At 55.1% G+C, this 68883-nt stretch overlaps 1 protein-coding gene and 2 long non-coding RNA genes across 12 annotated transcripts in view; 2 read left to right on the top strand and 1 right to left on the bottom strand.

Moving 5' to 3' along the window:
* The window catches only part of LOC138850048 (uncharacterized), an 11656-nt gene extending 4943 nt beyond the window's left edge, over positions 1 to 6713 (bottom strand). The window contains exons 1-3 of one of the 2 annotated variants that reach the window (XR_011389410.1): positions 5043 to 6713; positions 4480 to 4672; positions 1577 to 4134 (exon numbers count right to left, since the gene is read on the bottom strand). This is a non-coding gene — a long non-coding RNA (uncharacterized lncRNA). Of the gene's footprint in view, positions 1 to 1576; positions 4135 to 4479; positions 4673 to 5042 lie in introns of those variants that run through there. The other variant, XR_011389411.1, reaches the window with a different exon arrangement.
* A 3682-nt stretch (positions 6714 to 10395) lies between these two features.
* TRIM36 (tripartite motif containing 36) lies at positions 10396 to 50374 on the top strand. Of its 9 annotated transcripts, none has more exons than XM_051843332.2 (11): positions 10396 to 10604; positions 20254 to 20488; positions 28385 to 28405; positions 29072 to 29397; positions 30108 to 30254; positions 36821 to 36916; positions 38249 to 38502; positions 38610 to 38734; positions 42938 to 43228; positions 46955 to 47252; positions 49919 to 50374. In XM_051843332.2, the coding sequence occupies exons 1-11, from the start codon at positions 10536 to 10538 to the stop codon at positions 50271 to 50273; spliced, it is 2217 nt and encodes a 738-aa protein (XP_051699292.2). In that variant the 5' UTR covers positions 10396 to 10535; the 3' UTR covers positions 50274 to 50374. The 9 variants fall into 9 exon arrangements, with proteins under 9 accessions (XP_051699292.2, XP_051699293.2, XP_051699289.1 ...); XM_051843329.1 differs by lacking the exon at positions 10396 to 10604 and adding an exon at positions 11617 to 11750; XM_051843330.2 differs by lacking the exon at positions 10396 to 10604 and adding an exon at positions 11779 to 11927.
* Positions 50375 to 61980: 11606 nt separating this feature from the next.
* LOC127490494 (uncharacterized) overlaps positions 61981 to 68883 on the top strand; it is a 6928-nt gene continuing 25 nt past the window's right edge. The window contains exons 1-3 of the long non-coding RNA XR_007918434.2: positions 61981 to 63549; positions 67163 to 67266; positions 67427 to 68883. The exon at positions 67427 to 68883 is cut by the window's right edge and continues 25 nt beyond it. This is a non-coding gene — a long non-coding RNA (uncharacterized lncRNA). The remainder of the gene's footprint in view (positions 63550 to 67162; positions 67267 to 67426) is intronic.

Genomic DNA, 68883 nt, shown 5'->3' with positions numbered 1-68883 from the left:
AAATAAATAAACAAAATCTTAGGATTCAGCTTCCCAACCTAGGACCATGGTGTTTGCTAGCAGGAAGAGAGAGCTTGGCTCACTGTGAATATCACTGACTTCGCTGTGTGGACATTTGGAAAATAAAACAAGGTGGTGTGTGTGATTAAAAATTTACTAGGATTAAGGGGTTTCTTTCATCTGTAGTTGATGTGTAAATGTGAGATTCTGTAACTTCATAATGTTTAAATGGTTATTTAATATTTATTTTATTTAATATTTAAACAGTTATTTTAGAGTCACAGGAGTGAATGACAAGTGTTTTTCTTTTAAAGATCTGTTTATTTAAAAAGCAGAGTTACAGAGACAGGGGAAGACACACACACACACACACACACACAGAGTCTTCCATCTGCTGGTTCATCCCCAAATGACGTAACAGTCAGGGCTAGGCCAGGCCGAAACCAGGAACCAGGGACTCCATCCTGGTCAGGAGGGGCCCAGGCACTCTGGCCGTCTTCTGCTCATTAGCAGGGAGCTGGATCGGAAGTGGAGCAGCTGGGACTGGAACCAGAGTCCATTTGTCATGTCATTGTCAGCGGCAGCAGCCTACCCCACTAAACCTGCACACGGGCTCCAGGAGGTGGTATTCGGAGCAATAATTCCCTTCATTTTCATTCTTGAATTTTAATCGGAAGTTTTCGTTCCCCATGACACTACCCTGCTTTTCCAAGACTCCACGTCTAGTATTAGAACTCCATTTCTCGTTTAAGTAAATACAGGGAATTTGTGGTTAGGTGTTTGGAGAATTTCTTAATTGGGCTTTACAATACTTGATATTGCTAAAACTTTTCTTTGAAGAGGGAAATTGTTAACATTTATCTTCCAACATCCCTTTATGTAAATATTCATAGCAGAAAAAGCATTTTGCTGCACGCTTAGTTGAGAGATTTGTGCCTGGTGTAATTCCACAAGGAGCTGTGAAGTGGATACTCTCGTTCGCTTGTTCATTGATTCATAGGGTAAATACTTGCGTTGGGTTTGATGGCTTGTCTTCACTTGCTTCCCGCTGCTGCAGCACATGAGCAGGGAGCGCAATCCTGAAGGAGAGGAGGTGTATGCACACTGAACTCAGAGCACGGTGTGGGCGTCGGCCAGGGCCTCCTGCTGTCACAGCCTCAGGGAGGGAGCGCAGGCTGGAGCTCGGTCTGTCCTCTCCTCTCAAGTCCGCAGTCCTGTGGCGAGCCTTCCTCAGCTCATCCCCTCTCACAGGCCACAGTGGGATTTCTCACCCCTTAATCCTGTTAGAATGGGCGTGAGGTGTCCGCAGGAGTTCCAGAGGGGACACGCTTAAAGCCACAGCACAGCACTGGTTACTTTGTATCTTATCATTTTGTTTTACTGTTAAAATATTGGACTAATATGTAACAAATTGTGTAAGGATGATTATTCAAGAGTTCCTTTACAGTTAAGCAGAAAGTATGTCTTTTCATAGCTTGAGCCACATTTGTCTTAGTAGTATGTTGAGATAAGGCACTTAAAACTCCGTGTAGGATTATATCAGATACAAATATTTGAAGCAAGCACACATTACACACAGTAAAACATGTTTTGTTTTATGAATCTTTACATGTAAGATGCTGGAAGACAAATAGTAACAATTTTCCTTTGAAGGCAAAAACAAGGCGCTGTGAAATGCTTTTGTGCAAAGCCAGGCTCTCCCCCTGAGGGCTGGTGCAACCCTGAAATAAACAGATTGGCAGAAACCTTCTCATGCATATTAATGCGGCTGCATCGTTCCTCTGAGGAGGAAATAGTTCCGCATATTGCGGCTGTGTGTCAGAAGCGTGTGAGCAGCCAGAATCTTCTACAACAGAGACTGTCATCAAAGCCTTCCCCGGATGGATCTTGAGCCAGGGGTCCCTCGCAGGTCGTGCCGTGGAGGGAAACCCTGGCCTGGCCTGGAGCTTGGCAGTGGTGGGGTCTGTGTTGCGCACAGGGTCTGCTCCCGTGGACTCCAGCGAGGGCTCGCCTTCCCCCGGCCTGATGGCAGCTGCGGGGGCTTCCGAGCTGCTGGGACCCGCAGCCCCCGTGCCAGTTAGAGGTCTTGTCTCTGACCTGAGTTCTTAAAACAGAGCATAGTCCCTGCCAGTCACGGAAACACTGAAATCGCCCTTTCAAAGACGGATTCCAGGCCGAAGCAGGTGCGGTGGGGCAGAGTCTGGGCAGGGGGCTGCAGCTCTCGGCAGCCTTCCTTGGGGGCTCGATGGCACACAGGACAAGATGAGCCGAAACCCAGACCCCATGGATCCTCGCTTTTGTTGAGGAACCTTGGTGCCAGACAATTATTTTCAATAGGCGCTGGGTGGCAAAATAGGGAAATAACCATGTTGTGCCATCTGGACCCGAGTCAGGGACCCAGTGTCTAATCACCAGACAGCGGCCAGCCCTGCATAGTCACGGCCGCCTCGTACACCCTCATCACCCCACTCTGCTCACCAGAAGCAGCGGCAGATCTGAATCTGTCCGTTCTCTCTCCTCCTCCTCCCTTCCCTCCCCCTATACCCTGGAAGCCAGCAGCATAAATAAATAAGCCAGGAAGAGGCTCCAGAGGCAGACCATTTGTCTCAGCCCAGGGCTAATGAGTTTGCTTTGTGAAAGCAACCACACACTGTCCTCAGAATGGCAGCAAATGTAGGCGCTGAGCAGGGAGCAGGAGAGGTGAGGCCAACAGGCCCTGCGCCCGGGAAGATGACTGAGACCCAGCCAGAAGGTTCTTTGGCCTCACCAGGAACACACACGACCAGGTGCGATGAGAGTAGCAGCTCACAGGAACCGAAAACAGCGCCTGGCTGAATTATTTAGGACGATGCCGCAGCTGTATCGATCAGAGGCAGTTTTCTTGCTTAACCCTGCCTTCCCTTGCACCTGTAGAAGCGGCCATCGCCCAGGGAATTATGCCTCCGCGTGGGTGGGGGAGCTGGGCAGGACCCGGTGAAAGAAGACCGGTCATCCAATATCCTTCACCATATCCAGTGACAAACAAGCCGACCCTCCCCGCAGATCTCATTTCCCAGGATGAAGAAGCAGCGGATCACTTCACTGTGCACCCTGCAGGAAAAAAAGGTCCCGCCCCAGCTGCCGAGGTCCTGTTACCTGAGCATCCAAGCCCAAGACAGAACTGATGCCCGACAATACAGCATGGCGTCCGATACTGGCCGTGGAGGGAGACCACCTCTGCCCCGCCAGGACTCTGCCCGGCGCGCAGCAGGCGGCCACCCTTCCCTGAGCGACAAGGCAAGGAATGCAGGCTGTGGGGGGTGCCCAGGCCCCGAGGTCAGGAGCAGTGTCTGGCTGCTGTGTTGGCCTGGCCTGGGCTCCCCCGGGGCCACCGTGCTTGCTAAAGGGCTGGCCCTGCCCCAAGCCTCAGGATGAATGTGGCACACAAGCACACAGCTCTGACCCCGCCATCTGGGAAACTCTGAGATGAAAACTTGTCCTTTGCGCCCTCCCACGGACAGTCTCACAGCGGTTTGCTACCCTCCTGGGACCGAAGATTGTGTGAAACTTCTGAAGGAAAGAAAGTGCTAGAAGATGCTCTGTCCATTTCACCTGGAGGGACAAGATGTGATGTCCAGTTCACCTGAAGACTTTACTTACTTTTATTTGAAGGTCAGAGTTACAGAGAGAGAGAGAGAGAGAGATCTTCCATCCACTGGTTCACTCTCCAAATGACCACAGCAGCCTGGGCTAAGCCAGGCTGAAGCCAGGAGCCAGGAGCTTCTTCTGGGTCTCCCATGTGGGTGCAGGGAGTACTTGCCCAGGCATATTAGCAGGGAGCTGGACTGGAAGTGGAGCAGCTGGGACATGAACCTGTGCCCATATGGGATGCTGGAGTCACAGCTGCCCGTTTTACCCATTAACCCACGACCTGGGCCCAAAGACTTGATTCTGAATGATGGGAGCCAGCACTTCATGGGTGCGTTGTTGGGGGAGGGGTCCTGTTTCATACAGAGTGAAAGACACGCTGGAGCTGACCAAACTGGTTTTTCCTAAAAGAAGCTGTAAGAATTTGTCCCGGATGAGTGTTGTTGTGACATTCCTCCCCTGATGACAGCTTGGGCCAATGTCCTGCCTTTCTTCCTGGTAGTAAACCTATATGGAATTAAGTTCAAGAACACACTGAAAGAGAAGCAAGTGTTAGGTAGGAGTGCCCGGCTCACAGGTAACACTAGACTGATCAGAGAGAACTAGAAGTGCTCAGGTTCCAGCCAGAGCGTAACATGTCACCCATCTTGGGCCTTGGAACAAGGGGAGGGGACAGCCTCTGCTAAGGCCCTGTCCCTTCTTCCGAAATCCTAGAAGTGATGGATCTTACTGTGTTTAGATCCAAGCTGCACTAGAACAGAGAAATGGATAAACTGGCAGTCCAGAAATCATGGCAGAAATTCTGAAATACACCCGGCAGTCAGAATGCCATTAACCGAGACGAACTCCTACCTGAAAGTGGACCAAATCCACGTGTGCTCTGACTCGGGGCGGATGCAGGGGTGGGAGTGCCCTTGGCTGCAGGAAGTGGTCTTTGCACACTCCAGCACGATACTGAGAAATGCGTTGGTCCATCCGATTCACACTGCATTAGCAGAATTCTGCGTTGTAGGCAGGCAGAGCTGGTGCCAGCGGAGTTTCAAGGCTGGAAGAAACAGTGATGCAGTTCACTCTGTCACCGGGTTGGGAATGGAAGCCACGCGAGCATGGAATTAGAGGCCCCTAACGACACTGATCAAAGCCATCCCGCGTGTCCAGTAAAGCCTTCTGGAATATAGTAGGCATGGAGAGGGTTTCCCCACCCAGTAAAGGATGTTTACCCAAAACCCTCAGCTACAACAGGGAGCTATCAGAGCTGTCTCCATTAAAGTCAGAAATGGGACACAAATGGCTGCTACCCAACATGATGGTAGAAATTTTTTTTTAAAAAAGGATTTATGTATTTATTTGAAAGGCAGAGTTACCGAGAAGTAGAGGCAGAGAGAGGTTGGTCTTCCCTCCGCTAGTTTACTCACCAGATGGCCGCAATGGACAGAGCTGCGCCTATCTGAAGCCAGGAGCCAGGGGCTTCTTCCAGGGTCTCCCACACGGGTGCAGGGCCCAAACACTTGGGCCATCTTCTACTGCTTTCCCAGGCCACAGCAGAGAGCTGGACTGGAGGTGGATCAGCCAGGACTAGAACCAGCGTTCTTATGAGATGCTGGCACTGCAGGCAGTGGCTTTACCTACTACATCACAGTGCAAGCCCCTGGTAGAAATTCTAGCACATAGAGATGAGAATAACTTCTAAATATTTGCAAAGGGGAAAAGATGGCCTATGTGCATATTTAGATAGTGAATTTATCTTCTAAAACATTTCCTGGAGTGTCAATCAATAAACTCTTAGAAATTAAAAGAAAGCCCAGCAAACTGACCAGAGGTAAGATTAACAAAATCTCCAACCCTCCTCCTCACCAGCAGTAGCTGTGTAAGGGATGTGTACTAGAAAAAAGAAAAGAAATCCCAGCGAATTTGTGAGAATAATAGTTGTAACCTTCCCTGAAAGATACAAACACAGTAATGGCTTGAGTAGACAGACTTGTGACAACTTTGGTTTCCAAATTGTAAGCAACCCACTCTTTTCCTCCAATGTAACCCGTAAATCCACTCCCTCCTTAATACTGACAAGACAGGTCTCTGCAGTTGTCCGGGAACTGGTCGAGTTAATTCTAGAATTCATTCAAAAGTTAAATGCACAGTCATCTCAACCATTTTTTTTAAAGATGTATATACTTGAAAGAGAGAGAGAGAGAGAGAGAGAGAGAGAGAGAGAGAGAGAGAATCTTCCATCTGCTGGTTCACTTCCCAAATGGCTGCAATGGCCAGGACTGGGGCAGGCTGAAGTCAGGAGCCTGGAGCTCCATCCAGGTCTCCCACGTGGGTGGTCAGGCCCAAGGATTTGGTCCATCCTCCACTGCTTTCCCAGGCACGCTAGCAGGGACCTGGGTTGGAAGTGGAGCAGCCAGGACTTGACCCAGCGCTCTGACGCGGGATGTGGGAGGCACAGGCAGCGGCTTAGCCAGCTGCTGGATTCCAGGCCTGGCTCTTGGCTTCTGCTGCAGGCCTTTGGCAGTGAACCAGCGGATGGGAAATCTGATTATTTCTCAGTGTTTCTTTCCTTCAAATAAAATACATTTAAATTGTTTTAAGAAAAATCAGTAACATTCACACTTAAAATGAGTGATTGTTTTAGTCTATGAATTATATCTCAATAAAGCTATTGAAAAGTAAAGGAGAGGTTTTTTTTTTTTTTTTTTTTTTTTTAAGTGACCTTTTTGGGTACAGTCTCTGGGATGTATTGGTGTCAGCAGGTCAAGTTTTGTTTATAGTTTTGCAATAAAAACTGTCCAGGTGAGTGTGAGAGTTTATTAAAACTACGACCTTTTCAGACTCCTAATTTCAGTGTCTAACTCCTCTTAAAAAGCTCAACATTCGGCCGGCGCCGCGGCTCACTAGGCTAATCCTCCGCCTTGCGGCACTGGCAAACCGGGTTCTAGTCCCGGTTGGGGCACTGGATTCTGTCCCGGTTGCCCCTCTTCCAGGCCAGCTCTCTGCTGTGGCCCAGGAGTGCAGTGGAGGATGGCCCAAGTGCTTGGGCCCTGCACCCCATGGGAGACCAGGAGAAGCACCTGGCTCCTGCCATCGGATCAGCACGGTGCGCCAGCTGCAGCTGCCATTGGAGGGTGAACCAACGGCAAAGGAAGACCTTTCTCTCTCTCTCTCTCTCTCTCTCACTGTCCACTCTGCCTGTCAAAAAAAAAAAACAAAAAAAAAACAAAAAAAACAAAAAGCTCAACATTCATCATCACAGATTTTTCACAGATACAATTATTTTTGTGATTATGATTTTTTTTTTGACAGAGCTATAGACAGTGAGAGGGAGAGACAGAGAAAGGTCTTCCTTCCATTGGTTCACTCCCCTAATGGCCGCCACGGCCGGCGTTGCACCCATCTGAAGCCAGGAGCCAGGTGCTTCCTCCCAGTCTCCCATGCAGGTGCAGGGCCCAAGCACTTGGGCCATCCTCCACTGCCCTCCCGGGCCACAGCAGAGAGCTGGACTGGAAGAGGAGCAACCAGGACTAGTAGTACCCAGCACCCCAACCGTGACTAGAACCCGGGGTGCTGGCACCACAGGCGGAGGATTAGCCAAGTGAGCCACAGCGCCGGCCCCTTGTGATTATGATTTTAAGAAAAACTTAGATAATCCATTTTGTCAGTGTTATTTGTTGAAACCATTATGTATCATGTTGGTTACCAACAAAAGGAGAAAACCTGGTGTTGTGGATTAAATCAAATTCAAAAGCTGTGGTTCGTGTGGCTGGTTTTATGGCACCGTGGGTTTAGCCGTGGCTTGTGATGCCAGCCCCCATGTGAGCAGCGGGTCAAGTCTTGGCTGCTCTGCTCCCGGTCCAGCTCCCTGCTAATGTGCCTGGGAAGGCAGCAGAGCGTGGCCCAAGTCACTTGGTTCCCAACCATCCATCTTGGAGACCCGGATGGAGTTCCTGGCTGCTGGCTTCAGCGTGGCCCAGCCCTGATTATCGTGGCCATTTGGCGAATGAACCAGCAGTTGGCAGATCTCTCTCTCTCTCTCTTTTCTCCCTTTCAAATAGATGAATAAATAAATCTTAAAAGTAAGACACTGGGATTCTCTGTCGGTTACGAGTGTTTCAACAGCTGAGACCAAACCGGCTCAGTTGAAGGACAGAACAAGGAGACCTTCCGCAGAGCTGGCCCATTCGGCGTGAGAAGCACGCGAGTCCGCACCTCACGAGTGCTCCTGTCCATACCTTCCTCGCCGTGGGGCGGGCGGGGGGGGGGGGGGGCTCCCTGCCAAGCAGCATCTGTCATGTTAACTTTTTTCACTCCTAGTTTTACAGAAATATGAATTAGGTCTTCATTTTGGTTCCTTCGGAGGAGTGAAGTCTGACATTGATCTCTGATTTTAAACTTACTTTGTCCCTAGAAGAAAGAGAAATTCCGAAGCCTCTTTTATCTGCTCCCTGTTGGCCACCTGGCCTGTGTCTCTGGTGTCCACATGTGGGATTCCAGAAGCGCTAAGGTGCCCGGCACTTCTCCTGTCTCCGAAGGGTCCTGAATGATCTGTTCATCTCTTCCCACGCTGATGGCAGCGAAGTGGCCAGTACCACAGCTGGCCGAGCACTTGCTCAGGACCAAACCGACGTTCTGCCTTCTGGACGCTGGCGCGGGCAGTCCCCACAGCCTGGCACAGCGGCTCACTGCCCGTCCTGACCGTGCATAGAAGGCCAGGGAGCAGATAAGAATATTTTGCCTGGAAGGTGTCCAGCGGTGAGTGAGTAGACAGACAGCCCTTTTGAAACAGCAACTCTTCACAGAGCAGGGCAGCAGCCGTGCAGCCAGAATCAAAGCACTCCCCAGATTGGAGATCTTGGCATCGGGGCAGGAAGAGGCTGGAGACCATTCAGGCCCAAGCAGTCCTGTTACAGAAGAGAAAACCGAAACTCCCGGAGCTGAATGGACCTGCTCTGTAGCAAAAGCCAACAGCTCCCGCCCGTTATCTGTCCCCTTTCTTCCTTACTAACAAGCCCTCGAGTAGATGTAGAGTGGCGGTATTCCCAGAGCCGCCCTCCCAGCCTGCCTGGCAGCCAGGGGCGGATCTGTGAGTCCATTCTCAGAAAGGAGATGTAAGATGAGGAGACGGGCCGGGTTCTGGGGAGAGCTTTATAAGGGAAAGCTCTGGCTGGCATGCCCTCTGCCTCTGCCGTCCTCTGTCTGGGTGTAGTGCACACATACGGTCAGTTGCTCAGGGACTGGCATTTGGCACCGTGGGTAGGATGCCTGCATACCACATGGAGACCAGGCAGGTGCAAATCTTGGCTCTGCTCCCAATTCCAAGTTCCTGCTCATGCCCACCGGGAGAGGCAGCGGATGATGGCTCAGGTTCTTGGGTCCCTGCCACTGATGCAGGAGAGAACCAGACTGACTTCAGGGCTCCTGGCTTCAGGCAGCCTTCTGCCTTTCAGATAAAAAATAAATGGAAGAGCTCAGTTGTCAGCTGCAAACATCGTGGTTTTATCCTGAAGCAGAGTCTACCAGAGGTGTGGCCAGCTCCCACCCCGAGAGCCCATCTCTTCTGGGCATCCCATCAGCTACGCTGAGTCAGAGAGGAGGCCATTCTTAGATGCCACAGACCTCCTGGGCCTGCAGGACACCCTGCAGAACCTGAAACGGACAGGGCTTACCTGCCCCCTAGCCTTGCCCAAAGAGGCCATCAGCTCATAGGAAACACACGCATCCAAGAAGAAAATTCTAGAAGAGGTAAGACCATAAGGAGAGGCGTGCAGGAAAAAAAGAAAAGAAAAAGAAAAAGAAAATGAAAGAAATGTTGAGATTTGTGGGCCAGAGAGGAAAATAAAATGGCCACAAGCAGAAGCAAACAGGAAAACCAGAAAGGCTGTCAAATCTCTTAGAACAGGCGAGTGGCACACACACCTGCCCTGCGGTGCTGGGCGCGGAGGCCGTGCCAACCTGCGGGACCACAGTGGTTTCGTGCGCTCCTGCAGAAGTCTTACTCCTTGTGCCTCATTTAATTATCGCTGGCAGATTAAAAACAAACTCCCCAAGCCCTTACCCGGTGAGTGACAGCCTAGGACAGACTTCGTGCAGCCAAGTTTGGCTTGCAAGACAACCAAGCGTGGCCAGGTGGGGACCAACGGGCCACTTGGGCGGCGGCCCGCCGGGGACGCAGCTGCTGCCGAAGCGACGTCCGCGGCGGGGAGCAGGCGCGGAGCTCCGGCCCCAGCGCGGGACGGCGGGCGGGCGGCCGGCCGGCAAGTCGGCGGTGAGCGAGGCCGAGAGCGCGCAGCCGCGCCGCGGGCGCAGAGCCTAGCAGATACCATCGCCCCACGCCCCCGAAAGCGCATCCTGGCGTCCGTTCTTTGTCACCTATTGGGTTTCAGGAAGGCCGCCTAGAGATGCGCCCTAGCCGCTTCCTGGGCCTTCGCTTGATTTCATTTATTTATTTATTTTTTTTCCGGCGCTGGCAATCAGATCCTTTGTTGCGCCTCCTCCGCATTCATTTCTGCGCTGGCACCTCCAGCCCGGGCCTCGGGGCTTTACCCGGGTCTCCACGCCGAGAGCCGGGCGCGCGCCCTCGCCCGCAGCCCACAAAGGATCGCCCTTGGGGCCGCTGGATGCCGGGCCGGGCCCGCGCCTCGCCCGGAGCCCGCCGCTTTGTGCGCGCCCGTCGGTCGCGGCGGCGCCGGGGACCCCCAGGTGGAGGCGGGGCCGCGCGGGTCCCGTGAGGTCGCGCTCCCGCCGCGCCCCCGGCCCCCATGGCCCTGGCGCGGCCCCGCACTGCCCTGCGCCTCGCCCCCGGTTGCGGCCGGTGCAGGGGCGGTCGGCGGAACTCGGACTAGGAGCGGAGGAAGCAGCGGGACGAAGAGCCGTTCGAGGCCCCGGGCCCGGCTGTCCCGAGCTCGCGCGGCGCCATGACCATGTCCGAGTCCGGGGACGGGGGTGACTTCGGCTACATCATGGACCTGCTGGCCAAGGGCAAGGTGAGCGCGGGAGCGCGGCGGGCGCGGGGCAGCCCCTTCTCTCGCTCGCTCGCGGCTCGGAAACGCGCCCCGGAGCCTTCGGGCGCGCGTGGGGCCGGCGGGGCGTGGCGGGCGCGCAGCTCCGAGAGCCCTGCGCGCGAAGACAGGGAGGCGGACCCGGCGCCGGCCCGGGGCGGCCCACGCGCCGTGACTCCAAGTGGGCGACCTCCCCGGGGTCCCGGGGCCGCTGGCCGTCGGGCCGCGCCGGGGGAGTGCAGCCTCGCTTCTGGCTGGGCCGGTCGCTCAGTGCGGCTGCTGCGGGAGGACCGGGTTCCAGCCACGCACCTGCAGCCCGGCGAGAACCTTCGGAACCCGGGTCGCGCAGCTGGCTTCGGCTCTACGTGGACAACCGGCCCCGAGAGGCGCCTAAGGGCTTGCGGACTGCTCCAGGAGCGGCCCCCGAGACCCAGGGCGGCGGGGAAGAGCGAGGGACGTCTGCCTGCAGCGAGGGAAATGGAGGGCCGGCTCCCCGCTAGCCGTCAGCGCCCGGGACGAGTCCTATCCCGCAGCCCCACTCCCGGCAGAAGAACCGGGCGAGCCGGGGCCGGGGCCGGGGCCGGTGTCAGGGCCCCGCAATGCAGGCCCCCGCATTCTCCGCTCCGCAGTCCCGACAGGTCAGCCCCAAGGGTTCCCTGACATCCTGGGGCCCGTGTCCACGCCTCAAAGCCACGTGGCCGACCCTCCCGCGTGCGGGGCGCCTGGGGCCAGCATATCCACACCCTTCGCGGTCGCCCCCAGCCACCCCTTGTCCCCCGAGGCTTGTGCCAGCACCCCCAAACGGAGCCAGATGAGGGGGTCCGGAAGAAGGGCCGGTCTTGAGCCAGAAGTGCGCAGCACGCGAAGGCCCAAGTAGCCCTCGGAGCCAGGCCGCACTGCGGTCAGCTCCCCCCATCCCGCCCAGGGCGCCGCCCAGGGGGCCAGCGGCGTGGTCACTGGGGGCCGGGGGCGGGGATTGATTACAAAATAAACGGACCTTTCTTGATGGGCTGCCAGGGGCAAGCGGGGCCGTGGTGCCTGGGCTGCCCAGGCCTCATTTCTCCAGCAGGCCCAGCCGGAAATCCTGCGAGGATGGTTTTGGGCTGGGCCCAGGTGATTAGAGGCACAGAGGTGAGGGATCCTTGCAGTTCCTTGGGGCGAAGGCAGGTTTGACGCAGCCGGCAGTGTGTGTACCACGTCATGCCCACTGCCGCCAGCAAACCCACCGGTGACCCCGGCTGCACCTGCTGCGTTCCTCGGCCTCTCGTGCTGGACCTCCCACCCTCTTCTGCAGGCGAGGGCAGACACGTGAGTGGTCTCCGCTGGGAGGCCAGGGTCACTTTGGGATCCCTGTGGTGGGAGGGCAGGCTCTCCCTGTGGACACCTGAGACCGCTGCTCCTCCTGCCTGGTGGCAGGGGACGCTGGTGAGGAGCCACCTCCTTGTGTTTCCGATCCCGTTTACTGCCCGGCTCCATTCCAAGTCTCTGCCTTGCTGAGCTCACTGGCGTCTGACCACTGGACCCGCTGGCAGACCTTGGACAGTGGCTTGCTGTAGTCTCCTCCCGGGAGTTGGGTTGCACTTTACTCTCAGGTTTGTGATGTCATGGCTGCTAGGGGCTGGGCTACCTGTGAGTGCAGCAGCTGAGCCCGGGCCTCTCCTGTCCGCCCGCCCTCCCCTCCTCCCTGGGCAGCCGGGTCCCACGGGTTGGCCGCTGTGATGTTTTCTTTCACTTTCCCTCCGGGTGATGTCTCATCTTTGCTGTGGGCGTCTCAGACTGTGCACTGCTTAATGTAAAATGCGTGCTTCCCACAGACGCAGACCTGGGAGCAGCAGGGCTGGCTCAAGTCACTAGGTTGCCACCTTCCAAGTGGAAGACCTGTGTGGGGTTTCCAGCTCCTGACCATGGCCCTGGCCTAGCCCTGGCTGTTGCAGGCGTTTGGGAGTGAACCAGCAGATGGGAGCTTGCTCTCTGTCTGGAAGTTCTTGTCCCCCTGGGATTCACTGTCCAGAAGCAGCAGTGGGCTCTCTCTGTTCTGGGCTGTGGGAGGTGAGCCTTTCCTGTCCAGGTGACAGAAAACCTGCCTGCCACACCTGATCAGCTCCTGCACTCCGCTGTGATGGCCGCTTCAATATTTAATGTACACCATGAGCTCTTCCTCTGTAGTCTTCTGCTCACCAAATTACCCCCTGTAAGTGTGGTTAATGTTGAGGGTCATTCTCACAAGGTTCAGAAATCAGTGCATTTCCTTACGGTTTACACTCAAGTGCAGCTTTTAGCATTTCTGAAAGCTGTCTTTATCTTCGGTGCCTCACCTCCCTGGACTACATGTGAGCTTTGGAAATCTGTGGTCGCTATCTAGAATCACTCCAGGCAGTGCTTGCTAAGTGCTTTGGTCTTTTTGAACACTTGGTCTCATCAATTTTTTATCGTGTTCACATACCTGTTCCCTTTGTACATTCTTAATGGAATCACGTGATGAAGATGTGACGGCCAGGAACACACAAGAGTGTAGGTGTAGCATACTTCTTTATATTTTCAGCATTTAGCGTATTGGTGCTTATATGTGCATAGCCAGAGGGTTCTTCCTGTTTCTGTAGTTCAGTAGGCGCCGTCCAGGCGTGGGCACTGGGGTGCGGCAGGTTAAGCCGCCACTGGAGACGCTGGCGTCCCCCATTGAGTGCCTGGTTCGAGCCCTAGCTAACTCCGCTGCGGATCCAAGTTCTTGCTAATGCATTTGGGAGGCAGCGGAGGATGGCCCAGGCACTTGGGGCTCTTGCCACCCATGTGGGAGACCCGGATGGAGTTCCTGGCTCCTGACTTTGGCTGTTGAGGGCGTTTAGGAAATGAACCAGTGGATGGAAGAGTTCCTGTCTCCCTCTCTCCCTCCCTCACCCTCTCTCCATCTCTCCCTCTCTCTTCTCTTTTCAAATAAATAAATTAAAAAATAACTAACAGTGATTGTTCAGGCATATTCAATGAAGACAGCAGATTGAGCAAAATGAAAAAGCGTTTGAAAACTTCCATCTAATTTTGGTCAAGAAACAGACAATGATCTTCTTACTTGGTGAATTATTATTTTAGCTTTGAACATCTGTGAGGCACAGAAAATTTCAAGAGATTTTACAAACACACACTTTTTCAAACAAAAAGACACTTATATTCTGAAATAATTAGGTTTAGAAAATCCCCAAATCTAGATTAATGTAAAGTCTTAAAACACCACCTTGGACCAAAACAAAAACCCACCAAATGACCTGTTTGTGAAGGCGGAATAGATATTTGCTCCAGCAACTGAAATCCAAACGGAGTGGTAATGGCAAGGTTGGGCTCCCTGGAGTTTTCTTCAAGGTAGCTTTGTGGATCTCAGGATGGGTGCGGTGTTTGTGCTGCGGCTGCAGGAAGGCAAACACAGATTCCCATTTGGCAATATCATTAGAAAACATTTAATTTCGGGCCGGCGCCGCGGCTCACTAGGCTAATCCTCCGCCTAGCGGCGCCGGCACACCGGGTTCTAGTCCCGGTCGGGGCGCCGGATTCTGTCCCGGTTGCCCCTCTTCCAGGCCAGCCCTCTGCTGTGGCCAGGGAGTGCAGTGGAGGATGGCCCAGGTGCTTGGGCCCTGCACCCCATGGGAGACCAGGAAAAGCACCTGGCTCCTGGCTCCTGCCATCGGATCAGCGCGGTGCGCCGGCCGCAGCGCGCCTACCGCGGCGGCCATTGGAGGGTGAACGAACGGCAAAGGAAGACCTTTCTCTCTGTCTCTCTCTCTCACTGTCCACTCTGCCTGTCAAAAATAAAAAAAAAAAAAAAAAAAAAAAAAAAAAGAAAACATTTAATTTCATAAAAGCCACTGTTTCCCTCCGATTATTTGTCTGCTCCCTGGTTCTAAGAGTAATTTGGAACAAAGTATCTCCTACTCTGTAAAAGAACGTCTCTGTCATAGTGTTTATGAAACTGTGAACTCCATGATTGTTGCTTGGCTGTGGGCAGTGCTGTCGTGGTGCTGCCTGGAGACCTGGGTGTGTGTCTGTGTGTCCCTGCTCTTCAGCGTTGTTGATCAAGTGACTTTGCGGATATTATTCTGTCTCTGGGTGGCGCTGAGGGAGTTGTGGTTGTGACTTGTCTCCCTAGAAGAGGATTGAACCTGCTACACAGGGCTGTTGCAAGGATTACATGAACTTGTATGCAAGATCCCTAACCCTGATACTGGCACACAGTAGGCCCTCAGTGGAAGAAAGCTGTTACCTGCAGCCTCTGTGACAACAGGGCTGGGTCTTGAGACACCTTACGTGCTAACCATGTAGGTGTTGGAGGCAGGGTGGTCGGATAAAGTGCAGCATGCATTTCAGATAAACAGTACATGTATTTTCCTTTGTAGTCCAGGTGTGTCTCCAATAATATTTGGGAAATATTTCCACTAAAAATTTCACTGTGTGTCTGAAGTTCAAAGGTAACTCGGTATGCTGTGTTTTTTCCTATGCCCGATCTAGCAGCCCTAAGGGGAGGAATATTGTGTGTGGTCACAAGGGTCCTGCGGGACACCCTCAAAACACAGCCCGTGCCGCTCCCCTCCAGCTGGTGCTGCTCCCTCCAGCCCCGGTCCTGCCGCTGGAGCGCTCCTGGCAAGCTTGGAGCAGGTCGGCTGGAGCGGCTCTGGGTGCACATCGTTGGCCTGGAGCTGCTGAGCGGTGGATACGTGGGACCTTCACTGGTTGGGAAGATGAGACTTAGGAACCAGCAAACGTTCATGTAGGAGATGGGAGTACGGAATTGTGTTGAGCTGAGTGTTAGGACTGTAAGTGCTAGGGGAGGTAAGTGCTAAGGGGAACGCTCCATGAAAACTAGGTTTAAGGAGAGGGGCGGCTGGGCACCGCAGCTGCGCAGGTGAGGAGGACCCGGCCAGGGGGTGGGAATCTGAACTTGGGGGCTCCCCGGACTTCCACCCCTGGTTTTGTTTCCTTAGGGACTCTTTATGATGGATAAGCTTGGCTGGGCAGAGGCTTGGGTCAATAATTGACAGCCAGAGCTGTTCACCGTCCTTTCTCCACAACCACCTGATGCCCAGTGGCCAGCGTGTGCGCCAAGCTACTGTCAAACCCTGTCATTTACTCTGTCTCCTCTACTTCCAGGATGTCCAGGGACTTTCTTATCCCGCCCCCCCCCCCCCCCCCGGGATTGCTCAGTGCCCAGGCGTTTCTTCCAGGTTATGCAGCCATGTTGCCTGGATCCTACTTCCTGTTCAGGACCCCGTTAACAGGGTAGTGCCCTCCCTGCTGGGGCTCAGACCGCACTGTGGTGATAAAATGGACCCGACCCAGCCAAGAATTTAACCTCTTGTTGGGTCTTGGGAGTTACATGGGTGAGACCAAGTCAGTTTAGCCGGAGGGGTAACCAGTTTGTATTTCAAATGTCCAGCAATGAATCTTCACTGAGCTTCTCTTTTACCAAAACTGACGTGTGTGTGTGTGTGTGTGTGTGTGTGTGTGTGTAGGGGGCTGTTGACCTTGGGGACTTTGTAAATTAGATGGACGTGAGGCAGATGGTGCCCCTGTGGTAGAACAGTTCAGGGACACCGACAACTGCAAGGTAGGGATAGCGTAATGTGGAGAGAATGCTGGGGCTCTGTGCACTTGGGGTGGTGACAGGAATGAACGTCTTCTTCCTGCTGAATTGTGGCCCAGATTTTAAAATGAATTAGCTTATTGGAAAAGGAGCTGCTAGGATACCCCAAACCAGGGAGGTGCCAGGGAATAGCATATGCAAAAATAATAATAATAAATGCAACCAGCGGGATGGCTCGTGCCATGCTTCAAAGTTTGGAAGGCTTTCCAACGTCTGCAGAGCGCTGGGGGCTCCCAGGCTCTCTGTGCCACTGCAGGTTTGCTCACGTTCCTGTCAGTGCCCGTCTCCCGATACACATGCACCCAAGCACACAGACTCACACGCCCTCCCCTCCCCGGTCTGGGAGCACAGCTCATTCTGTGCCTTGTACAGAGCCGTGAACAGTGCCACACACGTCGAAAGTGGCCTGCAGGCGCCTGATGGGCGGGTGTTGGGCATAGGCAGGTGGTGGGCGGTGAGATGGCCAGTGAGGATGCCTAGGACGAGGACCAGAGGAGGAGGAAGTGTGATGGGGAGACTGAGCTCACACACACTGGGAGGCTGGGGTGTGCAGGTGTTGAAAGAACCAGGATGTGATGACCCACAGCAGTGCAGCCAAGCGTGAGGGCCATGACCAGGGCAGCGGGAGACCCACGGTTAAAACGAGTCGTTTTCCCATTTGCTGCCTTCTTGGCAATATAACCCCCTCCCCATTATTGCTCGTAATAGTTTAGGGGTTTTTATCCACAGACATCTTGTAAAGTAAAACCTGCACGTCCTACGAACGGCAAACGGGGGCGCAATGGGCGTGAGAAGTCTTGCACCCCAACTCCTTCCCCTTCCGCACGGGTGATTTTTGTGCTTGATTCTGGAGTCTGAGTTGTTTGCCTGTGACAATAAGGATGTGCCGGCCAGCCGTTTGGGTCAGCACTCAGAACCCGCAGGTTCTCCTCTGTCCGCCTCCGTGAGGATGAGCGGTCCCCGCGAGGTGTGCGTGCGGGCCCCGCAGATGCCCGCCAAGTTTGCGGGTTGCCCACTTGCTCGCTCTTGCGCGTTAACGCGATGCGTGGACCGAACCAGGTGGGACGCCCGCTTCGCGTCGCACAAGACCGGCCACACGACTGTCCAGAGGAGCTCGCGTGAGGGAAACCTGCTGACGGACCGAGGCTCCAGACCGGCTGCGCCCCGACGCCCGTCCGGGGGGCACCGGCCTTCCCGCCGCCCGCGACCCCCGCGCGCCCGGAGCGGACCCACGGCCCCAGCCGCACGCGCCGCGCGCAGGTCGGGCGTCCCCACGCGGGACAGGGCCCTCTGTGTGGAGCCGCGAGCCACGGCGAGTCAGCGGGCGAGGAGCCGGGCGCTGTGGGGAGGGCCACGCGAGCGGCCGCGGGACCCCCAGTGCCGCTGCCCTCAGCCGAGCCCGGAAGGGGGCGACGGCGGGAGCGGAGCACGGCGCAGAGAGGTCTGCGCCCGGCCCCGCCTGGCCACGCCCACGGCCACGCCCACGGTCCGGCCACGCCCCCGACCTCGCCCCATTGCCTGCGGACGAACTGTACCCCGGGCGACGGCCCCGCCCCGCCCAGGGCCCCGCCCTCCAGGGCCCCGCCCCCAGGCGCCGTCTGGCCTCGCAGCCCCGCCCCCTTTGTGCAGCCGCGCCGTTGCCCCGGCGACGGCGCCGCCCCGCCCGGCCCCGCCCCGCCGCCCGCCCCGCCGCAGTCCGCAGGAGCCGCCGCAGCAGCCGGCCGCGGGGCGGGATTCGCGGGGCGCCGCCGGGAGCGCAGCTCGACTCCGTCGCGCCTGTGCTTCGCCCGCGGGATCCGGCTGACCAGCTCACCCTCCGGCGAGGAGTCGCGGCTGCACGGCCGCCGCAGGGGCCCGCCCACCGGACCCTGCCCGGGCCGGCCGCCCGCCCGCCCGTGCGGACTCTGCCGTTGATGACACCTGGCCGACGGCTGCCATGGAGGGGGACGGTTCCGAGGCGCTGGTGCGTGGGGCGGGGCGGCGCGGGCTCGGGGTCCCCTTCCTGCCCGGGGGCCTGGGCCGGGGTCCCGGGGGTGGCCCCGGGCGACTGACGCTGGGGGCGCGGGCGCCGCCCTTTGTGCGGCGGCGGGGCCGGGCGCGGTCGGGGCGCGGCGCTGCGGTGCTCCGTGGGCGGGGCGGGGCGCCGGCTGTCCCCGCAGGTTGGGGGCGCTGGGTGCCCATTGTGAGGAAGAGGCCGGTGTGGACGGCGCGAGGCGTCTGGGCGCCGCTGCCCCTGGGGTGACCATGCCCGAGCCGGCGCGAGGGCCCCTTTGTGCGGCGGGCCGGGTGGCGAGGGTCCCCGGAGGTGGCGCCGAGGGGCGGTGACTTTGGCCTGCGGGACACGGCGTGCGCGGACCGGCCGGGGCATGACGGAGCACACAGTCCATTCCGTCACCGTGTGACCTCGGGGTGTGTGCAGCGGCGGACGGGACTGTGGGAGCAGGGACGCGCGGATTCCAGGCACGCGGCCAGTGGGGATGCGTGGGAAAAGCCCACCCAAGGAGGCAGGGGACCGCCGGTGTGAGGACCTGGGACCGTGTCAGCCACAGCTGTCCGCAAGGAGCCCTCTGTTCCCTGGCTGGCTGCTCACTCACGGTGTTCACGCGTGCTCACAAGTGTCCATGCGTGTTTACCCGGTGTCCACGTGTGCTTACCTGGTGTCCACGCGTGCTTACACCGTGTCCATGGGTGCTCACACTGTGTCCGCCTGTGCTCACAAGTGTCCATGCGTGCTTACAGGTGTCCACGCGTGCTCACAAGTGTCCACGTGTGCTTACCTGCTGTCCACGCGTGCTTACACAGTGTCCATGGGTGCTCACACTGTGTCTGCCTGTGCTCACAAGTGTCCATGCGTGCTTACAGGTGTCCACGCGTGCTCACAAGTGTCCATGCGTGTTTACCCGGTGTCCATGTGTGCTTACACAGTGTCCATGGGTGCTCACACTGTGTCCGCATGTGCTCACAAGTGTCCGTGCGTGCTTACCCGGTGTCCACGTGTGCTTACTGGTGTCCACGTGTGCTTACCCTTTGTCCACGCATGCTTACACGGTGTCCGTGTGTGTTCACAAGTGTCCACGCATGCTCACAAGTGCCCACACGTGCTTACAGGTGTCCACGCGTGCTCACAAGTGTCCATGCGTGTTTACCCGGTGTCCACGTGTGCTTACACAGTGTCCATGGGTGCTCACATTGTGTCCGCCTGTGCTCACAAGTGTCCACGTGTGCTTACCCGGTGTCCACGTGTGCTTACACAGTGTCCATGTGTGCTCACAAGTGTCTACGCATGCTCACAAGTGTCCATGTGTGCTTACAGGTGTCCACGCATGCTCACAAGTGCCTGCACGTGCTTACCCTGTGTCCATACGTGTGCTTACAAATGCCCATGCGTGCTCACAAGTGTCCACGTGTGCTCACAAGTGCCTGCACGTGCTTACCCTGTGTCCACGCGTGCTTGCACGGTGCCCGTGTGTCCGTGTAGTGCTTCTCAGGAGAGTCCGGCTGTCACAGATGCAGCCGTGAAGCAGACTCAGGCAGTGAGAACCCGGCGGGTCATCAGCTGCAGACCTGTCTCCCAGGATTCCAGGGGCGTTCTGGCCGGCTTGGATGTTTCCCCAGTTCCTGTTTGTGCAATGGGCGCACGGTCTTTGAAAATCGCATTTAAAATCGAGTGAATCCCTCAGGATTTCACTCAGGCTCCACGTGCTTTGAGTGACATTAGGTTCTGATAGAACATAAGCTGCCTAATACCTTATGCTAATTTTTGCTCGTAGACTTCTTTCCCTTCTCCTGTCTCCTGTCCCCAGAGACCTTCTGTTGAAGTTCATTTCGTAAATACCCAGTTTAGGGACAGACTGCGACACTGGGTGCCGGGCAGTCGATGATACAGAATTTCACAGCGCAGAGGGACTTGCCGTCAGAAACAGCCCGATCCCTGCTTCTTGCTGACGCAGGGGCGCGCGCAGGCATCACGCCCACCACGGCCTTTGATGCTCTGCTCTCCTCTGATCCAAGGTCACCATCAAGAATATCGAGAGGGAGCTCGTTTGCCCGGCGTGCAAGGAGCTGTTCACCCACCCGCTGATCCTGCCCTGCCAGCACAGCATCTGTCACAAGTGTGTGAAGGAGCTGCTCCTGTCGCTGGATGACGGGCTCAATGATGTGGGCTCCGACACCTCCAACCAGAGCAGCCCCCGGCTCCGGCTGGCCTCCCCCAGCATGGACAGGATCGACCGAATCAGCAGGCCAGGTACGTGTGCGGAGCCGGCTGCGGGAGGAAGGCATTTTCGTTGTCTTGGCAGTGACTTTTTCCAGGAGACTTGATTAGGACTAGAGTTGCAAGTGGTCCTGGCCCTATGCCAGTGTCAGAATGGACTCCTGTCGTTGGATCTTGAACACCTCCTGTGTGCTGAGCGCCTCGATACCTGTATTTCGGGGTGTTCTGACTCTGGGATGGTCTTGGTGTGATAGAATACTGGGCTGCCTTAATGCTTACTGTGGAAGCATCCACGTACGTAAAATGCTGCAGAGTCACGGGCGGGGACCACATTATGGCTAGTCCTAGCAAGCTGTCGGAGGACTTCCTCGATACACTGTGTTCTATCCGAGGACTTTATTTTCTTCAGCCATTTATTGAAAACAGAGCTTTTGAGCATCATAGATAGGACGGACTGCTGTAATAGCGTGCAGGAGTGGCTCTCGTTTGATAGCCACTGCAGGGTTGATGGAGACCAAAATTAGATTGAAATCACTGGAGTGGGGAAATTCAGGCCAGAGCCTGGCGCTGCAGTCGGTGGGGAGGAGGGGTCAGGAAGGCAGCCCCCACGGCCTCCGTGAAGACGCCACCGCCTGCGTGGCCCTGGGGACCCGGCCTCAGAGCTACAGCTCGGCCGGTTTGGGTGTGAGGTTTTCACTTACTCTGCTGTCCACTCTGTCGGCTTCTTCCCCTCGGTGGACAGGAGTGACTTTGGTTGAGCGATGCGTCTGTGCTCCATCAGAGAGTGGGGGAGATTTACTTCAACAGTGATGCTGTGCTGTTTTTAAAACATGTATTTTTCTTGAAATGCCGGTCCTGGTCAGCTGCACATAGAAAGTGTATGCATTAGCAAACAGAGGAGTGCTGGGCGTGAGGGGGGCGCAGGGCCAGGCTCGCTGTGAGGTCGCCACTGCCGCTCTTCCCGCCTCTGGCTCCGCGTGCAGGGGAAGAGAGGCAGAGGCTCCTTGAAGCCCCCACCATGTAAAACTGGGCGTTCTGACCCCGCTGACTCACTGGGGCCCCATGTAAGACTGACCGAGGAAAATTTACTTTTTATCTGTGACTGTGTAGCACAGCAATTAAGCAGAGATTTGGTGAGGTGCTAGTATTTTTTTTTTTAAAGATTTATTTATTTAATTCAAAGGCAGAGTTACAGAGAGGCAGAGGTAGAGAGAGAGAGAGAGAGAGAGAGAGAGAGAGAGAGGTCTTCCACCCGATGGTTCACTCCCTAGCTGGCTGCAACAGCTGGAGCTGCGCCGATCTGAAGCCAGGAGCCAGGAGCTTCTTCCGGGTCTCCCACGTGGGTGCAGGGGCCCAAGGACTTGGGCCATCTTTCAGTGCTTTCGCAGGCCACAGCAGAGAGCTGGATTGGAAGAGGAGCAGCTGGGACTCAAATCGGTGCCCATATGGGATGCCGGCACCACAGGCGGTGGCTTACCCGCTACACCGCAGTGCTGGCCTCAAATAGCTGGTATTTCTGCATATGATTAGACTGCACACGCATGTCTTTTTTAAAAATATTTTTTTTATTTATTTGAGAGGTAGAGTTACAGACAGTGAAAGGGAGAGACAGAGAGAAAGGTCTTCCTTCCACTCCCCAAATGGCTGCAGTTGCCAGAGCTGGGCTGATCCAAAGCCAGGAGCCAGGAGCTTCTTCTGGGTCTCCCATGTGGGTGCAGGGACCGAGCACTTGGGCCGTCTTGTGCTGCTTTCCCAGGCCACAGCAGAGAGCTGGATGGGAAGAGGAGCAGCTGGACTAGAACCAGCGCCCGTATGGGATGCGGGCGCCGCAGGCAGAGGATTAACCTGCTGCGCCACAATGCCGGCCCCACGCGTGTCTTTTCATGAAGTCACAGGTCGTGGGCTGCTCTCATACGTTAACTGCTTCTGTTTTCAGGAACATAGGTAGGGTGGCACCCTGTAGGTGCTTAATAGATAGCAGAGTGCAAGCTTCTGCTCCGAGGGAGACAGAGGGCGTGACGTGTGCACGTGGGTTCAGCAGAGGCCTTTCTCAGGGCGAGAGCTCCTTCTCCCTGCGTTCCCCCGCGCGGGTCAGAACTGGGGCGGTGGAGGCAGTCCGCTCCTCTTCAGGAGCACTGTGAGGGGGATGGTGGCGTGCTGGGACGCTGCTGTGTGCAGGACACTTGCAGGAGCTGAGACTGCTGTCCCTGGACGGGAGTGGCCGCAGGCTGTGTGGACCGGAGAGAAAGGCGCCCTTTGGGAGTCCTCTCGAGGGTTCAGATCAGGGGGTACACGGGCGGGGGGGGCAGACTGACACAGCAGCTCCTGAGGCTGTCCAAAGAAAGGGCTGCCTAAATGCATGGCACCTGTCACTGGAATGCTGAGTCAGGTGTCAAGGTCAGGTGCTGTACGGGCCAGGCAAGCACGTTAGTGAAGCAGGCACTGGGCACGGTAAATGCGGAGCCCGCTCTCATGTTCATTCTCTGATACAGAGATGATAAACGCAAGCATTTCATTCTCCTGTTTGCTCAGCTAAGGTCGGCCGCGTGCTGCCTTTATGGCTCCCTGGTGGAGACGGCCCAGGGCGGTTTGGGGCCGTGGGGACTGCAGTGGGTGCCTGGCTGAAGGGAGCCACTTGGCACTGACGAGTTCCTGTGGGGGACCAGGACTACCAGATTGTGAATTCACTGGCTTTTCATGAAAACCTGACGGCAGTTTTTATGTGAAATCTCTTTAAATGATTAATTTGAGCGGTTTGGAAACCTCAAAGGATGGGCATCTTTGGTTCTGACCCAAACAGCTTTTGGGCCATCCACGCGCGTGCTGTTTGTTTTAAGCCGTGGATGGGCGACCACTTCTGCCAGTACTAGGGGAGGGATTTCTGCCGTGGATGGGCACCGGCAGCTCTGTGCTCTAACACCACTTCCAGTCATGCAGCAAATACTTAGGTGCCCACTGCTTGCTGGGCACGGCCAGTGCTGGGGACTCAGGCACAAGTCCCGTGGCCCTTGTAGCTGAGTGCTGTGCAGGGTGTGCAGGGAAGTGGGCTCGTCAGAGCCCAGCATTCACCAAGAGCCCACACAGAGCAGGTGCACAGACACAGGTAGGGCACCTGGAGACGCAGCTGGAGAGCGGCACTGCTCTAGGCACGCAGCGTTTATTAGATGAGTGCCAGTTTAGGGCTGCCCTGCTTGGCCGGATGAGCGGTGCTAAGTGAATAGAGTTCATTGCATTGCGATCATTGTTACCTATCCTCCGTTTATTGGACATTTGCTTATAATTGTTTGTGATGGATTCAAACATGGATTCAAGAGTAGTAGTGTTCCTTTTCTTTTTCTTTTTTACGGATTTATTTATTTATTTGAAAGGGGGGGGGCGGGGGAAGGGGAGGGGGAGGGATCTTCTCTCTGCTGATTTACTTCCCAAATGGCTGCCACGGCTGGGGCTAGGGCAGGTCAAAGCGAGGAGCCAGGAGCTTCTTCCGGGTCTCTCACACGGGTGCAGAGGCCCAAGGACTTGGGCCATCCTCCACTGCTTTCGCAGGACACAGCAGAGATGGGAAGTGGAGCAGCTGGGACTCAGACTGGCGCCCGGTGGGATGCCGGCGCTGCGGGTGGAGGCTTACCCTTCCAGGCCTGGGCACCGCCCCCTGCCTTTCTCTTTCTAATACGCCGCTTTAACATTTTTTTGGTCTGTCCTGAGAAAGACCTCAGAAACCTTATTCTGAGCAATTGGGGTCAGTAGAATTGTGAATATTTGTTTGCAATTGGATTAAGAAAGAGTTCTTTAGACCTGGGCTGCCATGTGACTATGGAGATGTGCCCTCAGTGTCAGCAAGCTGTGGATTTTAAAGTTAGCATAAAAAAGACTTAACATATCCTGTAATCTGATACTGATTAAACCTTGAAATGATGGTGTTTTGGATATGGGGGGTTAAATAACTTATGTTATTACAATTGATTTCACTAGTTAATTTTTAAAATGTGACTGCTGGAAAACTCAAAATTGCTTATGTCATACTTTTATCTCATGTGTTTCTCCTGGATGCCATTGCATTAGACATTTGGTTTTTTAAAAGATTTTTTTTATTTGAAAATCAGAGTTGCAGAGAGAGAGAGAGAGAAAGAGAGACAGAGAGCAAGAAAGAGATCTTCCAGCTGCTGCTTTACTCCCCAGATGGCCACAATGGCCATAGCCAGGAGCTTCCCCTGGATCTCCCACTTGTGGGTGCAGGGGCAGGAGCACCGGGCCATTCTCTGCTGCGTTTCCCAGGCCATTAGCAGGCAGCCGGAAGAGGAGCAGCAGGGATACCAGCCAGCGCCCATTCGGGATGCCCACGTAGCAGGGCGCGGCTTTATCTGCTATGGCATAGTGCCAGCCCCGATGTGGTTTTTAAAGCAAGAGAGCAACGGAGAAGGAGAGTGGGGCTTGCGAGTGCAGTACAGTAGCACAGCACAGTACACGGAGTAGAGGTTAGGTTGCTTTATGATTTTCAGTCATTTATGCGCAAGCTCCCCCCCCCCCCCCATTTTGTATTTTCTTGTCAGTTAGCTTTAGCAATGTTTATTTACAGCTTTTAAGTCAATAAAAAGGCAAACGGAGATGCTTGATTTCACTTTCATTCCCGACATTAGCACGTCTGGTCTCAGGAGCGGCTGCGTGGTGATGGATCCCAGCTGGCGGTTCCGCGAGGCTGGCTTGGGAGCCCCACGTGTACCAGGAGGGGCTCACCGTTGCTGTCCGCTCTGTCGTCGTGTTAGGTGGCGGACAGCCACGGCTTTCTCTTCTGTTAACCAGTGTGAATCTTCTCTTTGAAAGAGAATCTGAATGCAGCTCTCTGTTCATTGTCCGCAGCCTCCCAGCGGAGAACTCTGGGGTGGAGAGGTAGACGCTGTGTTTGTGCTTTGGCAGCCGGGGCCAGGGGGCAGGCGGGGTGGGTGGTGCTGGACCTCCCGTAGGCAGCCTGGCGGGCGTGAGCCTCTGGATGGCAGTGGTCAAGTCTTCAGGGTCACTCAGAGCCAACACGCGGGGCTGCGTGAGCGGAAGGGCAGCCGGACACGGGGGATTTGTGTCTGCATCTTGTCACTCTATCTGACAAGACATTTTTGAAGAAAATGATGTATACTCCCTTTTTTAAAAAAATGCAGCATTCCTTAAAAATCCTTTCTGCTTCCTTGGTGGAGCGAGGCTTCCCTGCCTTGGCACGTCTCAGTGAGGCAGGTGTGTTAGGCACTGAAACGCTGGGTGCAAAGTGCAGTTAGCAGCGTGGTCTTCGCCTGAGTGAGGCACACCGTGTCTTTCTGCGCCCATCAGTGTTTTGTTGAAGTTGGACACCGGGGTTTTAGCCCCAAGGTCTTGTCCACTTGTGGGTCAGTGACGCACCTCCTTGTGTAGGTCTCACTCCAGTGGACCTCACAGTGAGATGGGCGCCCTCTGTGGCGTGCTGGTGGCGCCCCCGTTTTGCAGGAGGGTGGCGAGCGCTGCACGTCATCCCTTTTCTGCCGACCTTGTTGCCTCCTGCGTGTTTGTTTTTAACGCCTGGGGCCCGCTGGGGGCCGCGTCCTGCGGTCAGCGGGAGTCCCAGGACAGGAAGTGTGGGCCGCAGCACGCAGCAGGAGGGACGGCAGCAGGCGGCTTTAAGAAAGGTGGTCAGAATGTACTGAAGAGACGTGACAGGTGCAGCTCCTGCCACACGCAGAAGCCCGCCTGAGGGCCCCCCTGGCTCAGTGTCGCGGTGCGTGCGTGTAGCCAGAGAGAGGCTGAGGTTAGCAGCCTGATGGTGATGGATGAGTCTCTACTTTTTTTTTTTTTTTAATATTTATTTGAAAGGCAGAGTTAAAGACAGAGAGAGAGAGGGAGGAGGGAAGAGAGAGACCTTCCATCTGCTGGTTCATTCCCCCAGATGGCCGCAATGGCCAGGGCTGGGCCAGGCTGAAGCCAGGAGCCAGGAGCTTTGTCCGAGTGTCCTTGTGGGCCATCTGCTGCTGCTTTCTCAGGCACCTTAGCTGGGAGCTGGATCGGAAGTGGAGCAGCCAGGACCTGAACCAGTGTCCATATGGGATGCTGGTACTTCACGTTAACACATTCCAACAGAAGGCCGGCCCTGGATGGCTCTCTTCTCCGGGTTTAAAGTGCTCTGTTTTCTGTTTGGTACCTACATGGGAACACGTAGTACCAGAAGCTGAGGGAGATTTGCTTTCCATCACTTTGAAAGTACGTGGAGTCTTCGTTCTAGAATCGTGTTGTGACTCTGCTTGCTGGCTGGTCTGTCTTGAAAGGCACACGGAGAACAGAATCGCGTACGAGGTGACAGTGCTCACGTAGTGAGAGCAGCGTTGGCCCCACACGTGCAGCTTGGCGTGGAGTTGCAGTCTCGGCCCACATGGTTTCCAAGCCGTCTTCATTTCTCTTTAGGCCATGCTGCGGAGCGGTACTACCCCGTGGAAATTTCTACAGTTGACTGTTAGCTTTATTCCTAGCTCTCCTTTGTTTTTTTTAATTAGGTTTGTTTCCCAGAGCATCCAGAGATGTGTTTTCTCTGAATGTAGATTTTGTTGTTTGTTTTTCTGAAAACAAGGGTAGAAATGTAGTAGATGAACTAAAATATGTTCTTTAGCATTCAGAAGATAATCTTCAGAGCCTTCAAGATCTGTGTAGAAACATACCCAAGGTAGCTCTTTGAAGAGTTTATGTGAAAAATTATTGATTTAAATGTTAAATCTTGATTTAACATTCTATCTGATTCGAAAAGTGTATTGTGAGGCTCTATACCTTGCATTTCGCCTGGGAAAGTCAGTTAACCGAGTTGTGCAGGAAAGGGATGAAGCATTTTTTTTGGAATTTTTGAACGTGGAATCCCAAGGCAGTGTCCGCGGGGTGCATGTTGGAGCACGACTCTGCTGTCATGGTTTCAGTTCGTTTCATCACATTACTGATTGATCGCAGTCTTCAGCTCACCAGTCCTAACCTATTTTTTTTTTTAATCATTGGCTTTTGAGATGAGTTGTTCATTCATGTAAATTTCCGTCCCCTAGTTCCTGTGTGGGAGCCCCAATTACTTGTGAATTTCCGTTGTTTCAACTTGACCACTGCACTTTGGGAGCTGTTTGGCTTGTTTTCACTGAATGGAGTTGACTTAGCATGTGTTTTGGAAGTAGCTTTGCTGCCTATTTGGTTGCCTCTGCCTGCTGTGGTGTGAAACATCCTGGCCTGAAGCGCATGTTTCTAGAATGATTACAATTGTGAATGTGCTTTATGAACAGTTTTCAAGACTTTATAAGTCAGAATTTTTGTATGCATTAATTCTTAAAAAAATGTAAAGATTGAGATACCTTTAAGTGAAGAGGCTGGTAGCATTCTGCATGGCTAAGTCGCTTTGGGGTCCCCATGCCCTCCACGTAGCATGCTGTAGCACCCCTGCATGGACGTAGCTTTGTGGGCCGACCGCCGGGTTTCAGCAGCTGCGTATCACGCTAGACCTGTTAGGACGTTCTGTTGAATGGCGCCAGTCGTCTGCGAAGCCCACATCAGCGTGTCTGTTAGCTGAATGTGCAGTGCTGAGTTTATCCATTCATTCTCGGTCCTGGCTTCATGGCAGCCTGAACCAGAGCTGGGGGTTAAGGAGTTTGTTTTCATGAAGGGAGTCACGCTGTGGGCGGCCCAGGCTACCTGCTCCCGGAGTTAAGGATGACAGGAGGAGGTGTCGCGTGCCTGCTCCACTGTTAGTGAGAGCCCTGGGTTCCCCAGGGCCAGTGAGGCAGGCCTCTTACACCTTGGTTTCCTGGAATTGAGATCCTGGTGTTGGGACTGAATAAAAACAGGCTGCTGAAGGTCACTGGGTGTAGGACGTTAGTGTAAAGTTACTCATAATACTGTTTGGGCAACCTTTGGCCTGCTGAATTCAGTAATATTGATGGTTCTTTCTTTCAGGTTATAAGAAGATGCTCAATGGTTGGTCCTTCTTCACGTTACTAAATTCTGGGTCTAGGAATGCATTTTTCACTCTTCTGTGGCTGGCGCTCGGGTCCCGAATGAGCCTCCCTTTTCCGTGTTTCCAGATAAAACAATACTACACCGGGGAACCCTGTGGTTCTTACAAACCCCGCAGTCACATGCTCCCGTGTCAGTCTGATTTTTAACCAGAAAATGGGCCTGTATTTCTGCCAGGGAATTTGGAACACAGTTCCAGCTCCCTCCTGGCCTCGCCTGGAGGCTGCCCGTGGGCCCCGGTGCGGTTGCCTGCCGTTCCCTGTGCCAGCTCGGCTCCTCTCCATCAGCTGAGGCCCTGGGACGGGGCTGTGTGACTGCACGCGTTCCCTGTGCAGCTTGGAAAGATCCCGGCCCCGTGTAGTATTGGTTACGTCTCTGTATCTGTGATCAGTGCGGCTTTCATACGGGGTCTGCCTTTTCTCTCGGAGTGGGTAACCGCGTGGCAGCTTGGGCTTGTCTTTTGTGTTCCTAAGAGGCAGCCATCATTCCAAGCCTTTCGGGAAGGCGAGCGGTGGTCCTGGAGCCACCGTGGGGTGTGTCTGTCGATGCTGCCTTCCCTCTTCACGCCCCTGCACGCCGGCTGTTGTCCTGCTTCCGTGATTAAACGAGGGCTTACTGATTACACAGGCTGGAAGCGCAATTCCTTGACCCCTAGGACGACTTCTTTTCCTTGTCCTGGCTGTGAGCACGACGTGGATCTCGGAGAACGAGGGATCAGCGGTCTGTTTCGCAATTTCACGTTGGAAACCATCGTCGAGAGATACCGGCAGGCAGCGCGGGCGGCCACGGCCATCATGTGTGACCTCTGCAAGCCTCCCCCACAGGAGTCCACCAAGAGCTGCATGGACTGCAGTGCCAGCTACTGCAATGAGTGCTTCAAGATCTACCACCCCTGGGGCACCGTGAAGGCTCAGCACGAGTACGTGGGCCCCACCACGAACTTCAGACCCAAGGTGAGCGCCAGCCTGCGGGCGTGAGAGGACGGGCAGCTCCAGGGGGCTGGAAGTGCGGGAGGCACTTAGCGCAGGGCTCAGCGTCCCAGCAGCTTAGAGGCAAGACTGTGGCTCGATCCGTCCCCGTCCAGGGAGACGCAGCAGCTGAATGCGTGTCTCTAGCGATGACTGAGCACCAGGCAAAGGTCGGGTCATCTTGCACGTCCTCCGGAATGGACAGGGTCGCCACCTTCCGTGTGCTGTTGTGCTAAAGCCCATATCTGCCCAGAAGAATTGGCTGGGAAACGGTTTTTCTGATGTTGTTAAGTTAGCTGAAAGTGTGCTGTGGATAAGTAAGAATCATCGCAGGCAATTGGTTGAAGGATTTCCTGGTTTCCTTCTAACTAAGTGTGGTGAGGTCACAGGTTCTCCTATCTTAGGATACCTCATAGAAGTATTGACCGTGAGCGGTAAGATGTGCCACGTCACTGCGGTCAGACGGCCTCTCTGGCTTGGTCGGGTATTCTGCTCTGATAGCAATGAGACTTTGACTTTGTTATCGACAGATGAGAGGAGATAGCATCTACGCGTTTATGGCCAATGGGGCTCAGGCTGACAGAACAGCTCATTCTGATTTAGCGGAATTTCAGGAGATGTAGCAAGCATCTTTCTCGGCAGACTGTACCGGATTACCTGGAACCCAGATCACACTGTCGTTCTTCATCCGGCAGATTTTGATGTGCCCAGAGCATGAAACGGAGAGAATCAACATGTACTGTGAACTGTGCCGGCGGCCCGTGTGCCATCTCTGCAAGTTGGGTGGCAGCCACGCCAACCACCGCGTCACCACCATGAGCAGTGCCTACAAGACCCTCAAGGTGGGACCTGCTGGTCTGGGCAACTGGGTTTTGAGTTTTTTTTTTTTTTTTTTTTAATGACTTAATGTGTCCAAGTTTCTATTGATGAGATCATGGTCTGTCATGTGATCTTTTTACTGAAGCAAGTTCACAACGTAACGTATTCTTCAGGGGTCTACTGATAGTGTCCGGCCCACAATTCTTTGGGGGTGCTGATACTGCCCAGTGCACGCTGGAGTCCATGCTGCGCTGGTTCCGAAGCCCAAGGAAGAGAGGGTAGGGGGAGGAAGAGGGCAGGGAGGGGACCCTTTGCCGGGACTCCCAGGTGAGCCCAGTGCCTGTGGTGTGGAGTTTGTGTGTATGAATGACTGTAGCTATTAGGAGACACACGATTCTTGGGTCTTGCCTATAGAGCTATTATAAACGTTGCCAGCTAAACCTGAATTATTTCCTTTCTGTTAACTTTATTTTTGGTCTTTGTGCATCTGTGCGAGAGACAGAGGGATCCATAAGGGTGGAGGCTGTGCACACACACACACACACACAGAGCTCACATCTGCTGGTCCATTCGCCAGATACGTGTGTTGCTTGGGTGAAGCCAGGAGCCAGGAACCCCAGCCGTGTCTCCCGCGTGGGTGGCAGGGCCCAGTTCCCATGCCTCAGGGAGTGTGCATCAGGAGCCAGAGGCAGTTATCAAAGCCAGGCGTCTGATCTGCCCAGTGCCTGCCTCTGTCTGGTAACTTGATACGTGACCCACTTAAAATTCCAAAATTCAGTGGCCAGCACCTGGGTGTGGGCGTCCTAAGCAGTAGACCAGACGCCCACCCTGTCTGTCAGCTTTACAACTTTCACAACTTGGAAGTCTGATAATCACCGCAAAGTAGGCAGTGGTATAATTCATTCTGTTACCTTCCTGTTTCCAACCACGTGTATGCATTCGGGCTCCTAGGTCTCTGTCGTGCCCAGGCTCCTCTCTGCTGTGAACACCGGGAGCCAGAGCTCTCGGAAATCTGTACAGCCTTCGTTGTTCTTGTCTGCTCCCTTTCTCATCTGTGTCGTTACGGGCGAGGCCAGTTGGGATCGATTTTTATTCTCGTTTTTGCGTTTCCCTGCTGCTCTGCTAACCTGTCAGTGTCACTCGCTGCTGGGTGCCGTGGCTTTGACCTTGGTGGGTGCCCGACAGTTTTCTCCCTCGGCAGAGGCTCTGCTTGCACTTGGAAACACTTGGTTTCTTCTGGGTCCTGCTTTAAAGCCCCATTAACAGGGCAGAGCAGCTCCGAGTTCGGGAGCCACCTTCAGCAGGTGTGGGGTCCCTTGGTGAGTGTTCCAGATGCCCCATGAGCTTAGACTTTGTGTGTGTTTTGTTGGTCTGGCTGGTGGAGCAGGCACTGCTCCCGGCCCTGTGCGAGCTCCTGGACTGGCTTCTCTGATCTTCCTGGGCGATTCTTTTCCTGGCCCCGGGCAGCTTGCCGGAGCCTAAGTTACCTGCAGGGTGTGCGGAGGAAACAGTCTGCTCTTTCGCAGGCCCCCACAGCATGCCCCAGACCTCTGTAGGTAGGCACATCTCCTACAAGCTGTCCGGAACCTTCTCTCATGGGGAAGTCTTTGATGTAGGATACCCTTAAGCTGTCTTTTGTGTCCTGCATTAATTTCTTTCATGTATGTTTCAGGCTGTTAAAAATAGACTCCAGATGCACCTTTCAGTTCACTTACTTTTTACTGAGGGAACAGCCTCCCTACAACAAAAGTAGCAAGCGGATCTCCTTCCTTTGTCCTTGTATTTCAGGGTACATGAGGTGGTTTGTAGGATCCTTTCTTCTGCTTTTGGTCCCTTGAGTTTTGGAAGTAGAGAGGGGCAGTGGGCATCGAGGAAGCTCCACTGTGTGCTGGCACTGCTGAGGCGGGGCTGGATTTCCTCTGCCCATTGCGGGCTGACTTCCAGTGCAGGGAACTGTGCCCAGTGTAGCTGGCTGTGTCCAGTGCAGGTGGCTTTGTCCAGTGCAGGTGGCCATGTCCAGTGCAGGTGCCTGTGCCCCAGTACAGGTGGTCGTGCCAGTGCAGGTGGCCGTGTCCAGTGCAGGTGGCTGTGTCCAGTGCAGGTGGCTGTGTCCAGTGCAGGTGGCCATGCCCAGTGCAGGTGGGCGTGTCCAGTGCAGGTGGCCGTGTCCAGTGCAAGTGGCTGTGCCCAGTGCAGGTGGCCATGCCCAGTGCAGGTGGGCGTGTCCAGTGCAGGTGGATGTGTCCAGTGCAAGTGGCTGTGCCCAGTGCAGGTGGCCATGCCCAGTGCAGGTGGGCGTGTCCAGTGCAGGTGGATGTGTCCAGTGCAAGTGGCTGTGCCCAGTGCAGGTGGCCGTGTTCAGTGCAGGTGGATGTGCCATAGTGCAGGTGGCTGTGTCCAGTGCAGGTGGATGTGCCATAGTGCAGGTGGCTGTGTCCAGTGCAGGTGGATGTGCCATAGTGCAGGTGGCTGTGTCCAGTGCAGGTACCTGTGCCCTAGTATAGGTGGCCGTGTCCAGTGCAGGTGGCCGTGTCCAGTGCAGGTGGCTGTGTCCAGTGCAGGTGGGCGTGTCCAGTGCAGGTGGCCATGCCCAGTGCAGGTGGGCGTGTCCAGTGCAGGTGGCCGTGTCCAGTGCAAGTGGCTGTGCCCAGTGCAGGTGGCCGTGTCCAGTGCAGGTGGATGTGTCCAGTGCAAGTGGCTGTGCCCAGTGCAGGTGGCCGTGTTCAGTGCAGGTGGATGTGCCATAGTGCAGGTGGCTGTGTCCAGTGCAGGTGGATGTGCCATAGTGCAGGTGGCTGTGTCCAGCACAGGTGGCCATGTCCCAGTGCAGATGGGTGTGTCCAGTGCAGGTAGGTACCTGTGCCCTAGTATAGGTGGCCGTGTCCAGTGCAGGTGGCTGTGTCCAGTGCAGGTGGCCGTGTCCAGTGCAGGTGGCTGTGTCCAGTGCAGGTGGGCGTGTCCAGTGCAGGTGGCTATGCCCAGTGCAGGTGGGTGTGCCCAGTGCAGGTGGGCATGTCCAGTGCAGGTGGCTATGCCCAGTGCAGATGGGTGTGCCCAGTGCAGGTGGCCGTGTCCAGTGCTGGTGGCTGTGTCCAGCGCAGGTGGCCGTGTCGCTGTGTCTGCCCTGTGACTTCTGGAAAGTGCTTGCATGGTGGGTGAACTGGCCTGAGGCATTAAGCTGGGCTGGAGGGCTGATCCCACTGTTGGTTTCTGTCTTGGTTACGTGAGGCCTGGGTTGTTTTCTTCCTTCCATACAGCAGCCTCTGCCTGTGTCGGTGTGCAGACACGCACACACACACACACACACACACAGACACGCAACACAGACACACATACACACACATACACATACACACACAGACACACAGACATACACATACACACAGACACACATATACACACAGACACACACACATACACACAGACACACATATAGACACATACACACACATAAACACACACAGACACACATACACACATGAAGACACACACATACACACAGAGACACACACATACATACACACAGACACACACATACATACACACACAGACACACATACATACACACACATACACACACACATACACACAGACACACATATAGACACATACACACACATAAACACACACATACACACATACACACATGAAGACACACACATACACACAGAGACACACACATACATACACACAGACACACACATACATACACACACAGACACACATACATACACACACAGACACACATACATACACATATACACATACACAGACATACACAGACACACACAGACACAGACACACACATACATACACACAGACACACAGACACATGCATACACACATACATACACACATACACACATACATACACATAGACACACATACACACATACACACATACACATGCACACAGACACATACATACACACATACACACACAGACACACAGACACACACATACATACACACACAGACACATACACACACAGACACACATACACACACAGACACACACACACAGACACACACCCCATTGTGTGCGTCTGTCTGCAGGAGAGCTGCTCTCTCTCCTCCCGGCCTTTGCTTGCTTCCCTCACTCCCGGAACAGACAGGAGGGAAGCTTTCTTCCCATGGTCCTCTACAGGGAACCCACTTCCCTGTCCCCCGACCAGCTCGGACGCATGGATGGGGTGGCAGGTGGGTCTGCCCACCCACTGGGGCCACACCTCAAGGCCACGCCCCCTTCTTGGGGTGACAGTGGAATTTCTGGGATTTTCTTCTGCTACGACTGTCCTGGCGTTGGTTGTTGGCTCTTCTCGTGTGATGGCTTCCACTATGCGATGGGGTAGAAATTGCTCTCTGCAGTAGTTGGCGACGTTTTACTAAGGAGTGTTTCCTGGGAGCTTCAGCTAGTTTTGTCTTCTGCTGATTTTTGATGATTTCCGCTTTTGGTGGAATTTGACTTGAATGGTGTTGTCACATTTGCTGAAATAATATGGCGCTTGACTAAAACGGGCCATTGTGCACCTGTCCTTGCTACCGTCGTATTCCGAGTGTCTGCAGAGGCAGAGCAGAGCTGACCCCGCCTGCTGTTCTCATGGGGGGCATACCCGGGCAATTGCTGGGCGCATTTCTCTCCCTTCCTGTCTGTCTTCTCTCTTGCTTTGTTGGTTCAGATGTTTCTTTGGCACCGTGGTCAGGGAAGCACTGGGTCCCAGCCTTGGCTGGCTGGGGGGCGTCCCCTGGGCGCGTGGGCAGTGCCCACACTGGCCCTGCCCCCTTCACGGAGCCTGGGGCCCTGTGGATGGTGCCGGGACCGGCGTTTGGGAGCTGCTGTGGCGAGAGCAGCTCCCAGGCTGAGTGAGTGGCCTCCGGCTGCTTCCACGAGCACTGTGGCCCCAGGTGAGCCGGAGGATTTGGAATTCTCCCCCAGAATGGGTGCTCCCCGCGGCCGCAGCCTCCGCCACCTCGGCACCGGGGATCCGTGTGCGGTGCAGCCGTGAGCGGAACCACGGGGTCTGGGTTAAGCTGGGTCTCGTCTTTCAGGCCAGAGCCAAGTCACATAAAGGCTGCAGTGGGCAGGAGACTTGGTCCAAGCGTTAAAACTCACCGGGAGCAGACGAGGTTGCTCTTGGACCGGGTTTCTGGGTTCTGTCTTCTTTCTCTCCCCCTTCCTCTTGTGGTCAGCTCATCTTGGGCTGTCTGCTGTACTTTCTTGTCAGCTCTAGAACTAGCATTTTCCTTTAGTTGTTTTTAAAAATTATTTATTTGAAAGGCTGGTGGTGGTGGGGGAGAGACTGAGACGGAAGGACACATGGAGAGAGAGAGGCCCCGTGCACTGACTCACACCTGACACCCACAGTGGCTAAGGCTTGGCCGGGTCGAGGGCAGGACCCCAGAACTGCATCTGGGTCTCCCACGCGGGTGGCAGGGATCGGGTTACTTGTGCCGTCAATCGCTGCCTCCTCATGGTGGCACCAGCAGGAAGCCAGAACCAGGAGCTGGACCTACGCCCTCCATTGTGGGATGTGGGGATCCCAACCCCGAGGCTCAACACCCACCCTCTTGGTTGGGTTTGAATGGCCTACCCCTGTCTTTGCTACTATGGTTAAAAGCGACCCCTGGCCTGCAGCTAGTGGGGGACAAGGCTGGGGGAGCTGGAGGGGAGACACCATCGCCTCCCTTGTGGCGAGGGGTGGCAGCACGGCTCTCCTCCCCTCCTGCCCACCAGGCGCTTGGTGTCGGAGCCTCGCTGTCCTCATCCATGCAGGGCTGGGTTACCACACAGGTCCTGTGTGTCCCTGCCCTTGGCACCTCCAGGGCTCGGAAGTCTCGTTCCTCTGTCCCTACGGTGAGGTGACTTCGGGCTGTTCCTCTCAAGTGGCTGGGAGCTGCCCTGCCCCGCCGCTCTGGCTTTGCACAGGCTGCGCTGGGCTGGCGAGGAGGAGGAAGGTGGTGTGGGCCGCAGAGGCCCCGTCCTCTTGTCTCCTTGCCCCCTCTTCGTTCCCCACGTCCTGTGAGGCTGCCGCGGGGGACGAGTTTTCCCGACTCCTCACTGTCCTTGGACCCTGAGTGCCTTTGTCCCTTGCGGCTTTCCCACGGCGCCTCAGCACGTTCACTAGGGTTTCAGACTCCACTGGTCGGCCACAGAGTGTCGTTTGGGCCAGCCTGGAGTGACCAGCATGACAGCAGGCACGTGCGTAGAACACCGCCCGACCTCAGCATCTGTCTCGTCCTCGTGCGATTCGTCAGTGGCTGTGGGGCTGGGCCCTTTGTGGCCGTCCCTGCACGCTGCGTGCGAGTGCGAGGGGACAGTGATGGCGTCCGAGGGTGACTCCCAGCGCCTCGGGAGGAAGGAAGGGCGTGGGGGTGAGACTGGAACCGCAGAGTGGCCCTCGTCTCGGCGGCGCTACCTCTTCCTACTTTCCAGCCTGTTGCCCGTCTTCCCCGTGTCCTTGGGCCCCGGTGCCCGAGGCCGGTCCCCACCATGTTGCTCACAGGCTGTGGAAGGGCCCAGTGCTGTGTCGTCAACCACGTACCTGCGGGGGCTCGCTGAACTCCTCCTCCTGTCCGTTTGTGTCCGCAGGAAAAGCTGTCCAAGGACATCGACTATCTCATTGGTAAGGAGAGCCAGGTGAAGAGTCAGATTTCTGAGCTGAACTTGTTGATGAAGGAAACAGAGGTGAGTGCCCGAGAGGCTCGCGGGTTTCCCACGTCTCCCTGCTCCGCTCGTCACGCGACCTGTGCAGGGCCTCGCGCTGGGGGGAGGTGTGTGATGATGGGCTGGAGTGCTGTGCCGCCTGGGCTGTGGCTGGCAGCGGGGACCGAGAGCAGGCGCAGTGGGGACAGGATGACGGCCAGGCCAGCTCTTCATGAGTGTGTGGAAGTCACGGGCTCACCAGCAGTGAGATCTGGGTCATGATCACTTTTAAATTGTGTGTGTTTTATTTTTAAATTATTTATGTTCATTGGAGAAGTAGAGAGGCAAACAGAGAAAAAGAGACAGAGATTTTCCATTTACTGGGTCATTCCCCGCATGTTTTGCAATGGCCAGGGCTAGGCCAGGCTGTGAAGCCAGGAGCCAGGAACTCATTCCGAGTCTCCCACGTGGGTGGTGGAGACCTAGATACTCAAGTCAGGATCCGCTGCCTCCCAGGGTGCCCGAAGCTGGAATTGGGAGCCAGGACTGGGGGTCGAACCCAGATACTGCAGTGTGGGACTAGCCCACATCTTACCCACTGGGCTAAATGCCCACCTGGATTACCTGTCGTTTTAAAAGTGACACAGCTTTTGGAAAATGGACTGTATGTGGATAAGGCCAGGTTTATTTAAACTTCCAGGTGTTCCTGGATTACCTTTAGGAAAAGATAGGTATTAGAGTGTCTGTGGCTGTGCTGTTTGTCATGACTGCTGAGTGGAGGTGTGCAGACACCCAGGGCAGTGAAACAGCAGAATGGGTGCTGTGCAGTGCAGGCGTCTGTGAGCTCAGCCTGGCCCCGATGTTGAGAGAAGGGGCCAGACACAGGCGAGCGCATCCTGTGTGATGATGCCGACACTGGTAGCACGGCGTCACAGAAGGTGGAGCTGTCGCCATCCCTGCGGAGGGCTTCAGGGTCTGGAAAGGCGGCAGGGCTGCGGGGGTGTGCCTGGGTCGGGCTGCCGGCGGGCCACGTGGGCGTGCATGGCAGGATCGCTGCTCTGTGCACTTCCACGCTGAGCGCTGGGCCTCGATGAGAAAAGGAGAAACTAAGTCACGGCGTTTGAGATGCAGGGGGGGGGGCTACTTTCAGATCCGCGTGTTTTTCCTGGCTTTGCTTCTCTCGTCTGAAACAAAGTCCAGAATGCCGCTCGCGATCACTCTGGGAGCCGTGAGCCAGTGTAGGGCGTCGTGGCTGTCAGACCATTGCCACTTCTCTCTCTCTTCTGTTGAACTTGGTCGTTCTGTCGTCACGTGGGCAGTCACTCTGCAGGATTTTTGGGGCGCTGAAGTGAGGTGTGGTTTGCTTTGCTGCAGTGCAATGGAGAGCGGGCTAAAGAAGAAGCAGTCACACACTTTGAGAAGCTCTTTGAGGTTCTAGAAGAGAGGAAGTCGTCTGTCCTGAAGGCCATCGACACCTCCAAGAAGCTGCGGTTGGACAAGTTTCAGAGCCAAGTGGAGGAGTACCAGGGCCTCCTGGAGAACAGCGGGCTGGTGGGCTACGCCCAGGAGGTGCTCAAGGAGACCGACCAGTCCTGCTTCGTGCAGACGGCCAAGCAGCTGCACCTCAGGTATGCGCAGGGGCCCGCGGGCGGCGTGCTTCGGCTTGGCGTGAGCGGGTGCTTGGTCTGGTGTGTCTGTGAAGAGTCACTTTGACATGACGTGGGTCTGTCTGCAGGATACAGAAAGCTACTGAGTCTTTGAAGAGCTTCCGGCCTGCGGCTCAGACCTCTTTTGAAGACTTTGTTGTTAACACATCGAAGCAAACAGAGCTGCTCGGAGAGCTGTCCTTCTTCTCCAGCGGTGAGTCTCGGCGAAGGCACAGCGGCGTGCGTGGTGGGAGAAGCAGCACCCCGGTTGCCCGGGGCCGCCGTGTTCCGTTTAATTGATTTTAGGGGCAGCTGGAGTGCTCCTGCCCTGGTTCACTTCCCACATCTTCTCAGTAGCCCCGGGCGTGGTGGTGGCTGAAACCGGGAGCCAGGAACCGAAACCAGGTCTCCACATGGGTGGCGGGGACCGAGGAACTGGAGCCAGGACCGCTGCCTCCCAGGTGGGCAGCACAGGAAGCTGGGTCAGCAGCAGGGCCGGGGCCGAGCCCGGCACCCTGATGTTTGGTGCCCCGCGCCCAGCTCGTCCTCACCACTCTGCCGAGTAGTGGCCTTCGTGACTGTGTTCTTACGTGCAGAGGCTGTGTCCTGTTGGGTTGTGTGCTTTTCAACACTGCGTACATCGTGTTGGGTTAGATGTGTCCTTTTTATAAGTTGCTTCTCAAACATTTAAGGTAAGTACTAGCTAGCACCTGCGGCTCTGGTCTAGAGCCCTCCTCGAGCTGTTTGGGGCGTTTCGTAAGTGAATCCTCTCCCTGCGAGGAGGCTTGTTTCTGGATTTTCTCTGTCGTGGGCACGGCCGTGCGGAACCTCTGCCCGTGCTGCCCTGGGCACGGTGTGAGCGTCTCCAGGGTGGAGATGGAAGCTGCGGGCGAGAGCCGGCTCAGGCGTATCTTCACGAGGGTTCTGTGCGCCTCTCCGGGTCTACACAGCAGCCGGAGCCTGCAAGTGCCAGGTAGCTGGAGAAGCCCCCAGGCCTGGGTCTGCCCACCCAGTGCCCTGCAGGCCAGCCCCGGCCCTCAGCTTGTGTCGGTGCCCAGACTCCGCGGGGCCCGGGGAACGGGCCTTGGGGATGGCAGCTGAGGCCGACAGGCGCGTGGTCCACTCACGTGCAGCTCCCTGGTTGTCCGGAGTGCTCACGGCCCTCCTTTGGCTGGTCAGCGGTGCTGTGTGACCGCAGAGCGGGCTCCAGTCTGTTGTTGGGAGGTGGTCACTTCTTCCTGAGCCTGTGGCCAGGGAACCTGTAGGGCCAGCCGCACTGCTCACTTCAGGGGTCACTCTCCACAAGAACGTAATCTGCACAGACAGTTGAAGCTGCCCGGGGGAGCCCGGGGCCCGGAGGTGTGGCCAGGGCTGCTCCCCGCCACGGTGTGGACCCGGCTGGTCTCTTCTGAGGCCTCTCCCCTGCCTGCTGGGTGCCATGGTCTCCCCTTGACGTCACCAGAGTCCCCTTTGTGTCCCGATCTCTTCCCACAGGGATGTCAGTGGTCCTGGGTGCGGTGGCACGCTGGGGTGTGGGTGTTGGGACATCAGCGTGTGGTTTTCAGGGCTCAGGTCCTGGCCCGCTCCGGGTGTGTGCTGCACAGCTGGGAGCTCTTATCTTGCTCCTCCCTCCCTCTGGCCGCCCTCGGCTCCCGAGCCTCATCCCCCAGTGACGTGAGCATCGCCGTCCTGACTCAGCCGCCCGCTGACCAGAGAGGGCTGGGCTGGGGCTCTGCACGTTCAGTCCCAGGAGGTCTGGCTCGTGTCTCCTAGCAGCTCTGGTGACTGGGACCTTTCTTTTACCCCTGAGTCTGATAGACGTTTATTACATGACTCGTTTTTGCTACTACGTCGAGGGCTGATTCTCCTTCCTGCACTCCCTCTGTTACCCCAGAGTTGGTTTGCATGTATATGTTAGCTGACCTGACAGTTCTGCCAGGGTCTCTGACAAGGTGGCACTGCGTGTGGGTAGAGCTCACACCTGCGCAGGTCGGTGGGCGTGGTCCTACCCCCACCTCTGACCAGTGGTGTCCCCCCATTTTTTCCTGTGTGCACACTTTTTAGTAGTCTGTGTTTCAGAAGAAGAACAGGGTGTGGAGTGGGGTGTGCTGCTTGTGGTGTTCTGTGCCTTCTCCATTTTCTTAGGCTTTATGGTGTGTTCTGGGCGTGGAGATTTGGCACAGCCACGAAGAGGCCGCCTGGGATGCCCGCAGGCCATCCTGGAGCAGCTGCTCCGAGTCCTGGCTCCCCTGCTTCCGCCCCTGCTCCCTGCTAATGTGTATTCCTGGAAGCAGCAGGTGGTGGCCCAAGTGCTTGGGCCCCTGCCACCTACGAGGGGCACCTGGAGTAAGTTCTTCGTCCCTACCTTTGTCTTGGCATTTGGGGACTGAACCAGTGGATGGAAGATTTCTCCCTGTCTTCCTGCTTTTCAAATAAAATGAGAACAAATAAGTAAATAAACGTTTATGTATTTAGCGTGATTTTGCAGGTCTTTCTGTGGCTGTGTAGTGATTCTGTCAGTGCATGCTTATGTCCTTTTGTCCTTATCTGTGATCTCACTTCATATCCTGTTTTGTGCTTTAGTGTGAGTATGTATGTATAACCTTTTTTTTTTTTTTTTTTTTTTTTTTGAAAGCTAGAGTTATAGAGACAGTGAGAGATCTTCCTTCCTCTGGTTTACTCCCCACAAGGCCACAACAGTCAGGGCTGGGTCAGGCTGAAGCCAGGAGCCAGGAGCTTCATCGAGGTCTCCCACATGAATGGCAAGGGCCCAAGTGCTTGGGCCGCCTTCCTCTGCTTTTCCCAGGTGTGTTAGTAGAGAGCTGGATCGGAAGACGAGCAGCAGGCACTTGGATCGGCATCCATATGGGATGCTGGCGTTTCAGGCAGCGGCTTTACCTGCTACACCACAATACTAGCCATACCTGGTTTGTTTGTTTGTTTTTAGATTATTTGTTTATTTGAAAGCCAAAGTTACTGAGAGAGGAGAGAGAGAGAGAGACAGATTTTTATCTGCTGATTCACTCCCCAGATGGCAGCAATGGCCAGGGGCTTGGGTCAGGCCGAAGCCAGGAGGCAGAAGTTTCTTCCGGGTCTCCCGTGTGGGTGCAGGAGCCCAGGGACTTGGAACATCGTCCGCTGTTCTCCCTGGACACAGCAGAGAGCTGGATCGGGAGTGGGGCAGCCGGGTCTCATAAACTGGCACTCATATGGGATGCCTGGTGCTGCTGCACCATAGCACCTGCCCCACGTGTAACTTTTTTTTTTTTAAAGATTTATTTATTTATTTGAAAAGTAGAGTTACAGAGAGGTAGAGGCAGAGAAGGAAACAGAGAGGTCTTCCATCTACTGGTTCACTCTCCAGATGGCTACAATGGCTGGAGCTGGGTACATATGAAGCTTGGAGCAAGGAGCTTCTTCCAGGTCTCCCACATGGTGCAGGAGCCCAAGGACTTGGGCCGTCTTCTGCTGCTTTCCCAGGCCACAGCAGGGAGCTGGATTGGAACTGGAGCAGCCACAGCACCGGGCCCCCACATGGAACTTTTATAACTTATTGTTCTAACCAAATGACCCAAGCTTGGGAATTTGTTCTGTGGAAGGGATTTTGCATCTGCACAAGCACTTGGCTATAATGTAGTCGTCATTAGTGGAATATTAGAAACCTGTTTTAGAAACTAGACTGTTAAATATCGATACACTCACATAGAGAATACCAGCGGGGGGCATGCTGGCATGGTCTCTGCCATTGTTATAGTGCTCATCTCTGAGTTATTTAACATTTTTTGTGTGTTTGATTTTTTTATTTTCTTAGAAAAATCTGTATCATGTTTATGCCAAGAAAAATGAACTTGCTCTGTGACTGTGTGGGAGAAAGCATGGAACGAGATTCACAGTGCTCATTGGGAGGTTGTTTGCTTCTGTCACCAAACTTAGTTTTTAAAATAGTAAAATTGTCATTTGTTGATAGGAAAACATAAAGAAAATTTCAAGTGCATAGCTGTTACTAGTAGGCGGGAGGTGTGTGGTTGAAAAATTTCATTGATGATGTTTCAGAATTAATAATTATACTTCTCAAAGCTTTAATTGAGTCTTTGTCTCCTGTGTTTCATTCTTCTTTTTCATTTCTGTTGTAAATACAAGGTTAAGTTGGGATTAGAATAGCATGATTGCTACCTTTAAAGTTTTAGAGTGTAATTCTGTATTTTTTTCTCAGTGTAAAGAAATCTAACACATTAAATCTAGGTAGGTTTATCTTAAATTTGTTGGCTTAGTATCTGGAAATATTTGCTGTTCTTCTTATACATGGGACTGGAGACGGGCACAGTGTGGACAGTGTGAAAGTCGTGGAGTGCCCCTCGTGGAAGCAGCCCGTGCGAGCCCGGTGTTGTAACGGTGTCGCCTCTCCCACCTCTTCCAGGCCTGGACGTGCCAGAGATCAGCGAGGAGCAGAGCAGGGTTTACAACAGTGCCTTGATCACCTGGCACCACCCGGAGAAGGGCAAGGCGGATAGCTATGTCCTGGAGTACCGGAAGCTGGACCGGGAGGAGGAGATGGTGCCCTGGCGTGAGCTGCAGGTGTGCGGCACCAGCAAAGTGGTGACGGACCTGGAGGACAACTGCAGCTACGCCTTCCGCGTGCGCGCCTACCGCGGCTCCGTCTGCAGCCCTTGCAGCCGGGAGCTGGTTCTGCACACGCCGCCGGCCCCAGGTACCGGGCACCTGGGACGGGAAACGGCCCCGGGGGGAGACCTTGACAGAGTGCAGACCCCAGCGTTTGCACAAGACTCCTGAAAAGTGGGCGTCCGCCCCCAGTGAAGGTGCAGAAATGAATGGAACACGAAGCCCAGGCTTAGATTCTGACCGGCGTCAGGCAGGCATTTGAGTGGGCAGGGTGTGCCGTCGGATTAAATAGAAGTTTTAAGTAGAATAGTTCTATTCGGTTCTCTAAAGCATGGCCGCTCGCTAGTTTTTTTTTTGTTTTGTTTTGTTTGTTTGTTTGTTTTATTTAATTGAGAGGTAGAGTTACAGACAGCAAGAGGGAGAGACAGAGAGAGAGAGAGAGAGAGAGGTCTTCCATCCGCTGGTTCACTCCCCAGTTGCCTGCAATGCCTGGAGCTGTGCCGATCCGAAGCCGGGAGCCAGGAGCTTCTTCCCACGCAGGTCTCCCACGCAGATGCAGGGCCCAAGGACTTGGGCCACCTTCTGCTGTTTTCCCCTAGCTAGGTATTTTTAATTTGATCATTATAGTATCTGCCGTCCAGGTTTGACTTAGCTGGGCTCTTGGAGGTGTGGATTTTCTCTCCGACTCCGACTCCATGACTCTCAGCACGTGGCGGGACCTCGCTGCTGACATCCCTGTGTCTGAAGGGCCGTCACAGAAGTGCACACTGTATGTGAAATCTGTGCGTCTGAGGGGCCGTCACAGAAGTGCACAGTTTTTAAGGGAAAACTGTGGGTAGATTTCACAACTATTTTTTGAACCAAAACAGCACATTTCCCGCAAAGGTTCTGAAGCGCCAGGTGAACTGTGTCTGAGCTGCACGCTGGCGGGTGGGGAGCTGGGACGCTGGCTCGGCTGGGAGGCTGTGCTGGCGCTGCCCAGCAGGAGAGCCCCTCTTGCAGACACTGGGGGCTGGTGTAGACCACGGCCCCGCCCCTTGCACTGGTTTTGTGCCCTGCTTTCTGCCTCTACCCTTCCTTCCCTTTTTGTCTGAAATAGAAACAGTGTGTTTTCTCTGCTGTTTGTTTTTCAGGCTTATTGTAGACTTAAAAACAGAAAAATCAGAATGCAGATACATATATGGTAGGCTAAAAAGTATTTTTACTGGATTTCCGTATAATCCAGTGGAGAGTTTCAGGATGAATCTGAGAGCATTAAGTGAGTGGTTGATGGTCTATGCTATTTCCACATTCTTTTCTGGTCTCTGACCAAAAATGGAAGAAGGAGAAGAGTCCGGGACGAGGCTGCCGGTCCCAGGGCCCTGGTCGGGGTGGGAGGGGAGCTCGGGAGGCCTTAGGGCTTCTCTTCCTGGCTTCTGGCTGAAGCCACGTAACCAGCGTGGCCCTTTACATTTGTTGTGTGGACCAGGAGGGGGGCATCCGGGGGTTGAGGGGAAGCAGGATTAGTGTGGCTGTCAGTGGGCGTTTCCAAGAAGAGCCGCCAGCCGCTGTGACGAATGGCGTTGTGGCCAGCAGGCGTCTGTAGAAATTGTGTTGGAGGTCGAATTTACTTTCAGCTGTTTCCTAGTGTGCAGCTCAGTGAGGTTAAACTCAGTGCATGCACAGTCCTGAGCTGCCATCCGCTCTCCTGTCCCCAGAGGACCCTACAGTGGCCTCAGACCGTGAGGCCCCCATCCCCGGAGGACCCCACAGTGGCCTCAGACCGTGAGGGCCCTGTCCCCGGAGGACCCCACAGTGGCCTCTGACCCGTGAGGGCCAGTCCCCAGAGGACCCCACAGTGACCTCTGACCCGTGAGGCCCCGTCCCCGGAGGACCCCACAGTGGCCTCTGACCCGTGAGGGCCCCATCCCCGGAGGACCCCACAGTGGCCTCAGACCGTGAGGGCCCCGTCCCCGAAGGACCCCACAGTGGCCTCAGACCGTGAGGGCCCCGTCCCCAGAGGACCCCACAGTGGCCTCTGACCCGTGAGGGCCCCGTCCCCGAAGGACCCCACAGTGGCCTCAGACCGTGAGGGCCCCGTCCCCAGAGGACCCCACAGTGGCCTCAGACTGTGAGGGCCCCGTGGCCAGAGGACCCCACAGTGGCCTCTGACCCGTGAGGGCCCCATCCCCGAAGGACCCCACAGTGGCCTCAGACCGTGAGGGCCCCGTCCCCAGAGGACCCCACAGTGGCCTCAGACTGTGAGGGCCCCGTCCCCAGAGGACCCCACAGTGGCCTCTGACCCGTGAGGGCCCCATCCCCGAAGGACCCCACAGTGGCCTCAGACCGTGAGGGCCCCGCCCCAGAGGACCCCACAGTGGCCTCTGACCCGTGAGGGCCCGGTCCCCGAAGGACCCCACAGTGGCCTCTGACCTGTGAGGGCCCTGTCCCCGGAGGACCCCACAGTGGCCTCTGACCCGTGAGGGCCCCACCCCCAGAGGACCCCACAGTGGCCTCTGACCTGTGAGGCCCCGTCCCCGGAGGACCCCACATTGGCCTCTGACCCGTGAGGGCCCTGTCTCCAGAGGACCCCACAGTGGCCTCTGACCCGTGAGGGCCCTGTCCCCAGAGGAACCCACAGTGGCCTCTGACCTGTGAGGGCCCTGTCCCCGGAGGACCCCACAGTGGCCTCTGACCGTGAGGGCCCAGTGCATCACCTGTCTGCTTTCTGCCTCTTTGGGGTTCCCCATGCATGTGGGGTCACAACGTTTGTCTCTTTGCGTCGGGCTTACCTCAGCGCCCACCGTGTTGTAGCATGGAGCTGATTCCTCCTCTTTAAGGTGCGCTGCCCACTGCATGGGCGGGCCACTTTCCCTTGGCCCTGGGGTTGCTGCGCGGTGGCTGGTACCAGTCCGAAGCTTCCTGGGTCCGTGTTGGGAGGGAGCTAGGTGGACTGTGTCCGCTCTGCCGCACAGGATGCTAAAGTCTAGGTCAGACTCGAGTGAAAGGTGTGTGCAGGGATTTGAACCTGGTGTCTCTGAACCCAGAGCCCGTGATTTTATTTCTTTGAAGCAATGCACCAGATTTCTCATGTCTGCCATTTGATTGAGGCGGTTAAGACCTTATTAAAATAGATAACATTTTCCAAATTTACAAAATTTGGATGAAACGTATAAGAAAATGCATAACTGTTCATGAAAATGTGCTGCTGCTTATTTTATTTTTTTCAGATTTATTTATTATTTGAAAGGCAGAGTTACACAGAAAGAGAAGGAGAGACAGAGAGAGAGAGAGAGAGAGAGAATCTTCCATCTACTGGTTCACTCCTCAAATGGTCGCAATGACTGGGGCTGGGCCAGGCTGACACCAGGAACCACTCCCATGTGGGTGCAGGGGCCCCTTGGGCCATCCTCTGCCGATTTCCCAGGCACATTAGCAGGGAGCTGGATTGGAAGTGGAGCAGCTGGGACTTGAACTGGTACCCATATGGGATGCTGGTGCTGCAGGCCGCGGCTGTAACCTGCTGAGCCACAGCACTGGCCCTTGCCGTTTATTTTAGTTAGGTATAACGCATGCAATACCCACATTTGCTTTGCCGTCCCTGTTCCAAGAGCTGCTTTCGTAGGTTTCACCAGCAGGTAAGACGCCTACCTCGGGGGTCTGTGAAGATGGTGGAGGACGGCCTGGGAGCCCTCGCTGATGGGGTTTGCGTTGTCATGGTGGCGAGCCTGGTGACACCTGGCTCTTCCTGTCTCTTGGAAATTCCCATTTGGGAAACCTGGTAAGTCTAACCTTACGTGACTTTGAGGCTGACTGCAGATTCACGTCTGTTTAGTCTTCAGTTTCCTCTTCGATGAGAAATGCGGCTACAACAACGAACACCTCCTGCTGAACCTGAAGAGAGACCGGGTGGAGAGCAGAGCTGGGTTTAACATCCTGCTCGCGGCTGAGCGCATCCAAGTGGGCTGCTACACAACCTTGGACTACATCATCGGCGACGTCGGCATCACCAAAGGGAAGCACTTCTGGGCCTTGCGCGTGGAGCCCTATTCCTACCTGGTGAAAGTGGGCGTGGCTTCCAGCGATAAGCTGCAGGAGTGGCTCCGCTCTCCTCGGGACACGGCCAGCCCAAGGTAGAGCCTGCTGTGTGCTCTTGTTCGTGTGTGTGTGTGTGTGTGTGTGTGTGTAAGGCAGAGTCACACAGAGAGAGGGGGAGACAGAGATCTTCCATACACTGATTCACTTCCCAAATAGCCACAGAGGCTGAGGCTAGGCCAAAGCCAGGAGCCAGGAACTCCATCCAGGTCTCCCACGCGGGTGCAGGGATCCAAGGACTTGGGCCATCTTCTGCTGCTTTCCCAGGCCACAGCAGAGAGCTGGATCGAAGTGGAGCAGCCAGGACTCGAACCAGCGCCCATATGGGATGCCAGTGCCACAGGTGGTAACTTAACCCACTACACCACAGTGCTGGCCCTGTCATTTTTGTCTCTATTATTTTCTCACTTTATTTGAAATGCAGAGAAAGGCCAACAGGCAGATGGAGAAAGATCTTTGTGCCGGTTCACCCCTCAAATGCCCACAAACAGCCAGGACTGGACCAGGCTGGAGCCAAGGAACTCAGACCAGGTCTCCGGCGTGGGTGTGGTAATCAAGTACCTGAGCCGCCCCCTGCCGCCTCCCAGGGTGCACATGAGCACGAGTCTGGACGTGGAGGTGGGACTTGCACCAGGCACTCAGATTCAGGACGTGGGTGCCCCAAGGGACACTTCACCACTGCACCAAACACCCGCCCTCCGCTCCTTATTGATCAGAAACTTGATCATTCTTGTGAAGGTAAACAGCCTTGTTCAACAAGATAAGCCTGAAGTACCCTCGGGTTTCTATTGCTTCTGAAACACGTCCCTTAGATCTGGGTGTTCCGGCTGTGCTGTGTGGCTGGCCCATGTGAGAACAGGCCGAATGGTGAGATTTAGGGGTTCCGTTTTGATGTCACACTGACACACACCTGTTTAGGTGACCTCTCGGTAGCGATGCAGCTCCACGGCGTTAACTTTTAGGAGTCTTGTGCACATTACCTGAACTACACGATAGGAATCACCCACGTGCAGGTGTGAACTGCTTTTAACTGCCGCCCTCACAGCTGGTGCTGAGCTGGAGTTCTTCCCTCGGGACTCAGTTTCCTTGAACTTTGTCCTGTGTTCCTCACAACATTCGCTCATGGTAGATGTGTTTCCACAGCCACAGATCGCAGCTTCTAGAGAGACTAATACCGCACAGCTTAGCTTCCTTTAGAAGGGCAAGGTGACAAGCCTGGTCAGTTGGTCAGTTTTTTTACTTCGTCTGAGTTGTCTCCTGGGTCATTCTGAATGATAGGACAAACTTTTGGGACCTGGCATCGTGGCACAGTGGGTTAAGTAAGCTGCCTGCAACTCCTACCTCCCACATGGGCACCGGCTTGAGACCCAGCTGCTCCACTTCCAGTCCAGCTCTCTGCTGTGGCCTGGGAAAGCAGCAGAAGATGGCCCAAGTCCTTGGGCCCCTGCACCCACGTGGGAGACCTAGATGGAGTTCCAGGCCTCTGGCTTTGACCTGGCCCAGCCTCAGAGCTGTTGCAGTCATTTGGGGAGTGAGTGGATGGAAGAGCTCTGTCTCCCTCTCTCTGTAACTCTGCCTTTCAAATAAAATTTTAAACTAATAAGAAATTTAAAAAGAGGAAAAATTTTTTGCACAAAGACAAAAATTTACATAATCCTGAATATTGTAAATGGTTAATTAAATCATAGTAGCTTGCCTACTTGATTGAACATTAGTATTAATTTTTTAAAAGTTTATAGCCTGGGAAGTAGTTGTTGTGGTCTTGATCCCAAATATATAAAAAGCGAGCCGTGCACAGGAGGAGGGGCGTGTCGGCACGGGTCAGACTTCTCAGGCCTGTTGCTGTGCACAGGAGAAGGGGCGTGTTGGCACGGGTCAGACTTCTCAGGCCTGTTGCCGTGCACAGGAGGAGGGGCGTGTTGGCTCGGGTCAGACTTCTCAGGCCTGTTGCCGGGGCCCAGCAGGTAAGGCCTCAGTTTGCCATGCTGGCATCTCCTGCCACAGCATTAGTTTGAGTCCCAGCTGAGCCCAGGCTTCTGCAGCCCCTTGCGGAGCGAATCAGTAGACGGAAGATCTCTCTTTCTGCCAGTCTCTCCCTCTCTGTCACTCTGCCTTTCAAATAAATAAATAAATGCATCTTAAATGAAAAACGAGAGAGAATTCTCTGTAAGCGTTTTACTGTTTTCCGAGAGAGACAGAAGCAGCTGGCTAGCCTGGGTCCATCCTGCACGCTGTGGACACCTGGTCGGGTGCAGGGTGGACCGTGCTTCTGTCTCGGGCCATCTTGCAGAGCCCGCCGATGTCAGGCTGCTGCCTCCTTGGGTCAGGGCCACGTCTTCTCTCTGTCTTCTGGCGTGTGGCTGTGTGCCGTCAGTATTTAGCCTGTGACCCGTCCCTTTGCTCCCCTCTTCCCTGCCTTGTTCCAGGTGTCCACACTCACTGCTGCCCCGTTTTCAGGCCCTCCTCTCTGTCTAGGTAGAAGGGGACAGTGCTTCCTGGCAGCCAGTGAGAGGCTGAGTCTGGGATCATCCTAAATGGCAGTGTGTCGTCTTTGTTTCTAAGTTGGTTACGTTTGTGAATCAGAGTGTTTGAAGTGAAAGCCCTTTTAACTCTGAATCAGTGTGCATTTGCCACGTGAAGACCCTCAGAACTCTGGAGTCTGTGGCTGGAGATGCAGATGGCTTGTTTTTGTCTCGTGTTCCAGATATGAGCAAGACAGCGGCCACGACAGCGGGAGTGAAGACGCGAGCTTTGACTCTTCACAGCCTTTTACATTGGTTACCATCGGCATGAAGAAAGTTTTTATACCCAAGTCACCCACTTCGTCTAATGAACCTGAGAACAGAGTTCTTCCCATGCCCGCGAGCATAGGGGTCTGCCTGGACTGTGATAAGGGCCAGGTGAGCTTCTACGACATGGACCGCATGAGGTGCCTGTACGAGCGCCCGGTGGACTGCTCGCACACCATGTACCCAGCATTTGCTCTCATGGGCAGTGGCGGGATTCAGCTGGAAGAGCCCATCACAGCAAAATATCTGGACTACGCAGAGGCCGTGTAGTCGGCACACCTGCTGCGACCGAGGACGAGAACTGTGACTAAAGCCGTGTCTTGCGGTAGCCTTCGTGACCAATTACAGATCATCTAAGTATTCTGTCGCCACGCTCGTGTGCTGTGTACGATTCTTTTCAAAACTTGGAAAACCTGGGCAGCCTCGCCTCTCCCGTGCCGCATCCTGCCTTTCCCGAGGGATGGGAACCGGGGGGTCTGTGTGGTCGACTCCGAGGCCGTTCACGTGTCTCTCAGTTGTCTCTGTATGCACAGGAAGTCGCTCTCACTGGTGTCAGCTGATCCTTGCTGGCGGGAGGGGTACGAACGTATTTATTATGCTGCTTCTGTGTTTGATTTTTCGTTTTTATATCATGTGTGTGTCCTAAGAGAAGATATTTTGAAGATGCCTTACAGTTAGAAATTAGAACTCAGCAGTGTGTCTTGCATTTGTTTTTAATAGGAAAACAAAGTTATAGATAGGTGAGAAAGGCCATTAAAAAGGTAGTGTATTTAAGTGCAGATTATGTATTTTAAAGTGTATAAGTAACTTAATATTAAGAGTATATTGCCTGGAAAACGAATACTGCTGTTTTTTCAGACCACAAACTGTATTGTTCCGGATAATTCAGGAGCTCCATAGGTTGACTGTCCATTAGTCGGCTCCGAGAGCAAACACTTCCCTCTGGCAAACACCAAGTCCTCTCCAGCATCTTCCCACTCCATGTTCTGTTTCAGGAAAGTTTATCTTCGATCTTTCTCACCCCTTGAAGATGTCCGTACTTATATCGAAGGACTGTTGGCGGAAATGCTGGGGGAGGGGCCGCTTCCTTTGCCCTCTGGATTTCATTCTTGCTGGCATAAGTACGCACGTTACAAATGCGGCTCTCCCAGCTTACACTGCCGTGTGGGGAAAGCTGATGGTTTTGAGTTGCGTTAAGTGCGTCATACAACGGGGAGGGACTCGCTGTTGAGGTACCTGGGCCGTCCTGTGCAGCCCTGCTTGGCGATGAACATTGGTACTAGAAGCACGTGAAGATCCAAGTTTAATCGTTTAGAAATAGCAGCGAGTCCCATCGGGTGCGTGTCCTTTTCAAGTTGATGTTTGCTGTGATTTGAAGACTTTCACCCAGACCGTGTATTCGTTTGTGAGAGGCGCCAGTAGATGGCTGTTTGGACAGCTTATTGTTTTGTTTTTATGTAGGCTGCTGGCTGTAACCTGGCTTCTCCTGCAGCCTGGAGAGAGAGCGTCCAGAGAGTTTCCCTGTCGGTGATCCTCGTTATTCCCCAGCGCCGAGTAGCACTTTATGTCACAGGCTCACCTGGGCACAGGCGTGGCCCGGCGCCCTCACTGGCCAAGTGGTCCTCACTGGCCAAGTCGTTGGTGTTAACCACAGAGCTTTAATGGGAGCGGGAACACCGTTTCGTTTGTATAGTTGTCAATTAGTTGTTCACCTGAATTTCTTTCATTTCTAATAAAGATTCAAAGGAAGTCATGTAATTAGTCCAACTTGCATTCTAGGAATTACGCAATGAGGGGTAGGACTCCGATTAACTTGGAGCTGAAGCTTCGATCTGTTAGCTTCAGTTCTTAGCTAGCTTATCTTAATTGTGTAACGGATCCACTTGTGTGTTTCTCTCGGCTTTTGAAGGGATCTGAGGTCTTTCTGTTCGCTCCCAGATCCCTGGGCTTCAGCGGTTGGGGCCGTTGTGCACCACGGGACCTGGCGCTGAAGCTTGGTGGGGCTCGGGTTTCTCTGTGAAGCACTCAGAGTGGAGTCAAGGCCGAGCCTCACGCCGTGCAGTCCTTGGTGCTGTGTGCACTTGCTCTTTCGAGAGTGGAGGAGGCAGAGTGTTCTCCTCTGGGGGCTGCGCCTGTTAACTCCCCCACCGTTGCTCGCAGTCTGATCAGGCCCGGGAAGCGTGTCCCTTGTGCCCCGCGTGGGGATGTCATCAGTCCCAGTGCAACCAGGGAGAGTCAGGAACAGGTGTTCTAGGTGAGAACACCCCAGAACTGATGCTCCGCAAAACAGGTTTGCGTTCGTTTTCAACGAGTTTTATCCATTCGTTCATGGGAATGTCCTGAGAATGGGAGTTTTTCTTGGATTCTTTTGCTTTCAAAAATAAACAAAGGAATTTAGTGTGGTTAAGTTTGATTTGGAACGATTTTGCTCATTTTCCAAAAAGGCCTTGGTCCCTGCTCTCAGTGAGATACTGTGTGTGCCCTCGGTGGGAAGGGACCCCACAGCTCCCCAGGCGCTGTGTCCTGGAGCTGAGGCAGATGGCGAGGAGCTGGTGACGGCAGGGCTGGCCCGCGGGGTGCTGGAGGGAGAGCTGATGGCAGAGCCAGTGGCCAGGGATGCCCCGCTCTGGAGATGGACAGCCGGCTGCCAAGCCAGCTGTGCAGGGCCCTCAGTGCTCAGTGCAAGAAGACTTTGGGGCAGTGAGTTGTTCAGAGACGTGGCAGGAAGCAGAATCACCCTGATGGTCCCGTGGAAGGACTGCTTGGAGACACAGCCAGTTGTCAACTCAGGAACAAGCGGTGGTGAGGCCCGGGAAGACCAGCGACAGCCTGAAGCTGGTGCCGCCTTAGAGCAAGGATGGGACGGGCAGAAATGGTATTGCTTCCGTCAGTGCGTTCAGGAGCGGCTGCCCGGCAGGAGCTGGGGACAGCTTCAGAGGTCACTGCCAAGGCCTGTTCCAGCAGGGCCGTCCGTTGGCCACCCTTGCCCAGGGGCAGCAGATAGGGCTGTGCAGAGACGCAGGGAGCAGGGTCACCTTCCTTGGCGGAGGAGGGGAGGCCAGGTAGGGGCAGGGCTGGAAAGTGGGGCACAAGTGGGAAGCAGCTGCCTGGCCCGGGCTCAGGGCGTGTGCCAGCTGCATGGTGAGGGGGTGTGGTGTTCCGCAGTCTAGAACAGTCTAGAACACAGCCTGATGATGGGAGCAGCCCTCAGGCAGGTGAAGCCCTGCTGCTTGGCCCCTCTCAGCTTCCTCGTGTCTCTGCCCCCTCCTGGCCTTCTCCTTTGAATAAGCATAACTCAGTTCTGTGATGAAGAGACGAAAATCCTTGAGTCTCTGATTAGACTGTTGCCCGTGTGTAGAAGTAAGATACAGAGTATGATAATAAACTGAAATGTGCCATACATGAAATGCAGACTACAGTCTGCCTGCGATTAATTTAAAACGAATTTTTAATAAAATATATAAAATTTTTGAATAAAAAGTTCTGTCCTTTTCCCCCAGTTTCCTTTGTTTTTGCCTATCTGAACTCTATGTTTAATCTGTTTTATTAAACACCATCACCGCATGCTGTAGAAGTTCCTTGGTGTTTGCTGGGTCAGGCGAGCGGCCGGAGGCTGTGACTGCGGGGGCAGGGAGCGTGGCTTGCCTGGTCTCCTGTGCACGGGTCTTCTCAGCGCAGAGCTGGGGCCCCCGGGGCTGGGCCACCTGTCTTGTGCTTGGAGACGACCGAGCAGCCTCGTCTCGCTCCGCTTCCCGGGTGGGGTGGTGAGCTCCAGCAACTAACCCCCCAGAACCCCACGTGTATGTTACGGCTGTGCCTGTGTCGCTAGAATATGAAACGCTGGATTTAGAAGGTCGAGTGATGAACAGACACCACCCCCCCACCTCCTGCTGGTCCCTCTGTCGGGGACGTTGGCTGCTCTTGTTTCTTCTTCGTATTAACATGGACCGTTTTCTGTTAACAAGACCAGGCCTGCTTCACCCACATCACGTACTGTTCCCTGAGGAGCCGAATGCTGTAGGTATTGCTCAGTATCCAGCCAGGTAGGAGTGTGGTGTTTCCTGTGTGACCTTTGTGAATCGAGGTTAATAACTGCCTATTTCATTCCTAGGTTTTAATCTGTACATCGCCCTACACCTTCTAAAAACTCTAAAATACTCTTCTAGAAGCCCCATAAAATACATGCATTCGGGAGCTTCCACAGGGCAGACACAGCCTGTTTCTCCTTCCTGGGGAATCTCTGTGGAGTTCCTTGGCACCCTGCCTCATCGGGACTGGGGGCTCCGGGCCTGCGCCACCCGAGTGGGACTGGGGGCTCCGGGCCTGGGTCACCCGGGTGGAACTGGGGGCTCCGGGCCTGCGCCACCCGAGTGGGACTGGGGGCTGGGCCTGGGTCACCCGGGTGGAACTGGGGGCTCCGGGCCTGCGCCACCCGAGTGGGACTGGGGGCTCTGGGCCTGGGTCACCCGGGTGGAACTGGGGGCTCCGGGCCTGCGCCACCCGAGTGGGACTGGGGGCTCTGGGCCTGGGTCACCCGGGTGGAACTGGGGGCTCTGGGCCTGCGCCACCCGAGTGGGACTGGGGGCTCTGGGCCTGGGTCACCCGGGTGGAACTGGGGGCTCTGGGCCTGGGTCACCTGAGTGGGACTGGGGGCTCTGGGCCTGGGTCACCTGAGTGGGACTGGGGGCTCTGGGCCTGGGTCACCTGAGTGGGACTGGGGGCTCTGGGCCTGGGTCACCTGAGTGGGACTGGGGGCTATGGGCCTGGGTCACCCGGGTGGGACTGGGGCTCTGGGCCTGGGTCACCTGAGTGGGACTGGGGGCTCTGGGCCTGGGTCACCCGAGTGGGACTGGGGGCTCGGCCTGCGCCACCCGAGTGGGACTGGGGGCTCTGGGCCTGCGCCCACCTGAGCGGGACTGGGGGCTCTGGGTCTACGCCCACCTGAGCAGGACTGGGGGCTCTGGGCCTGGGTCACCCGGGTGGAACTGGGGGCTCTGGGCCTGGGTCACCTGAGTGGGACTGGGGGCTCTGGGCCTGGGTCACCCGAGTGGGACTGGGGGCTCTGGGCCTGGGTCACCCGAGTGGGACTGGGGGCTCTGGGCCTGGGTCACCCGGGTGGGACTGGGGGCTCTGGGCCTGGGTCACCTGAGTGGGACTGGGGGCTCTGGGCCTGGGTCACCCGAGTGGGACTGGGGGCTCGGCCTGCGCCACCCGAGTGGGACTGGGGGCTCGGCCTGCGCCCACCTGAGCGGGACTGGGGGCTCTGGGTCTACGCCCACCTGAGCAGGACTGGGGGCTCTGGGCCTGGGTCACCCGGGTGGAACTGGGGGCTCTGGGCCTGGGTCACCTGAGTGGAACTGGGGGCTCTGGGCCTGGGTCACCTGAGTGGGACTGGGGGCTCGGCCTGGGTCACCTGAGTGGGACTGGGGGCTCGGCCTGGGTCACCTGAGCTAGACTGGGGGCTCTGGGTTGCCCGTGGCTCTTGTCTTCTCTTTGCTTCATACCAGGAATAACTTCACTCTCTTCTTACAGAATTATTTATTTTTATCTACTTGAAAAGCAGAGGAACTCCATCCAGCTCTCCTGTGTGGGTGACACTTAAGCTGCCACCTGCTCGCTCCCCGGGTGTGTTTAGCAAGAAGCTGGATTGTAAGTGGAGGAGCCAGGACTTGAACCAGCACCCCGATATAGAGTGGGGGTGTCTCAAATGCTGTATCACAACACCCACCCGTTTCTTCTCTCGTGAGCTGACTCCCACATCCGGGTCCCGGGTCTTTGAGTTGGTTTATGGCCTCACTCTAGTAGCGTGTGTTCTGCAGGGAGTACTTTCTCTCTTTTCTCCTCCCACTCAGCAGACCAGGGCCACTGCCCTGTGTTTCCGGTGTGGATCCACTGTCCTGCTGCACCGGTCCTCTCTACTTTTCTTCTCTGAGACTTTTAGCTCCTGTTTTATCTCTGGAGTTTTAAAATGTTAATGTATTTCTTAGTGTGGGTTATTTATCCCTGTCCCATGTTCTGAACATAACCTGATGATTCCCTTTTGTTCTGGGGAGTTGTCCTATGCTATTTGTTTGGTGGGCCCCTGTCGCTCCCTGTCTTCGTGGAGGAACGACACAGGACCCTGCGCTGTTCTTTTGTCTGCTCGGCCCTCCCCGGGTTTGCTGCTGGTTCTTCCCGAGTTGGCTACCATCCCTTCCACCTCCGTGGAAGGGCGGTTCCCCCTGCCACTTTCCCCACTTCTGCGGGGGAGCGGCACACTGCCGGCCGGCTCTCTCGGGGGCTGCTCACGTGTTCCTTCAGATAGATGTTCCTGGTGCATGTTGTCTCTCTCCTCCTTTATAGTCCTCTTCCACCAATCCCAACTCTGCTACCCACACGCCGAGCACACTGCTCTCCTCCAATCAGGAGCAGGATCAGCTCCTGGAGGTCATCACTCAAGTTGGCGAGAGGCAGCTGTGTAGAAGCTGTTTACTCCTCTCCCAGCGCCATATTGTGGGAGAGCAGATGCATAGAATAAGTCTTAATTCCAGTAACTTAGTCTAGTCCGAGTTGCTCCCCACAGACCCCCTCCCTCCCTCCCCAGTTCCACGCCACTGCCCCTCTGGATGCCCCCTCCTGGTCTGTGTTGGACTGTGTCACGTTGCTGCTGCCGTGACAGCTCGCTGGCGTTCTCTCTTGAAGGCGGGATGGAGCAGAGAGCTGGGCGGCTTCTCACCTGCGTCTGCCTCACCCCGACCTTTGGTCCAGGTGAGGAGCTTGCTCTGATACTTGCAGGGCCCACAGTTCACACTGGTGTCTGGCTGCCTGCGGTGCCATCTGTGGGAGGGGGCAGATGGCTAAGGACTGGATCCATCCCTGGAGTGCCACGCAGGGCAGCCTCACTGCAGCCCCCTGACCTCTGCCCCTCTATCTTCTCCACCTGTCCCCGGCTCTTTCGTAGCTGGACTTTTTCCTGAATGACACGAGTGGGAATCCTGCAGCACGCAGCCTGGCTGTCCTGGCTTCTTTCGTTTAAGGTTCCTTCGTGTCCTTCCTGGCTTGATGGCTCCTTTTGTTTCCGTGCTGAGTGTTCAGCTGTCAGCTTGCGTGCAGGTTTGAGCAGCTGCCAGCACAGCTGCTGCAAGTGTCCAGATGCAGGGTTCGCGCGGGCTTCACCCCGTGTTGCGTCACCGCCTTGGAGCGGCAGCAGCAGCAGAACGCGGAGTTGCCGTTCACTGTGATGGTGATGTTCGTGTTGCCTCTGCGAGGAGGGACCTCAGAGTGCCAAAAGGGCAGGCGTGCCAGTGTTGCCAGGGGAGCAGGTGCGCGGTGGCACAGCACGACACGTCCTACCCCAGGCCCTGCACTGTTGTTTTCTGGGCCCTGTTGACAACCCAGGATAATCCTAAAAACCCACAAGGTGTGACGCCTCCACACCTTGGCATGTTCAGATTCCACTTTCTCAGTGAGAACCCTCTGTTCAGATCTTCCCCTGCCCCCACCAGGCTCCCCACTTCCTGCTTTGTTCCCATCCATAGTGCTGCCACATCTCACTTCCACCTTCTAGTCTCAGATGGACAAGGGCGGGGCTGTGTCGCTGGTGCTGCCCCTGCTGGACCCGGCACCTTTACTGAGCCATGGCCTCAGCCCTGCGCACCTCTGCCCTCGTGGGCTGTGAGCACCTGCAGCCCCGGAGCCCAGCTGGGCCCTGTGTTCTCGTGGCTGCTGCCCCGCGGTGGCGGCTGGGACGTCCCTCCCTCTGCCCTCTCTCCGTGTGTGGTCTGTGATTTCAGATGTCTCCTGGCTGAGTTGTAGATGGGGTTCACTTTCCAGCTTCGTGTTCATTTTTGCTTTGGAGCAGTTTTCAAAAGAGAGGAGGAGAGGGAACAGGCTTTGCCGTCTTGGAACTAGAAAAATATTTTGGGGAGTATGGTTTTAGCTGGGAGTATTTTATGGTTTTAACTGGAAGATAGGGCATTTAACATTTACTTGTTTTGGATCCATAACAATATATTTTCTAGATATTCATATGGAAACACCCAAGAAAATAATTCCTTGACTCGTATAAAGTGATCGCTGAGTGTTCCTGTTGTTGTATTTTTAAGTGACAGAGCTATAGTATAGGATATAATTGTGGAAGATATTTCCTTGGTAAACCATTGGGCCTTTATTTTATCTGGTGAGTGGACTCAATATTTAATAAACTATTGAGAGTTTTAAGGTGCTGTGTAACACCCCAATTTTTCCCCATTTGGATTCTTTATAACCTAGCTGGTCCCTCCATTTAAAATTTTTTATTTTACTTTCTGTTTATTTACTTATTTATTTGAAAGGCAGACTGACAGAGAGGAAGAGACAGATCTTCCAACCACTAGTTTACTTCCCACATGGCTGCTGCCATCAGGACTGGGCCAAGACAAACGCAGGAGCCAGGAACCCCATCTGGGGCATGTTGGTCTCAGGAACCCAAGTACTTGGACCATTATCTGCTGCCTTCCCAGGTGCAGTAGCAGGTCGCTGAATTGGAAGTGGAGGATCCAGAACCTGAACTGGCACTCTGATATGAGATGCAGGTGTCTGAAGTGGCAGGTTAACCCACTGTGCTACAGTGACCACCCCGGTCCCTTTATTTTTTAAAGCAAAGCACTCCTGTACTATATGCAAATATTTGTAGTTCGGAAATCATTGTTCAAGTGAAAATTTTGGGTTATCAGTTCTGCCCATAGCTTTGATGTGTAAGTATTTGAATTCCTTCTATATACACCTAACATGCCTTAGAGTTGGAGGGAGTTTTAATACCATCCTTAAGGGTTGGCAAAGGTTGGAATATTGTGTACTGGGTGGGGAGGGTCTCCAAAAGTTTTTGGAAAAATCAGACTATAAAGAACTGCCCATGAGGGGCAGCGCTGTGGCACAGGGGGCTAAGCCTCTGCCTGGGTGCTGGTTTGTGTCCCAGCCGCGCCTCTTCTGATCCAGCTCTCTGCTATGGCCTGGGAAAGCAGCAGAAGATGGCCCAAGTGCTTGGGCCCCTGAACCCTGGAACTCCTGACTTTGGATCAGCCCAGCTCCAGCCATTGCGGCCACGTCGAGAGTGAACCTGTGGATGGAAGACCTCTCTCTCTGTTTCTCCCTCTCTCTCGGTGTTATTTTACCTCTCGAATAAACAAATTAAAATTAAAAATAAAACAACTGTGCATGGATTTCAAACTTTCTCTGCACCAAAATAAACTTACTGAAATTGTATTTTTCATGAAAGTTTTGATGTCCCTTTATCCTGTCTCAGCGGTTTACAGGTTTGGGAAAAGGGGCAGGACTTAAGTTTGAGTGACACTGCACTGAGCAAAGTTAGGTGCTGGTGTTATTTCTGCCAGCAGGAATTCCCTTAGCATTCAGCTTGGAGTGTAATGGAGTATTTTGTGAACACATTTTGGAAACAGTAGTCATGATTAGGACAGATTTTTGGAACCTGAGTGGTTTGGATTCCTGCCAGAGGCTTGTCACTTCATAGCTGTGGTCCTTAGACAAGTTCTCAACCTTATCTGGAAGACAGTGCGTTAGATCCATTAGATGATGTACACAAGCCATGCAACACAGTGTCTGGTGCGTAGTAAGCACTTAGTATGTGGTGGTCTCACATACACATTCTGCTTTTTTATTTTTGTTTGAGGTGGTGGGGCAGGGCAGGAGAGACCTCCCTTTTGCTGGTTCACTCACAGAATGCCTTCCATGGTTGGTGCGGGGCAGAGGCCAGAGTAAGGAGCCAAGAACTCAACCCAGGTCTCCCACGTGGGCGGCAGGAGGCCAACTCCTTGAGCCATCAGCTGCCGCCGCCCAGGATCGGCATTGGCAGGCTGGGAGTCAGTCCAGGCGCTCTGGCGCAGGGCACAGGCACCTTAGCTGCTAGGCCAAATGCACACCCTATGTTTTTCTTTTAAGTCATTTGTGAGGAGAGGATGTTTACACGGAAAATCATTGTAGGGAAAGAATAAGTAGTACATTCCCTTGCTCTTAGGGCTCACTGCCCAAAACCAAACTGGAGAGCCACAGAGTAATTAGAGAGGTACAACTCAGTGAGTCAGCTTGAATCCCGGTGTGCTCATTGTTACAGAACAATGCGCAGGTGTCACGGAGCAAAAGAGGCCTGAGCCCTGTCGAGTGTCGAGTGCACTGTTCGTCGCGTTTGTGACGGACTTGCCTGGCGGCGCCTGAAACAGCCGCTGGTCTTGTTAACAAACCACAGGCCCTGGGCCCAGCTGGGAGGCTTGGTGGCGGCAGGTGTGAGGTGGGGCTCCAGGTGGCGTCTATGCAGGTGGGGGGGGGATCCCCGGGGACTCAGGGAGCAGGCCTGTGTGGGAGGGGCCCGGGAGGCGGGGTGACCGCCGGGGTGATGCCGGTGCAGGCCTAGCGGGCGCAGCTGGACCAGGAATCACCGCCTGAGACCAGCCTGGCATCTGCAGGTGAGGCTTGCTCTTAGACAACAGCGTTGGAGAGACTGCTTGGAGCGCGCCGTCGGGCGCAGGTGGGTTTTGTGGTCCTTGTTCCGACAGGATCACTGTGCCCGGTTCTGTTCGTCTCCTCGTGCACCGACCCCGCAGGTGGGTTTTGCGGTCCTTGTTCCGACGGGAGCGCTGTGCCCGGTTCTGTTTCGTCTCCTCGTGCACCGACCCCGCAGGTGGGTTTTGTGGTCCTTGTCCGACAGGATCACTGTGCCCGGTTCTGTTCGTCTCCTCCTGCACTGACCCCGCAGGTGGGTTTTGTGGTCCTTGTCCGACGGGAGCGCTGTGCGCGGTTCTGCTTCGTCCCCTCGTGCACCGACCCCGCAGGTGGGTTTTGTGGTCCTTGTCCGACAGGATCACTGTGCCCGGTTCTGCTTCGTCCCCTCGTGCACCGACCCCGCAGGTGGGTTTTGTGGTCCTTGTCCGACAGGATCACTGTGCCCGGTTCTGCTTCGTCCCCTCGTGCACCGACCCCGCAGGTGGGTTTTGTGGTCCTTGTTCCGACGGGATCACTGTGCCCGGTTCTGCTTCGTCCCCTCGTGCACCGACCCCGCAGGTGGGTTTTGTGGTCCTTGTCCGACAGGATCACTGTGCCCGGTTCTGCTTCGTCCCCTCGTGCACCGACCCCGCAGGTGGGGTGGGTTTTGTGGTCCTTGTTCCGACGGGATCACTGTGCCCGGTTCTGCTTCGTCCCCTCGTGCACCGACCCCGCAGGTGGGTTTTGTGGTCCTTGTCCGACGGGAGCGCTGTGCGTGGTTCTGCTTCGTCTCCTCGTGCACCGACCCCGCAGGGAAGACACGGAATCTGAATTCTGCGCGGAGGTGGCAGGTGCACACCCCACACCTGTGCTGCTCGCTCTGTTTTCCGCAGGGGCGCCGTGCGGGGGAGGGGCTTCGCGGCCAGCGGTGTGGGGGCTGCGGGAGCCTCAGGATTTTCCCAGGAGGCCCGCGAAGTTCGGACTCCGGGAGGCGTCGCGGTGGTGCGCACGCACGCGCCGGGTCTGAAGGGTCTGCAGTTGGCAGGGCGGCCGGGCGGCTGCTGTGGGCCCCTCGCGGCAGGGCCCTGCGGACGCCCCCTCCCTGGAGCCCGTGTCCGGCAGGAATGGCCACGTGAGCGGGCTCCCCTCGGTCCCCGGGGCTTTCTCCCCGTCGGTGTCCATTCAACCCAGAGCCGCACGAACGTCTTCCCAGAGGTACCACTCCCCTGCGCCGAAGACCAAGACGCCACGGGGACGCGCTGAGGTACACGCCACGCGGCGACGCGCGGAGCTCCCGGGAACGCGCGCGAGGTACACGCCACGCGGCGACGCGCGGAGCTCCCGGGAACGCGCGCGAGGTACACGCCACGCGGCGACGCGCGGAGCTCCCGGGAACGCGCGCGAGGTACACGCCACGCGGCGACGCGCGGAGCTCCCGGGAACGCGCGCGAGGTACACGCCACGCGGCGACGCGCGGAGCTCCCGGGAACGCGCGCGAGGTACACGCCACGCGGCGACGCGCGGAGCTCCCAGAAAGCCGCGCGCGCACGCGGACCCTGCGCAAGCCCCGCCCCCCTCCCGGGCCGGCGCCGCCCCGCCCCGCCCCGCCCCGCTCTGCGCCCTCTGCTCCTGGAATTGCCCACACTCACGCGTGCGTGTGCACTCGCTCTTTAAACAAATCCTGCCCTCGTTTTTGCATGTTATTTATGCCTGTGCTTTGGATCCTTATCGCACATGGGGCAAGGACTTGGAGTGAAAACCAGGGAGCGTGTTCCCACCGCAGGGAGACCTGGCAGGCTGGCTTCGCCCTGTTCCCGGTGGATCTGTCTGTAGTTTGATAACTAATGTTATGTAATTCCTTAATAGTTTTTTTTTTAAAGATTTATTTATTTATTTATTTGAAAGGCAGAGTTACGCAGAGGGAGAGGCAGAGGCAGAGAGGTCTTCCATCTGCTGGTTCACTCCCTAAATGGCTGCAGTGGCTGGGCTCGGCCAGGCTGAAGCCAGGAGCCAGGAGCTTCTTCCGGGTCTCCAAAGTGGGTGCAGGAGCTCTAGCACTTGGGCGGCCTTCCACTGCTTTCCCAGGTGCATTAGCAGGGAGCTGAATCAAAAGTGGAGCAGCCCGGACTAGAACCGGCGGCCGTATGGGATGCTGGCACTGCAAGCAGCGGCTTAACCCCATACCCCCCAGCGCCAGCCCCACGTCAGTAGGTTTTTAGAGTTTTCCAATCTAAATTTGTAGCCTGTCCATATCTTAGCATTCTCCTAATGCATGATTTGATTTAGGGGCATTATCAATGAAAGACCTGGAGATAGAATCACACTGGGCACAGCCCAGATATTCTGTTGATGGAGGTACGTGAAATAAAGTACAATGGCTGAAATTCATTATGTCCATAACCCAAAACTAGGAGTGAAATGACCCATCTCGCCTGCCTTTGTGGGCTTTGTTTACTGTTTTTTTTTTTTTTTTTTTTTTGGACAGGCAGAGTTAGACAGTGAGAGAGAGAGAGGTCTTCCTTTTCCATTGGTTCACCCCCTAAATGGCTGCTACGGCCAGCGCGATGCGCTGATCTGAAGCCAGGAGCCAGGTGCTTCTCCTGGTCTCCCATGTGGGTGCAGTCCCCAAGGACCTGGGCCATCCTCCACTGCCTTCCTGGGCCACAGCAGAGAGCTGGCCTGGAAGAGGGGCAACCGGGACAGAATCCGGCGCCCCAACCGGGACTAGAACCCGTGTGCCTGCGCCGCAGGCGGAGGATTAGCCTAGTGAGCCGCGGCGCCAGCCGCTTTATTTACTGTTTCAAGTGATGCTGGCCCATGAGTGGGACCCTAATTGGCCCTTTGTCTACAGGTGTTCCTAGGGCTTTCCTATTTCGGTGCCCCGTGAACAGGGGCGTTTAGACGACCTCTGCATCTCAATGATTGTCGAGCTGGATCCGGACGTCTGGGAATCTGCTGAGTGTTGACAGAAGCCCCGGGTGCGGTATGACAAGGTGACCGGGGCTGAAGGCTTCGGTTCTTCCTCTGCCCTGGAGATTGTAACTGGAACCCAGCTGGCTGTCCTGACCTCCTCTACGGAGAATCCACATGGCAGGTGGGAGGAAGTTTGCTATTTGAAGGTCAGGCCTCATAAAGAGAAACGTCTTAAAAGGAAGATGAAGCAGTCTAGATCATTGTATTTTTTTTTCATACGTTCTGGGAGAGAAGCTTGAGTCATTGTAGACCATCTGTGTTTCTTTTGGGACTTTAGGGGTTTGAAATTCCAGCGTATTAATTGATGAACACCACAGGCCGGTGCCGCGGCAAACTAGGCTAATCCTCTGCCTTGCGGCGCCGGCACACGGGGTTCTAGTCCCGGTTGGGGCGCCGGATTCTGTCCTGGTTGCCCCTCTTCCAGGCCAGCTCTCTGCTGTGGCCGGGAGTGCAGTGGAGGATGGTGCAAGTGCTTGAGCCCTGCACCCCATGGGAGACCAGGAGAAGCACCTGGCTCCTGCCTTTGGATTAGTGCGATGCGCTAGCCACAGCACGCTGGCTGCGGCGGCCATTGGAGGGTGAACCAACGGCAAAAGGAAGACCTTTCTTTCTGTCTCTCTCTCTCTCTCACTGTCCACCTGCCTGTCAAAAAAAAAAAAAAAATTGATGAACACCACGGACATCCTGGAGCCCTAACGATCACGTGGTCTCCTTCCCTGAGTCCTCTTGGCCTGGCCCCTGGCCGCAGTCACCACCTGTTTGCTGTTGACAATTGCCTGCCTTGACCTCTGCTCCGCGCCCCGCACCTGCTCACACGACCTCCTGCTTCATGTGGACCCTCGGGAGCCTGCGCAGAGCCTCTGCGCTCCCCTCTCCTGGGGTTCTTCACCCCTGCTCCCCAGCCACGCACTTAGAACAATCCGTGAGCAGGAGTGGTAGGTCACAGAGATGCTTCCATAGGGATGAGCCTGTCCTCAGGGCTCATTCGTGTACTCACTGGTCTCAGCACTGCTGGAAACCCAGCTCACAGTGGAGGAAGAGTAGCAAATCTCTCCTCGCCGCCATGCCAGCTGCTTTGCGGGACTCCCAGCCACTCCTGGCCTTGCTGGCTTTCTGGATGCGCAGTCTGGGGAGTGTGAAGGGCCCTGGAGAGGGGCGGGGTGTTGTGGGTGCACACATCACATCCGCTGTTCTCTGAGGAGTAGCCTTAGCAAAGCTCACAGCCTAGTCCCTCCCCTGTAAAATGGAGAAGATGGTAATGGAGTCAAGCCCTGTCGGCTCCTCTCACTTACCTGAGCTCTTGCTTTGATCCTGTTGCATGGAGAAGTGGCCTCTTTCCTCCTGTTTTCCGTTCTGTGGTGGTTACCTGTCTTGTTACCCAGAGCATTCCAAAGTGAAAAAGAACTATTTCCCCCAGTTATTCAGTAATTTTACTTTTCAGGCTGGACTCTTCTCTTGGCTGGAGTGATGACACCTTGCTCTACTCACAGGGCCTTGGAACTACTTTATTATTAGATGTATCTATTTGAAAGGCAGAGCAACAGAGAGGGAGAAATGGAGAGATGTATCAGAGAGGGAGTCAGAGCGCAAGGGAGTGAGAGTGAGACACAAAATATTGCAAAGGCAGGGCTGTCAAAGCCTGGAGTCAGGAACTTAACCCAAGTCTCCCACACTGGAGCAGGAGCCCAGCTCCTTGAGCGGTCCATCAGCTGCTGCTTCCCCAGGCATACACTGGAAACGGGAACCAGGAGTTAGAACCAGGAATCAACCCCAGGTGCTCAGATGTGGGATGCAGGTGCTCCAACAGGTGTCTTAAAAGCTAGGCCAGGGGCTGGTGCTGTGAGCAGTAGGTTAATCCTCTGCCCACGGCACCGGCATCCCATATGGGCAACGGTTCTAGTCCCGGCTGTTCCTCTTCCGATCCAGCTCTCTGCTGTGGCCTGGGAAAGCAGTAGAGGATGGCCCAAGTCCTCGGGCCCCTGCACCCGCGTAGGAGACCCGGAAGAAGCTGCTGGCTCCTGACTTCGTTGTGGCCATGAGGGGGAATGAACCAGTAGATGAAGACCTCTTTCTCTGTCTCTATCTCTCTCTCTGTAACTCTGTCTTTCAAATTAAAAAAAAAAAAAAAAAACGCTAGGCCAAACGCCTGCCCATTTTTATAGGGTCTGGTGTGCAATTTGATACACATGTGTAACATGGAATCCATCAGTGTGTGTCTATAATGTGTAATGATCAGTCAGGGAAATGAGCGTTCCTGTCTTGTTAAACATCATTTCTTAGGCTGGCGCCGCGGCTCACTAGGCTAATCCTCCGCCTGCGGCGCTGGCACCCCGGGTTCTAGTCCCAGTCGGGGCACCGGATTCTGTCCCGGTTGCCCCTCTTCCAGGCCAGCTCTCTGCTGTGGCCAGGGAGTGCAGTGGAGGATGGCCCAAGTGCTTGGGCCCTGCACCCCATGGGAGACCAGGAGAAGCACCTGGCTCCTGGCTTCAGATCAGTGTGGTGCACTGGCCGCGGCGGCCATTGGAGGGTGAACCAACGGCAAAGGAAGACCTTTCTCTCTTTCTCTCTCACTGTCCACTCTGCCTGTAAAAAAACAAAACAAAACAAAACAAAAAAACCCATCATTTCTTTGTGTGGGGAAACACTTGACTCCTCTCTTCGAGCCTTCGAGCTCTGTATAAAAATCTAGAGGAAGCCTCACGGCAGGTGGGCGCTTAGCCTGGCGGTTGGGACACTGGTGAAGATGCCCGTATCGGGTACCTGAGTACAATAACCGACTCTGGGTCCTGCCACCAGCTTCCTGCAAATGCAGACCCTGGGGAACAGTAGGTGATTGTGCAAATAATTGGCTTCCTGCCACCCACGTGGGAGACCTGGTTAGTTCCCTGCTCCCTGGCTCCATTCCTGGCCCGGCCTCAGTATGATGGGAGTGCATCAGTGGATGGGAGTCTCCCTCCCTCTCCCTCTTCCCATCACTCTCTCTCTCTCTCCCTCTCCATCTCCATCTCCCTCTCCCTATCTCCTTTGCCTGTCAAATACAAAAAACTTTTTGAAGTTCATGGAAAATGTGTATTATGAACTCTACATGGATTTCATTTTTTTTTCACCAAAATCAACATCTATTTTAATCCCATTTTCCCACAAAGAATGACTACTTTGTGTACTAAGCGGTTGTGAATCATGTCACCCCGGTGTGCCGTGTTGCAGGACATGCAGCGCATTCTTCCCGACAGGCTGTGCTTCAGCCCCTGTGCCCCGCCGCCCCCTGGCCCCACTCCCCTCTGGCCACTACTCCTTTGCTGCCTGTCTCTGTGGCATCAGCGTTGTTGGCCTCCACACAGCAGAGGGAATGCACCGTCTCGTCGTTGTGTGCCTCCTTTGTTTCACACGGTGTCCTCCGTGTTCATCCACTCAACAGCTTTTGTTTTTCAGGGGATTGTGATTGAAACTGTGACTGCCCCGATAGCTTCTAACTCAGTCCCTCGGGATTCTCAGAACTCACTTCCTTTAGCCTCTGTATTTGTAATCTTTGTTGGAGCTGTGCTGGGCCATTTGCATGCACAGGTGCAATTCACAATGATTAGCAGTATTAATTACAGATTTATTTAAATGAGGGCTCTCATGAAGACTTAGGTAGTCTAAAACTTTGCAGCAATGTGCCTTCCCCCAGAGGACTTAAAAGATTAATTCTAAAATGTGTTCCTTTGGATTGAAACCCAATACTGTCTCACCAGTGTGAAGACACCTGCTTTTAAGAAACTGGAGAAATATGCAGAGTTAGCCTGTGTGAAAGATCTTGGGGTGCTCACGGCCTTCTGCTCACAGCTCGTGTTGCCAGGTGAGTTTCGAATCCTCTGAAGTCAGCGACGCAGCCACAGGCAGGCTCGAGCGCTCTCAAGTCTTTTTCCACGGATGCGATACCAAGAGGTCTCCCCAGGTCCTTTATGGCTAGGAGCGGTGAAGGTCCCGTCACAACACCATGATCTTATCAATCTCAGGGTGATGGTCACCTCATGACATCGGTGGAGACATCTGAGCCTGGAGACAGAATTTCACTACGAGCGTGTGTATTGAATCCGTCCACAGGGAGAGGTCCTGCTGCAGAGAGGGAGTGTGTGACGCCGTCAGCTCGCAGATGGCACGGCCGTTTCCCGGGGCAGCCTCCGAGCCGTTCACAGCTGTCCACGCCGACCACTGTCGTGGGTGCTGGCTAAGTTACAGGGACACTCTCGCACTGTCCAGCGCCCGTGATGGCTGCGGACTCCTTGCAGCAGGACACCTGAGTGGAACGGCACAGCTGCAAGAGGAGAGGTGAGGGGACCTGAGGGCGTCTGCTGGCGGTGCGTGTCGCTGTCACCCCTGAGCACCAGTTTCTAAAGAAGGAAGCTGGACGCATGGTCAAGATGACTGAATGGGGGGCAGCAAGGACCCGGAATCCAAGGGCGGCTGTTGGGCTGCTGCGGTGTAACTCGGCACTTGGGACGCTGCATCCCACGTCAGTGCTGTCTCGAGCCCTGGCTCCCCTGCTTCCATTCAAGCTTCCAGCCGATGTACTGGGAGGAAGCGGTTGATGGCCTAAGTGGTCGGACTGCCACCTGCATGGGACACTCGGAGTTCCCGGCTCGGGGCATCAGCGTGGTGCAGCCCTGGCTGCGGTAAGCATTTGGGAAGTGAGCCAGTGCACGGTCTCTCTCCATTGCTCTGCCTTTCAAATAGATGAAAATAAATAAACATAAAAAAGTGGAAACACCGAAGACCAATAAACATGCAGAGATAAGCAAGATGAGCATGGAGCGGTCACTAACACATCAGACAGGCAAAGCATTTAAGGTATGAAGCGCCCTGCATTGGCAGGTGTGGACCAACAGGAACTCTTGCATTAAGTCCTAGATTTGCTTGTACCAGAATAAACTTAGAATTCCATTTTCCCCAAGATATTTGAAGAACCTATTTCACATTGCTGGTGGAGAGGTAGATTGTTACAACCACTTTTGGAGAATCATTTATTACCCAGTAAATTTTAACCTGAACATACCCTGCGACCCAGCCATTCTGCTGTTGGGTATATCTCCTACACAAAGTCACATTCATGTGCATCTGAGTACAAGAAAGCACACGGGCCAACCTGGCAACAGCCCAGGGGTTCCCCAGCAATGAGGACGTACTGCCAAAACATTAAAGTAAGGGGACCTTAGAGAGAACACCGAAAATGAACTAGGACTGCATGTGGCCAGGCGCAGGATCCCACAGTGACAGAAGAATTAAGTGTCTTTAGGTCTGCGTGATATTTATAGCAACTTCCAAAACAGACAAGAGTTAAACCTGATCAACCCCACAGGGGAGAGGCCCTTGACTTACTCTTTCAAATGCCCGGAGTAGAGCCACAGTGAATTTTTGCAGAATGGCCTTTTGTATATTGTCCATGGACATGTATGTGGGCATAAAAGCAATTTAA

This window comes from Oryctolagus cuniculus, chromosome 6 (genome assembly GCF_964237555.1).
Source record: "Oryctolagus cuniculus chromosome 6, mOryCun1.1, whole genome shotgun sequence".
Taxonomy (NCBI): domain Eukaryota; kingdom Metazoa; phylum Chordata; class Mammalia; order Lagomorpha; family Leporidae; genus Oryctolagus; species Oryctolagus cuniculus.
This window is presented reverse-complemented; position numbering and strand designations above follow the sequence as displayed.

Excerpts from the sequence above, each read along its gene's own strand:
- TRIM36 (XM_051843329.1), top strand. The coding sequence starts at position 11,625 with ATGGGCTGCCAGGGGCAAGCGGGGCCGTGGTGCCTGGGCTGCCCAGGC. Across the intron at positions 28,406-29,071 it reads TTATAAGAAGATGCTCAATG|GCTGGAAGCGCAATTCCTTG; the intron begins GTTGGTCCTTCT and ends CTGATTACACAG. Across the intron at positions 29,398-30,107 it reads CCACGAACTTCAGACCCAAG|ATTTTGATGTGCCCAGAGCA; the intron begins GTGAGCGCCAGC and ends TTCATCCGGCAG.